The 72,089-nt window shown below is 41.6% G+C and overlaps 1 protein-coding gene and 1 pseudogene across 1 annotated transcript; both read left to right on the top strand.

The window, feature by feature from the left end:
- Positions 1–17,754: 17,754 nt before the first annotated feature.
- On the top strand, positions 17,755–57,679 carry A2ML1 (alpha-2-macroglobulin like 1). Its single transcript, XM_039220660.1, is given in 36 exon segments — positions 17,755–17,830; positions 18,313–18,496; positions 18,887–19,049; positions 19,625–19,677; positions 26,640–26,660; positions 27,434–27,593; positions 28,141–28,225; positions 28,929–29,055; positions 29,714–29,828; positions 30,166–30,275; positions 31,554–31,721; positions 32,656–32,883; positions 35,289–35,349; positions 35,577–35,722; positions 36,187–36,336; positions 37,194–37,352; positions 38,537–38,630; positions 39,202–39,322; positions 40,162–40,390; positions 40,521–40,647; positions 41,816–41,937; positions 42,753–42,804; positions 43,196–43,279; positions 45,162–45,338; positions 45,502–45,583; positions 45,860–46,016; positions 47,829–47,903; positions 48,069–48,231; positions 49,641–49,855; positions 53,134–53,349; positions 53,519–53,646; positions 53,809–53,899; positions 54,233–54,301; positions 55,364–55,466; positions 56,180–56,221; positions 56,942–57,679. Coding segments are annotated over 35 exon segments (4,341 nt in total). The 5' UTR covers positions 17,755–17,765; the 3' UTR covers position 56,221; positions 56,942–57,679.
- LOC120222718 lies at positions 50,348–50,749 on the top strand (annotated as a pseudogene).
- Positions 57,680–72,089: the final 14,410 nt, after the last annotated feature.

The raw sequence follows: 72,089 nt of genomic DNA, 5'->3' as shown, positions 1-72,089 counted from the left end.
AGGGGTGCCTGGCTAGCTCAGACAATGGAACATGCCACTCTTTATCACAGGGTTGTGAGTTCAAGTCCCACAGTAGGTGTGGAGATAACTTTTTTTAAAAAAATCAGTCAGTGGTGCAGTTCCTGGGGGGCTCATTTGGTTAAGGGTCCGACTTCAGCTCAGGTTATGATCTCATGGTTTGTGAGTTTGAGCCCCCGTGTCGGGCTCTGTGCTGAGCTCAGAGCCTGGAACTTGCTTTAGATTCTGTGGCTCCTTTTCTCTGCCCCTCCCCCACTTGCACCTCTCTCTCTCTCCCTCTCTCTCTCTCACAAATAAACATTAAAAATTTTTTTAAAAATAAAAATTTTTAAAAGTCAGTGAAATGAAAAGAATCTGAATAAGTCCCTGAGGTCATCCTTCTGCCATTAGTTAAGTCCATGTTCAAACAACCCGGTCAAATGACATTTTAGCTTAGGTTCTTAAAACTTCTTTCATAAAGATTCTGTTACCTCCCTTTAGCCTTCCAGCCTGAAGATAACTGTCTGAAAGTGTGCTTCCTAATGTCTGTGCTCGTGTGTCGGTCCATTTCTGCTCCCGCCTTACGAAAATAATTGCTTTGTCCCTATTCTAACACCCTTCTTCCCTTGGATGGGACCCTTGTACTCTGATTCCACCTACTGGTTGGTGCCTGGAATAACAATGGATTTCACCATCCTTTTACCATAACAAATATGGACTTTGTTATTGATGGAAATAGCCATCTCCTTTAGGAACTTGGTGACATTGTTTGGATTTTAAACATCTTTTTTTTTTTTAATTTTTTAAAAATGTTTTATTTATTTCTAGGAGAGAGAGAGAGAGAGAGAGAGAGAGAGAGAGAGACAGCGTGAGCAGGAGCCCGGGAGGGTCAGAGAGAGAGGGAGACACAGACTCCGAAACAGGCTCCAGGCTCTGAACTGGCAGTCAGCACAGAGCCCGATGCGGGGCTCGAACCCACGAACCGAGAGATCATGACCTGAGCGAAAGTCGGACGCTCAACCGACTAAGCCACCCGGGAGCCCCTGGATTTTAAACATCTTAATCTTCAATCTTACTCCTTCAAATTCCCACCCAATCTGTCCAAAGACCTTAATAACAAGCTAGCAAGGCACTTTTAGAAGGATACTCTTGGAATTTTTATAGAATCCTATTATGCCTTGTTGTTAGACAAGTTTCTGAAGATCAGTCTCTACTGTTAACTTTTCAGTTATTGGAGAAATAGAATAAATTCTACATAAGTTCCATGCAAATGTCTAATTGATATGTGACAATAACTTAACGATAAATTTATAATTAATCTTTTTTCTTAGTGATTGTCCTAGGGATTACCAGTAATGTATTAACTTATAACAATGTAGTCTAGATCAATGACAGTTTAATTTAAAGCTTATATAAAACTTTTGTTCTTATGCAGCTCTGTCCCCTACATGCTGGTGTTGCCTGGAATTGCATCTTTATACATAGATGCCCAACAACTTATCTTTGTAATGATTGCATCATGCAGTTGTCTTTTTATTTTTTTAATCAAAAAAATTTTTAATGTTTATTTATTTTTTTTGAGAGAAAGCCAGGGAGGAGCAGAGAGAGGGAGACAGAGGATCTGAAGCTGGCTCTGGAAAGTGAGCACAGAACCAGATGGGGTGCTTGAATTTATAAGCCGTGAAGTCATGACTGGAGCTGAAACCAAGAGGCAGCCATTCAATCAACTGAGCCACTCAGGTGCCCAAATTAAAAAAAAAAATTTTAAGTTTATTTATTTATTTTGAGAGAAAGACAGAGCATAAGCAGTGAAGGGGCAGAGAGAAGGGGAGAGTCCCAAGCAGGGTCCTCATGGTCAGAGCAGATCCTGATACAGGGCTTGAATATATGAAACTGTGAGATCATGACCTGAGCTGAAGTCAAGAGCTGCACAGCTTAACAGAATGGGCCACCTAGGTGCCCCCTTCAGTTGTCTTCTAAATCAGACAGAAAAAAAAAAAAAAAACATGACAAATAAGTAGCACATTTATACTCTTATTTCTATATTATCTATGTAGTTACCTTTACTGGTGCTCTTTACTTTATTTATGAGGATTTGAGGGGGACCTGACTGGCTCAGTCAGTAGAGCAATGAGGCTCTTGATCTTGGAGTTGTGAGTTCAAGCCCCTTGTTGGGCATAGAACTTACTTTAAAAAAATAAGAGGATTTAGGTTGTTGTTGAAAGTCCTTTTATTTCAGCCTAAAGGATTCCCTACAGTATTTCTTGTAAGGCAGGTTTGTTACTAAAGAAAACTTGACGTTTTTTTTGTTTTGTTTTTTTTAATCTGAGAGTGTCTTAATTTCTTCATTTGGAAGATATTTTTGCTGGATATAGAAGTCTTGAATGACAGTTTTTTTTTTCTTTTAGTACTTTAAGTATCCCTTTTGATCTCCATGGTTTTTTTTCTTTTTAAGACATTAAAAAAATTTTTTTAATGTTTCATTTATTTCTGAGAGAGCGACAGACAGCACGAGCAGGGGAGGGTCAGAGAGAGAGGGAGACACAGAATCTGAAACAGGCTCCAGGCTCTGAGCTGTCAGCACAGAGCCCGATGCAGGGCTCAAACCCATGAACTGAGAGATCATGACCTGAGCCGAAGTCAGATGCTTAACCAAATGAGCCACCCAGGTGCCCCAAGACTTTAATTTTTAAGTAATCCCTGTATTTAGTGTGGAGCTTGAACCAACAACCCAGAGATCAAAAGTCACTCTAAGGACTGAACCAACCAGGTGCCTCTGATCTCCACAGTTTCTGAGAAACCAGCTGTTAATCTTATTGATGTTCTCTTGTTCATAAGAAATTGTTCTCTTGCTACTTTCAAGATTCTCTCTTTGACCTTCATAGTTTGATTCGAATGCATCTGAGTGTTGGATCTCTTTGAGTTTATTAATTTGGAATTCATTCAGCTTGGGAGTGTAGATTAATAATTTTTATCAAATTTGGGGAATTTTTGGCAAATATTTCTTCAAATGTTGTTTTCTGTTTCTTTTCCTCTCACCACTATTTCTGCAACTTCTGTTATGAGTATGTAGGCATGCTTGATGGGCTCACAGGTCTCTGAGCCTCTGCTTATTTTCCTTCATTCTCTATATTTTCTGTTCCTCAGACTGGATAATCTCAATGGATTTATCTTTAAATTCACTGATTTCTTTTTGCTGCCTGCTCAGATTTGGTGTTGAGTCCCTCTAGTGAATTTTTCATTTCAGTTGTTTTATTTTTCAACCCCAGAATTTCCATTTGGATCCATTTGAAAACTGCTGTCTCTTTATTAATATTTATTGTCTCTATTTAGTGAAATATTGTTCTCATACTTTCTTCAGTTCTTTAGAAAGAATTTCTTTAGTTATTTGAACCTAATTTAAATAATTGATTTAAAGTCTTTGTCTAGTAGGTTCAGGAATTTTGGGGACTATCTCTATTGATCCCTCCACCTCCGCCCAAGTATAGGTCAAACTTTCTTGCCTAATACTTTTTTTGTTGAAAACTGAACATTTCAAATAATATAATGTGACATCTCTAGAAATCAGATTCTTCTGCCTCCTCAGGATTTATTATTGTTGCTGTTTTTTATTTATTTATTTTTTTTATTTATTATTTCTAGGAGAGAGAAAGAGTGAGCAGGGGAGGGTCAGAGAGAGAGGGAGTCACAGACTGAAACAGGCTCCAGGCTCTGAGCTGGTAGTCAGCACAGAGCCCGACGTGGGGCTCAAACCCACGAACCGCGAGATCATGACCTAAGCAAAAGTCAGACGCTTAACCTACTAAGCCACCCAGGCGCCCCTATTGTTGCTGTTTTTATAGTTGTTTTTTGTTTGTCCTGTAACTTCTGAACTAATTCCATACACTTTTTCAACAGTGGAGTTTTTCAAAGTCCCTATGGATGTCTCATTCCTCATCTTTTCTTTTTGAGTATTTTGGTTAGTCTATGATTTATGCCCTCATCTTAGGCAGCTATAAAACATTCAACAAATACTCTTCCTCCATTTCCCTGTGTAGCAGTGGGTAAGTCCGTATGTGGTTGCAGAAAGAAAAGACTTTCCGGTAGTCTGCAAGGGGACCAGTAGCTGACAGGTCAAATAGTAACATATCTTTGGGAATGAGATTCTTTTTGCCCTTCCCTCTTCCATTATTAGAAATGCTGGCTATTATTTTTCCAGGTTACTGTGGAACTGGGCAGGGGAGTGGGAGATGGGACTAAGGTAAGGAAAAGCCACAAAGCTCACTCTCTTACCGGGATTCAGCTATTTTTCTTAAATCAGTGTTCTCTGGATTGCCGCAAACTTTTGGTTGATTTCCGGGCTTCCAAAGCTGATTCTAGGGGCGCATGGGGGGCTCAGCCGGTTGAGCGTCCAACTTTCACTCAGGTCATGATCTCACAGTTTGTGAGTTCAGGTCCCGCGTCAGGCTCTGTGCTGACAGCCCAGAGCCTGGAGCCTGCTTCAGATTCCGTGTCTCCCTCTCCCTCTGACCCTCCTCAGTGTGTGCTCTGTCTCTGTGTCAGAAATTAACATTAAAAAAATGTTATTATTTATAAAAGTGATTCTGACCATTTTGCCAGGATTTTTTTGTTGCTTTTAAGGAGGGCCAAGTTTTAGAGATACTTACTACATGATTTTTGTTGACATTCCCCCAATTAGATCTTTTGGCTCTCGTTTTAAAAATCCGTTCATATTTATTAAATGCTTACCACAGACAGTGTTCTAAGTGGGCGGGGGATCCAACGGGATGGTTCACTTGCTGTCTGAGTTTGGGTGTTGGTTGAGTGGCAACTTTTTGCTCTGATGCATTCATATTTGAACTTGGACACACTGTACAGTTTACTCAAATGGATTTGAGGAAAAAACAGCGAAGCCTATAATTAGTAGAGAAGAGTGGAGGAGACAGGAAGCAAGCAAGGAGTAGTCCCTGCAGCTGATCCATCCCTTCCTGCTGCCCAAATTACAACTTGATTTGCTTGGCTTTTGCTCGCTAGGAGTAGAGTCTCAAGTCGGAAGTCCTTGAGTGGGTTGGAAACAGGCCCTTCTCTTCTGGTATGAGGAGAACAGAAAGCTGGCTTGCTGAGAATACCAGGGGTAGTATTAAGGTATTTTTAAAGAGATAACCAAATAAGGTGAGTTAGTAGCTTTTTGGAGAACAAAATATTCAAAGAAAATATTAGCAGGTGGAAGACCAAGAACTGTTTGTGAAAGAGTAGACTGGACTTCAAAAAATAACGTCATTGAGTTATAGAATATATATATATATATAATATATTTTTAAGGGGCACCTGGGTGGCTCAGCTGATTAAGCGTCCAACTCTTGGTTTGGGCTCAGGTCATGATCTCATGGTTTTGTGAGTTTGAGACCCACATCAGCCTCCATGCTGACAGATCTCCCTCTCTCTCTGCCCCTTCCCCACTTGTGCTGTCTCTGCCTCTCAAAATAAATAAATAAGCTTAAAATATTAAAAGGATCAAGAAAGCTGGGATAATGTAAATAAAGAGGAATTCTAGGCACACCAGAGCAATTTTTTTTTTTCCTTAGCTGTGCTGATGAGTGCTAATCAGCACTAATTTTTGGTGTGGATTAATTGGAAATTTATGAGTACCCCTGAATAACTCATATATATTGTATAACTGAAAATATAGTTAACTTAATTATGCCTAAGATAATATATAGTATAAGATAATAACCTATTAGGATAAAATAGTAACAACAAGATAATATATAAATTATATATTTCTTATTCCAGAAATAGTTTTATTATTTACAATAAAGGTCTGCATGCAAGAAACCTTTCAGGTGACATATTATGATGTCTACTTAGGCTCAGACCTTCAAGTCAGGATTCTGATACCCAGAACAAGACTAAGGAGGGTCACTCTTGACAGAATAACAATGAATATGGCTGTTTCCTTTGTATATGCCGTGTGGTGTGCCAGCAATAGGATTTCATGCAGCCTAAATTCTAGAAATTCTTAAACCCAGGATAGTTTTCCTCACCAAATTCCAGGCAAATTATCAGGCTGATAACTGCATTGAATAGATTTTGAAATGGATCAGAAGAGACAAAAATATTTGACTGAAAGGGTAGTAAAGAGCAGTAAACCACTCCCAACTGAAGGTCAGCTGGCCTCCCCTAGAGGGGTGGGCATTATGGCAATTGGGTGATTCTTCTTATATAGGAAGCAGAAACCGGATAATGGGACAGAAGGAGAGACAAGAGTGACAGAAAGCATGCTTATATAATGTTCTGGTCACCCGCCAGTGCGATGGCAAACCCCATCCTTGGGGACCTCCGGGAGTGCTCATGCTCTAGAGTTTATTTCAAAAGCATTTTGATTCAGATTGAGAGCAGACATGAGAGGTTTCCTGATTCCAACTCAAATAGCTATTAGATCAGTAAATATAATTGATAGGAAAGTATGTGGACTAAATTAGAGTAAATGTAATACTTAACTACTGAAGCAAGTTTGAAATTTCTTCTCTCTGCCTTCCCCCCAGTTTTGAGGTACAATCCACAGATAACATTGCATTATTTTAAGGCATACAATATGATGATTTGATATGTATATGTGTTGAGAAGTGATTCCCACATTAAAGTTAGTTACCACCTTTGCAGAGTTATAATTTGTGTGTGTGTGGTGAGAACATTTACAAGTTTCAAGTAGACACGATTGTGGACTATAGTTGCCATATTATACATTTGAATCCCTGAACTTATTAAAACTGAAAGTTTGTCCACTTTGGCCATCATCAGCTCCTGGCAACCACATTCAACTCTGTTTCTATGAGTTCAAGTTTTTAAAATTCTGCATATAAGTGAGATCATACAGCATTTGTCTTTCTCTGTCTGATTTATTTCACTTAGCATAATGCCCTCAAGTTTTCATCCATAATGTGGCAAATGGCAGGATTTCCTTCCTTTTTGTGGTTGAATAGTATTCCAGTGTGTGTGTGTGTGTGTGTGTGTGTGTGTGTGTATACATATCACATTTTCTTTCTTTTATTCATTGACAAACACTTAGATGGCTTCCACGTGTTGGCAATTGTGAATAACGCTACAATGGACATGGGGATGCAGATATATCTTCAATGATAGGCATTTCATTTCCTTTGGATATATACAGAAGTGGAATTGCTAGATTATATATGGTAGTTTTATTTTTAATTTTTGAGGAACTCTATACTGTTTTTTCAATAGTAGTTGTATCAATTTACATCCCACCAATAGTACACAAGAGCTCATTTTTCTCCACATCCACACCAACATTTGTTATCTTTTTTCTTTAAAAGAAATTTTTTTAATGTTTACTTATTTTTGAGAGAGAGAAAGAGAGACAGATCATGAGCAGGGGAGGGTCAGAGAGAGAGAAGACACAGAATCTGAAGCAGGTTCCAGGCTCTGAGCTGTCAGCAGAGAGCTTGACATGGGGGTTGAACCCACGGACCACAAGATCATGACCTGAGCCGAAGTCGGTCACTTAACTGACTGAGCCACCCAGGCGCCGTATCTTTTTTCTTTATAATAATAGCCATTCTAACAGGGGGGCAGAGGAAAAATTATAGCCACTCTAACAGATGTGAGGTGATACCTCATTGTGGTTTGTTTTTTGTTGTTTTAGTATAGTTGACATACCCTGTCATGTTAGTTTCAGGTGTACACATAGTGATTCAACATCTCTGTACAGGATGCTCTGCTCACCGCAAGTGTAGCCACCACCTCTCAGCACACCATGCAATTATGGCATCACTGAATATGTTCTCAGTGCTGTGTCTTTTATTCCCATGACGTATTCATTCCATAACTGGAAGACCATATCTCCCACTCTCCTTTACCCATTCTGTCCACGTCCCTACTCTCCTTTCCTCTGGCAACCATTTGTTTGTTCTCTGTATTTACAGGTCTGATTCTGCTTTTTGTTGTTTATTAATTTGTTTTATTTTTTAGATTTATATATAAGTGAAATCTTTTGGTATTTTTCTTTCTCAGTCTGACTTATCTTACTTAACATAATGTCATCAAAAATGGCAAGATCTCATCCTTTTTTTATGGCTGTATAATATTCGTGTGTGTGTGTGTATGTGTGTGTGTATGTACATACATCACATCTTCCTTATCCATTTTTCTATCAATGGACTCTTAGATTGCTTTCATATCTTAGCTACTATAACTAATGCTGCACTAAACAAGGGGTGCATGTATTTTCTTGAATTAGTGGTTTTGTCTTCTTTGGGTAAATACCCAGTAGTGGAATTACTGGATCATATGGTACTATTTTTTAACTTTTTGAGGAACTTCCATACCATTTTCCACTGTGGCTCTATCAATTTATATTCTGATTAACAGTACATAAGGATTCCTTTTACTTCTTTCTTTCTTTCTTTCTTTCTTTCTTTCTTTCTTTCTTTCTTTCTTTCTTCCTTCCCTTCTTCCTTCCTTCCTTCCTTCCTTCCTTCCTTCCTTCCTTCCTTCCTTCCTTCCTTCCTTCCTTCCTTCCTTCCTTTCTCTTGAGAGAGAGAGAAAGAGAGAGAGAGAGAGAGAAAATCTTAAGCAGGCTCCATGGCTCAGGGCATAGCTCGATGTGGGGCTTAATCCCATGACCTTGGGATCATGACCTAAACTGAAATCAAGAGTCAAACACTCCACTGACTAAGCCACCCAAGGGTTCCTTATTTTTTTTCACATTCTTGCCAACACTTAGTATTTCTTGTCTTTTTGATTGTAGCCATTCTGACAGGTGTAAGGTGATATTGCATTGTGGTTTTGAGTTGCATTTCCCTAATGATGAGTGGTGTTGAGGAACTTTTCAGGTGCCTGTTGTTCATTTCTATGTCTTCTTTGGAAGAACATCTATTCAGATCCTCTGCCCATTTTAAGACTGGATTATTTGCTTTTTTTTTTTTTTTTTTGCTATTGAGTTATACAACTTCCTTATATATTTTGGATGTTAACCCTTTATCAGATAGACGGTTTGCAAATATTTTCTCTCATTCCATAGGTTGATTTTTCACTTTGTTGATTATTTATGTTGCTATGCAGAAGCTTTTAATGTGATGTGCTCGTTTATTTTTGCTTTTGTTGTTTGTGCTTTGGGTGACACACCCAAACAATCATTCCCAAGAGCAATGCCGAGGGGCTTTTTTCTTATGTTTTCTTCTATAAGTTTTATCATTTCAGGTTTTACTTACTTTATTTATTTATTTTTAAAAGTTTATTTATTTATTTTGAGAGAGAAAGAGAGAGAGAAACCACATGCAAGTGGGGGAGGGGCAGAGAGAGAGGGAGAGAGAGAATCCTAAGCAGGCTCTGCGCTGACACATGAGACCATGACCTGAGCTGAAGTTAAGAGTGGGACATTTACTGATGGCTGTGGGGGGGGAAGGGGGGAGGTGGGCATGGAGGAGGGCACTTGTGGGGATGAACACTAGGTATTATATGGAAACCAACTTGACAATAAACTATTTGTTAAAAACAAATAAACAAACAAACAAAAAACAAAAAAAGAGTGGGACATTTAACTAACTGAGTCTCCCAGCAGCCCCTCTGGTCTTCCATTTACGTCCTTAATTCATTTTAGGTAAATTGGCTTTGTCCTGTTCTTCCATCTGGGACAGATCCCTCTGTCTCTCATTTTGTCTGTCTCTGTATGTGCCTGTTTCCGTATGCTAGGAAAGTCAGCTATGTCCCCTATTCTTGAGGGTAACGGCTTTATGAACAAGAAGTCCCATAGTGCCCTGTGGTGTAGTGGCCCCTTGTTCCCCAGAGTGTGGCACTTCTGGGAATGTCTCCAGTGTGTGCTGCACGCGTTCTTGTAACCTGGCTGCTTTATCCTTCAGGCCAGTTGTCTGCAGAGGCTCTGTCTGCCTGTTGTGGGCAGCGTTTGTTTTCTGGCCTGAACTTGGCATGGGTGAGCTAGGAGTGCTCTGGGCTGCTTGTGAAGTGAGACCTGCTGTCACTGCCAGAAAATTCTTTGGGGATTTCTGGCTGACTCAATCAGTAGAGGGTGTGACTCTTGATGTCAGAGTTGTGAGTTCAAGCCCCACGTTGGGTGTGGAGCCTACTTAAAAAAAAAAAAAGGTGGATTCTTCTTCCTGGTAGGTGAAGTTAGTTATTGGAAAGAACAATTATTTAATGGTGCCATCAATCACAAAATCATACCAAACAAGAACTGCAAAAAGGAAAGGAACACTGAAAGAGTGTGGAGAGCAGGAGCAGAGGGAATTAATTTGGAGGTAATTAAAAAATGGATAAGTGCATGCTCTCTCTCTCTCACAAAGTAAATGTAAGAAAACAGAAAAGAGATGGATAAAATGTGGGATAATCTTTGCCCTTTGCTCTTTGTTTATGCATTCATACTGAGCACCTAGTCTAGGGGAAGAATAGGGATAAGGTTTGCCTCTCACTCTGAAGTGTTTCATGGTATGAGTTGGGAAAGAGGAAGGTAAGTAAAGAGCAGTAAGACAAGATGGCTGTGGTCAAGCTTACTAGGTACCCATGTTTTGGGGCACAACAGAAAGAGAAATTAGTTCTGTCTGGAGCAGTGGAGAAGATGAGGTAGGGTAGAAATGTCTTCATGGAGGTGTTAGCTAAGTCTGGAAGGATGATGAGAAATTCTCCAGGTAGAGAAAGAGAAAAGGCAATCCAGGCCAAGGGAATGGTATGGACAACAGCTACATGTATAAAGTTCTTTCCTGTCTGCTTCACCATGTCTCTCTGTGTTAACTGTGTGGAACCCTTAGTGTACCCAAACAGAAGTGGACATTTATCTACAAATCTTTCTCTTTTTTAATAATCTTTTTACGTTTATTTATTTATTTTGAGAGAGAAAACAAGTGCAAATGGGGAAGGGGCAGAGAGGGAGAGGGAGAGGGAGAGAGAATCCCAAACAGGCTCTGCACTGTCAGCACAGAGCCCAACAGGGCTTGAACTCCCAAACCGTGACATTGTGACCTGAGCTGAAACCAAGAGTTGGAGGTTTAACTGACTGAGCCGCCCAGGCCTGCCCCCAAATCTTTCTCTTTCAAAGAGAATTTTTTTATTCATTTGTTGAGAGAGCATGAGTGGGGGAGGGACAGAGAGAGAGGGAGACACAGAATCTGAACCAGTTTCCAGATTCTGAGATGTCAGCACAGAGCCTGACACAGGGCTCGAACCCACAAAGTATGAGATCATGATCTGAGCTGAGGTTGGATGCTCAACCTACTGAGCCACCCAGGTGTCCCCATTAATCATTTTTAAATGTACAGTTCAGGAGTTTTTAACCATATTCACATTATGTAAAAAGTCTTCAAATTTGCTTATATTATTCCTCAAAATGCTGATTGCTTAAAAGTTGCTAACCCTGAGAAAGCCTATTCTACCACAAGCCTTAATAATAGTAAAGCCAACATTTGTAGGAAGCTTCCTATGTGCCAGGCACAGTGCTATACACGTTCCATGCCTTATATCATTTGATTCTTATACCAACTTTGCAAGATATGTGCTATTATTGTTCCTATTTTATAGCTGAGGAAACCAAAGCACAGAACAGTTAATACCTTGTCATGAGTCAGACAGCTAATTAATGGCATTCAGTGTATAGATTATTTGTTTTTCTTCTGCAGGATTGGTGTGTTCTGGTTGCCAGGTCAGCAAATAACTATTTTAAATCTCCCTTCGCAGTGAAATTAACTTCCTAGAAATTCAAATGAAATATATTTGATGTAAGTAAGCACCCCTCCCTAGCTCAGGCAATACTAGGTTTTTATTGTGTGGCTATTACATTACTGGATACAGAGACAGACCCCCTCGCTGGAACCATACGTGTATCCATTCTACTTTCTCTTTTAGATCCACACGATCGGAAAATGTTCAAAAGGATCCCAATGCTAACCAATCTTCTCTGCTAGAATCAAAAGGCCAGGGTAAAAGAAGATTAATGGCTGAAGAGAATTAAGGTGTCTTTATTGGGCTTTTAGAAAAGCTGAGAGAGGTAGATGCGGATCGTAGTGGGCCTTGATAAAGTTACGAAGGGAAGAGGAGAAAAATTCATTCAGAAAAGTCAAAATAGTAGAGAAGGAAAAGGTGCCAAAGAGACTATGTAAAGTGGGTTCTACAAGGTTTCTTTCTTCACTTTTCATTCCCTTTGTCTCGACGTGTAAAAAATGCCTCATCCCTACAGTGAGCTCAGAATGAACTATTTTTTGCTGTAGGCAGTAATTTATCTTTTAGAGTGATTAAAAATGGATTTAAATGTCTTTTATGTTTTTTTATTTGATACCCTTTCCAGAGAGCTTCATTCATTTGTGCAGTTTCTGTCTGGTGTCTTATAAGAGGAGTTAGTGAACTTTCTAGAAATGATCAGATAATAAATAATGAGGTTTTGCAAGACAGATGGTTTCTTGTAATCCCTCAAGTCTACCATGGAAGCACAGAAGCAACTGCTCCAATGCAGCAAATGACTTGCAGTCACCAGTGCTTCAGTAAAGCTTTATTTACAAACCCTGCTCGAGGCTGGATTTAACTTGCAGGCTATTATAGTTTGCCACCCTGTTATATCTGCTGCCTTAAGAACTCCCTTTAATATTGCTGGTAGCACAGATTTGGCTATAAACTCTGGTTTCTCTGAAAAAGTCTCTTTTCCCTTGATTATTGAAAGATGTTTTTGTTGGCTAACACACTGCTGGATTATGGAGGGTTTTTTCCTTTCAGTATTTTGAAGATGTCAAGCCATTGTCTTTTGGTCAACATTGTTTCTCATGAGAAGTTCCCTATAATTCTTACCTTTGCTTTTCTATATGATGTTTTTTCCCCCTCTGGCCATATTCAAGACTTCCTCTTTATCTCTGATTTTCAGCAGTTTGAATATAATGTGATTCGGTGTGTCTTATTTTGGCATTTATCCTGCTTGGAATTTTCTATGATTCTTGGATCTGCTGTTTGCGGTTTTTTATTATTTTTGGAACATTCTCATCTGTTATCTCTTCCAACATTTCTTCTGCTTGTTCTTTCTCTCTTTTCTTTCTAGGATTCTAATGACATTTATTTTAAATCGTTTGATATGTTACTGCAGCTCTTGGATAAAATGTTCAATTTTTTCCAGTTTTATTGAGGAATAATTGAGATACATCTCTGTATAAGTTTATGGCATACAGCATGATGGTTTGATTTAGATATAATGTGAAATTATTATCACAATAGGTTGAGCTAACATCCATCTTCTTATACAGATACAATAAAAAGAAAAAGAAGGAAGGGAAAAAAATTTCCTTGTGATGAAAACTCTTAGGATTTACTCTTTAAACAGCTTTCCTATATGGAATGCCAGGCTGGTTCAATTGGTGAAGCATGTGACCCTTGATCCAGGGTCATGAGTTCAAGCCCCACATTGGGCATGGATCCCACTTAAAATAAAATTAATTTTAAAAAACAACTTTCCTATATATCCAACAGCAGTATTAGCTACAGTCATCATGATGTACATTACATTCCTGGTACATATTTATCATATAACTGGAAGTTTGTACCTTTTGACCACCATCCTCATATTCTCTTTCCCCCTACCCTCTGTCTCTGATAACCACAGTCTAATCTCTTTTTCTATGAGTTGATCTTGTTTATTTGTTAGATTCCACAGATTAGATCATACAGTATTTGTCTTTCTCGGACTTATTTTGCTTAGCATAATGCCTTCAAGGTCTATCCATGTTGTTGCAAATGGTAGGATTTCTTAATTTTTTGCTGAATACAATATTCCTCTGTGTGTGTGTTTATACATATATATCACAACTTCTTTATCCAATTATCCATCCGGGGACACTGAGGTTGTTTCCATCTATTGGCCATTGGGAAATAATGTTGCTGTGAACATGGGGGTGCAGATATCTTTTCAAGTTAGTTGTTTTCATTTCCTTTGGATATGGTTCCATACTGTTTTCCATAGTGGCTGCACCAATTTATAATCCCATCAACAGTTTACAAGGGTTCCCTTTTCTCCACATGCAGGCATTTATCTTTCTGATGGGGTTAAATTTTTTTCCACCTTTTTTCCCCCTTTGTGTTTCTGTTGGATATTTCTATTGAACTATTTGTATGGTAGTTGTGGGTTATTTTCCCAACTGTGTCAAATTTACTTATGAGCCTGAAGAAGAAGCTGCTCATCTCTGATAACTTATTTTTTTATTTTCAGCATTTTTAAAAAAGTTTTAATGTTTATTTATTTTTGATAGAGAATGTGAACAGGGGAGGGTAAGAGAGCTAAAGAGAAGCAGGCTCTATGCTGTTAGCGCAGAGCCTGATGTAGGGCTGGAACTCATGAACCACAAGATTATGACCCAAGCTGAAGTCGAATGCTCAACCAACTGAGCCACCCAGGGGCCCCTACTTTCAGCATTTCTTATTGACTTTATCACTTCCATTTTTCTGCTGAAATTTCCCAGCTGTTTATCAATGTTGTCTACCTTTTACATTAGATTTCTTAACATCTTACTTCTAGCCATTTTGTTTCTATTTTTGAAAATATTTATTTTAAAGTAGTCTCTACACCCAATGTGGGGCTTAAACTTACAACCTAGAGATTAAGAGTCACATGCTCTACTGACTGAGCCAGCCAAGTGCCCCATCATATAATTTTTATTGAATATCAGCCAGAGATTTAGGTAAATAGCATTTAGGCCTAGAAAGGGACGCATCTCTTCTCAGGCAGTTTAACATGGTGGATGGAGTCATTCTAGTTAACAGATGAGGTGGATTTAGGGTTTGCTCTTGCCAAGGTCATTTTCAGTGCACCATAGGCTTCAAACCATAGGATGCCTGATGCTTAGGGTCGGGTCTGGAATGCTGGAGGTTTCCTTCAATGTTTATCCTCCACTTTCTCATCTCAACCTTCCCCTTCTGCCCTAGAGGTGGTCTGTCTCTATGTTTTTGCCCCTCGGCCAGTGGTGGATTGCTGCTACTCATTAAGTTTTTGCTTAGAGTACTGGTGACGGGGTGCCGTGGCTATCTGGTGTCCTTTCCATTTCAGCCTTTGGTAGTTTATATGCCTGGGCCCTGGAGGATGAGATTTCCTTAGGATTCCTGCTTCTACTCCCAACCAAACTCTCCTTTGTATCTATGGCAGGTCTTGTGTGGAAAAGATTTTCCTGCTCTTCCTTCGTCTTGAGAAACTTCTGAAAGCTTTGGTATAGAATTCTGGATGAGGTCTGCTTCTTTTCCCTCCCTCTGGGGTAGGGGTTTTTTGTTTGTTTTTGTTTTTTGTTTTCTTCTCTATCCATCCCGTGGCAAGTACGGATACTTCCCCATGCAACAGGAGGAGCAACGGTATTTACTGCTTCTGCTCTGAGGCTGAAGCTTTTCTAAAAGGTCTCTGGGAAGCTGAGGCTTTTCCTATAAAATGGATAATACTATCCTCTAAGGTAGGCTCTTTTCAGTCTTATTCTGTATCCAGTCTTGTGAGCACTTGGTAAAGGTCGTGGAAAAGAACCTGTAAGTATAAGCTCCCCTTGTGGCACAAGAGTCTTTGTAATTATGCTAGTCCACACTAGACTTTTAGCAAATCATTAAAATTTTAGCTATGTTCTTACTTGCTTCTGTGATGGCCCAAATACCTCCCATGTTCTGGCATAGATAAGACAAGTCAACACTCCGTCTCTTCTCCAGAGGAGCTGTGTCCCCTTGGATTTCTGGCTACTTAGTTGACCAGCAGCCTTTGCTCAGCTCTTAGATTCAACTTTTTGGTTCAAGAAAAGTTGTGATTTTGCACTTCATCTGGCTTTTTCTCACTATCAGGTAGGGAAAAATGCTTCTTTCAGGTGGTTTTTGTTTTTTGGTTTTTGGTTTTTTTACATCCTAAGTGGAAATGGAACTTCCTACATACTGTTTTGTGCTGTATTCCCTTTCCCCCACCCTGGTGTTCAACTAGTGTTGTGAACAATTCCACTTGTCATGAAAATATTATTCTTTTAAGTTTATTTATTTATCTTGAGAGAAACAGAGAAAGTGCGAGAGGCGGGGAAGAGTAGCGAGAGGGAGAGAGAGAGGATCCCAAGCAGGCTTCACGCTGTCAGCCCACAGCCCAGCACGGGGCTGGAACCCACAAAACCATGAAATCACAACCTGAGCCAAAAACAAGAGACGGATGCTTAACCGACTGAGCACCTCCCCCAGGTGCCCCATTAAAAGATTATTTTTACTGGCTGTATATTGTTGTTTTATATTAATATAGCAATTTTTTCAACCGAGTTAAAATTATTGGGCACCATAATATACTTAATGTTTGATTTTTTCCAACTTCCTTACCCTGATGTACTTCTTATAGTGGTGGGCTTCTTTCTTTAGAGAACCTCCCCTGTCCAATTCCACGTGTTTCTTTGGGCTGCCAATCACACTACTTCATCCTGCTGGCTTTTGGGTGGTAAGAAGGACTCAGGGCTTCCCTGTTGTAGTATCCTGGCTACAATGATTGATTGGGAGGTGAGAATGTGAGAGAAGGGGGGACAAGATCCTTCTTCAGAAATTTCCCTAACACAGAGGAAAAAGTTCCCTCTCTTGGGATCACAGAGCTGGAAGGATTCACAGCTCCCTTTTCTCCACTGCTTGAAGGAAATCCTGTGTGCAGCAGGGCTGAACGATTGGGAGAAGTGAGATCTGGCAGCATCAGTTCTCTGACTTGAGGCCATAATGTTTTCCATTTCTCTGGTTCCCTCTGTTCTTCATGTCTGATCCACCCCAGTTACCAAAAATTCTTTTCTTGTTTAAGTTGGTTTGATTTGGGTTGCTCAGTGCTCCAGAATGTATCTCCACTGATTTATGCTGAAGGTGGCATTTAAGTCTTGCCATGACAAGGGCTCCTGGGTGGCTCAGTACGTTAAGCATATGACTTTGGCTCAGGTCATGATCTCGCAGTCTGTGAGTTCAGTCCCTACACTGGGCTCGGCACTGGCGGTGCAGTCTGCTTGGGATTCTCTCTTTCTTTCTTTCTTTCTCTCTCTCTCTGCCTCTCCTCCACTTGTGCTCTCTCTGTCAAAAATAAATAAATAAACTTAAAAAAATTTGTTAAAAAGTCTTGCCATTGTATAGAACACTGTGAAGACACTTAATGTGGCTACATCTTTTGCAAACATGCATGCTTTCTTTCTACACTAAGGAACATTTCCCAAGTAGGAGTTGCTGAGTCATAGAATATGCAGATCTCAAAGGCTTTTGACCTGTGTGAAATTGCCTTCAGAAAAGTTGCCCATTTATACTTTTGTAAGGAGTATATATATATATATATATATATATATATATATCCCTATTTCCATACAGTCACAGGAATACTGAGTAGTATTAATCTTTTAAATGCCCAAGTAGATATGCTGCTTTTCTATTGACACTGTTCTCATACCTGTGTTCCCAAATATGTCTTAATAGAATCATAAAAAGAGAACAAAGATCAAACATGGATGGAAATTTGCAATGAAACCGGAAAAAAGGGAGGAGTCCAACATTTGTTGCAAGAGCGTTACCACTGTGACTACTCAGCCCTGGGTTTTCCCCCAGAACGGCTATTATGAACTGGCTGAGCCAGTATGAACATTTCAGGGAGAAATAAACTTGAGGAAGTGACAGAAGTCCTACCCTGAGTTACCACCTTAGCCTGAGGCTCCAGTAGGTTATTGGCTGGAGCATTCTTCAAAACTCCACACCCTGTGGGGTTAATATATATGCTACAGCAGGGACCCAGATTTCTGGTTCCTGTTCTTGAGGAGCCGATCTCCCCCACAAAGATGTGGGCTCAACTCCTTCTAGGAATATTGGCCCTGTCACCAATCACTGCAGAAAAATCTCTCCCGTAAGTGCTTAATGTCAGAGGTGATTTAGGGCAGATGGCTTCTTTGTCTGTTTTTCTCCAATGTACATATGTGAAGAGATAACCTTTGATTTATTTTAATTTCCTTCTCATCTATTCCTTCTTGGGTTCCATTTCTCCTTTACGCAGAGAGCAACACTGAAGCACGAAAAGAAAGTCTTAGGAAAGATAATGTTAAAATGTAGTAGACTCCTAATACCCTATTCTCTGTAATAGAATTAATTTCCTTTTTGGTACCCTAGGCACAGGTTCTCAATGATGGTCTCCTAACTGAGAGGTTTAAGGCTATGCACTGAGTTATTTGTTACTCGTCTGTTTCTCCATTATAGAGAATAAGGTTCCTAAAGGCAAGGGCTCAGTCTGTTTGATTCACTGCCATGTGCTGAGTTCTTAGGAGAGGTCTTAAGTTTTCACTGAGTGAATATATCATTACTGCCCTGAACACCCTTCTATTTCCTTAATAGAAACTACCTGGTGACCTTACCAGCCCAGCTCAACTTCCCCTCTACCCAGAAAGTTTGTCTGGATCTGAGCCCTGGGAACCATGTTGTAAAATTCACTATTACTCTGGAGACTAAAGACAAGACCCAGAAGTTGCTAGAAACCTCTGGATTGAAGAAGAGGCACTTCCATTGCGTCTCCTTTCTGGTAAGCATGGATTCAACCCCGAATCTTCTCCCTTTCTTTCCTATCCTCCTCCATAGGCTCTTGGCTTAATCTAACTGTAAGTATGATTTCTGTTACCTCACGTTTGCCATGGCCTTTAAACCTATCTATTCTCCCTTAAACCTCGACTCAGCTCCTGGCCCTAAGTCATTCACAGTTTCCTTGACCTTGGATTTCTTCTTTTAGTTTTTGACCTTAATCCCTGAATATTGTTTCCCTTCTTTTTCCTGGCAGTGTCTCTTATGGCCCTAACTTGGCTACCCTCATCTAACTCGGGTCTCTCCTTCCACCCTAGCACTCTTGGGTTGAGGCCAGTGGATTCCGTTCCCCAACATCCCGCTCGTCCACTTGTTTCCCCCCCCCCTTGTCCAGGTACCACCTCCTGCTGGTGACACAGAGGAAGTGGCTACAATCTCGGTGTCGGGAACTGGAAATAATATCAATCTTGTGGAGAAGAAAAATGTTCTCATTCAGAGGCAAGGGAATGGCATCTTTATACAAACTGACAAGCCCATTTACAACCCGGGCCACCACGGTAGGAGCACACATGTGGGATTAGACAAAAGACTGGGGAAACCACGGCACGTATTTCGGAAAGAGGGGCTTTGTGGTTGGTGGTAGACGTTTGGCACAGCGCAGGAGGGAGGGGTTCTGGAGAGGGAGTGCTACAAGTGTTGAAGGCTGTGTTACGGGAGATAAGTGGGCGGACTTGCTGGGGTGTGTGTGTGTGTGTGTGTGTGTGTCTGTCTGAAACAAAAGTACACTTTTTCAGGGAATGGAATTTGGCAAGTGTAGCTTGGGCTGCTGTGTCTTTTCACAAGCTTCTAGTACAGGAATAAGAAAGCATCAAAAGCATTTGGCTTAAGCTCTGGTATTTGTATTTTGTGCCTTCTTACCTGGAAGGAGATTCCATTACAGTGTTTCCAAGGCAGGAGCCTTGAAGAGAAACCCCTTAGGGGCTCTTATCTCTCTCTCAGATTAGGGTTTTTGGTTTTGTTAAGTAAAACCTGACCAGGTTTTGCTGACTGCAAAGTGGGAGGAGGAAGAGTAGAAAGAGTAGAAGGATCTGGAGGGGAAATCCCTTTGCCAATGACGCCTCTTCTGCTCTAGTGCACTTCCGCGTCGTCACCCTGAACAGCAGCTTCCTTCCTGTGAATGACAAGGTGAGAATTTTGTTGGGAAGAAGGAAAGGGAGAGGAGTCGGGCAGACTGAGATAGAGCAGGGAAAAGGAGAAGAGATTCTTCCTGAGAGAGTGATGGGGTGAAGTCCTCTGAGAGGCAGAATGCTCGCACTGGCCTCAGCGTCCAAATTCAAACCCTGCCAGCCCTCATCAGCCTGAAAACAGCCAGAGGCGTCCGATTCTGAAGCTGATAGCTGAGAACATCAGTTAGGTCACTATTCCTGAGAGATGCTTATATCCTCTGCTGCTTTCGGTGTTTTTTATTTTTATTTTTTTAATTTTTTGAGAAAGAGAGAGGACGCAAGCGCACGTGGGGGAGAGGGGTGGGGGAGGCAGAGAGAGAGGGAGGGAGGGAGAATTCCAAGAATTTCAAGCTCATGACCTGAGCCGAAATCAAGAGGCCAGTGTTCAATTGACTGAGCCACCCAGGAGCCCCTCCACTGTCATTTTAAGAGTTTTTACAGGGATGCTGGGTGGCTCAGTAGGTTGAGTGTCTGACTCGATTTCAGCTCAGGTCATGATCCCATGGTTTTGGGATGGAGCCCCACATCAGGCTCCGTGCTGACTGATGGTGGAGACTGCTTGGGATTCTCTCCCTCTCTCTCTGTCCCTCCTGCTTGTTGGTGTATGTGCATGCCTATTCTCTCTTCCTCTCTCAAATATAAATAAATAAATAAATAAATAAATAAATAAATAAATAGAAGAGTTTTTGAAAACTTCAAGACTTTCTCTCCAGGAATGATACCACATAGCTTTGCAGTTCAAAAATTAGAAATAATTCAGGAGAGGGCACCTGGGTGGCTCAGTCAGTTAAACCTCTGACTTCAGCTCAGGTCATGACCTCACGGTTCATGAGTTTGAGCCTGGAGTCTGGCTCTGTGCTGACAGCTCAGAGATTAGAGCCTGATTCTGATTCTATGTCTCGCGCTCTCTCTGCCCCTCCCCCGCTCGAGCTCCGTCTGTCTCTCTCAAAAATAAACATTAAAAAAAGAGAAATAATTCAGGAGTACGTTTAACCAAAACATACTGCAAGGCAAGGCAGTTTATAGACAATTCTCCTAAGGCTACATTATGTGCCAAAGGTTATAATGTTGTAACATTTGGCAATTACTTAAATGTTCTTTAAACAATTCAGTCCATGGAATCATAAGCCTTATGATAGGTTTGATCTCCATTTAGGTCTTGTGTCATTTTTATATTTCTGAAACACTTACGTCACCTCTCAGACATCCCTGTTGCCGTCTATTACCTTCAGTCACAGCCCATGATAAATGCTGTGTCATGAAGCTTTTAAAGATAATCATAGGGCAGCATTATTGCTTTTCCATCTCTGTTTCCCGGAGTTACTTTCCTTTCCCTACAGCGAAACTATGAGCTTCTTTATCAGTAGCTTCCTCCGTCATTTCTTTCTCAATTTAGAATTCTTTTTAGTTTCTCCTTCCTATCACCTGTATCCATCTGGTTTAATATTGACTAGTTCTTTCTTTCAGTCTTTCTCTTCTTTCTTTCTTTCTTTTTCTTTCTTTCTTATGTTTATTTTTGAGAGAGAGAGAGAGAGAGACAGAGTGTGAGCAGGAAAGGGACAGAGAGAGAGAGAGAGAGGGAGACACAGAATCCAAAACAGGCTCCAGGCTCCTAGCTGTCAGCATAGAGCCCAACACGGGGCTCGAACCCACGAACCGTGAGATCATGACTTGAACTGAAGTCAGATCCTTAACTGACTGAGCCACCCAGGAGCTCCATTGACTAGTTATTTCTTAACAGACTGTTAATTCCAGAGAGGAGAGGAAATGCTAGGGGAGAATGTGACCACAGCCAAGTACTATTTTAGACTCCACTGGCCCCTGAAGGTGGATCCCATTAACGACCCTTGTTACTTTATCTTTCCGCTGCTCAAATTAGACCCCATTACTGAGAGTTGTTCTGATTTCCATAGTTCTCTTCTATTTCTTTTTTTTTTAATTTTTTTAAAAATATTTTTATTTATTTCTAGGAGAGAGAGAGAGACAGCGTGAGCAGGGGAGGGTCAGAGAGAGAGGGAGTCACAGACTGAAACAGGCTCCAGGCTCTGAGCTGGCAGTCAGCACAGAGCCCGACGCGGGGCTCGAACCCACGAACCGCGAGATCATGACCTAAGCGAAAGTCGGACGCTTAACTGACTAAGCCACCCAGGCGCCCCAGTTCTCTTCTATTTCTATTGTAAAATTACTCCTTCTCCCCTACACCATTTCTTTCGCCAGCTCCCATGACAAGTTCCAACTTTGAAACTGATATTTGAAACACTGTAATAAACTAAAGGAGATTTATGAAGAAGCTGAGGGACAAAAATGGTGAAGTTACAGAGCACAATATTTTATCCTTAAGTAACTGAAATACTTGAGATTAACTGCGCTTAGCTAGTGTGATTGCTGCACCCATTTATCCAGAAACCTCAGCCTGCTTCCAGCTGGAAATGCAATCTTCTTACGTGAACACTTGTTATTTTCCAGAGCCTGCTTGTGGGTAATAGGTGTTCTTCCTGCCTCTTGATTCTCTGTGTGAGAAAAGTACTTTGTTATCTGAGAAGTGTTCTTTTTCTGTAATTTTTAGAAATTCACAGTAATCACATTTTTGTCTCCTATTATCTGTGTAGCTCTGGTTTGTGAATATCTCAAGTCTCCCCTTTGACCCTGAAGGGGAATAGAAAGTGCCACCCCAAAATGGGCCACTTTGGCATGTGGATTGTTTTGAACTGAGAGTAGTCAAGAGCCAGAATACTCAGGAAATTTTTTTCTATCTTTCTTTTAACTGACTGAAAGAACTTAAATAGGAGGCCTGGCCCAGTTACCAGATGTAACTTTTTTATCTAAAGGATTTATCTGGGACCACCTCGGTGGCTCAGTCGGTTGAGCCTGTTGACTCTTGATTTTGGTATAGATCATGATCTCAGGCTGGGTTGTGGAATCAAGCCCCGAGTCAGGCTCTGTATTGTGCACGGAGCCTGCTTAAGATTCTCTCTAATTCCCTCTGCCCTTCTCCCCTGCTCATGCACTCTCTCTCTCTGTCTCAAAAAAAAAAAAAAAAAAAAACTGATTTAACGTCATGGTAGGGCAAACAGTTGATTACCAACCATTTGTCTTCTGCTCTTCCTCTTTCCCTTTGAAACCCCAGGCTCCTATGCTGTTCCTTAGCTCAGGATGGTACGTCATTGCCTTTGTGGGGCTCCCAAATGCTACTGATCAAATGTTTGTCTCCTGTTAATCTGTCTTACATCAATTGGATGACTAGACTAGCCAAAGAAACTGGAAGGGAAAGTTTTTTCTGTCCCTCTTATCCTTGATATCAAGGCGGATAGCTGTATTTAATGTCGCTCTGCCTCACTGGTTGACAGGATGCGGCACTTGGCCCCAGAGTCAAAGGCAAGCACCATCTTGACTTCATTCCCTTTTCCTTCCAAGTAAGATCCAGACCTTGTACCCTCTCCGAGAACCCCGCATCTAAATCCCAGCTTTCAACGCTCTTTAGTTTTTAAGTGTATGTAATATTAATTGGAATGCCCTGAACTCAGTGAGTATACAGTCTCTAATCAAAGTTTTAATCCTATTCACATTTTATTATTTATTTATTTAATGTTTATTTTGAGAGCGTACGAGCACATGAGGAGGGGAGTTGCAGAGAGAGGGAAACAGAGAATCCCAAGCAGGCTCCACACTGTCAGTTTTGAACCACACTCAGGACTTGATCTCATGACTGTGAGGTCATGACCTAAGCTGAGATCAAGAGTCAGTCACTTAACTGACTGAGCCACCCAGGTGCCCCAGCATTTTAAACATTTGAATTATCCATTTCCTTGGCCATGATTTTGTATAATTCTAATGATTACAAAATCAAATTTGACAAATTTGAAAAAATCAAAACACCTCATACAAACAGCACCATAAAAAGATGATTTCCTCAGAGATTATCTGGAGCAGTCATTTTGTTCTCAACTTTTTATTATTAGAATTGTCAAACATAACATTCATTATGTTTCGTTTTGCCATATTTATATTAATCTATCTTTTTCTGCAATCATTTAAAAGTAAGTTGCAGACATCTTAACATGTTTCTTCTGAACTCTTTAGCATATATCTTTTATTTGTTTATTTGTTTTATTTGTTTGTTTATTTATTTATTTATTTATTTATTTTAAAGAGAGAGAGAGAGAGAAAGAGAGAATGTACAAAAGGGGGAGAAGGAGAGAGAGAATCTCAAGCAGGCTCCGTGCTGAGCATGGAGCTGACTCTGAGCTTGATCCTGTGATCACAACCTGAGGGGAAATCAAGAGTTAGGTGCTCAACTGAATGATCCTCCCAGGCACCCTTGCATGTATCTTTTAAAAAGTATATCTCAGGGGCACCTGGCTGGCTCAGTCAGTAGAGCATGCAACTCTTGATCTCAGGGCTGTGAGTTTGAGCCCCATGGTGGGTGTACAAATTGCTTAAAATCTTTAGGGGCGCCTGGGTGGCTCAGTCGGTTAAGTGTCCGACTCTTGATTTTGGCTCAGGTCATGATCTCACGGTTGGTGAGATTGAGCCCCGTGTCCAACTCTGCACTGACAAGGCTGAGCGTGTGCTTGGGATTCTCTCCCTCCCTCTCTTGCTGTCCCCTTTCCTCTGTGAGTGCGTGTGCACACTCTCTCTCTCGAAATAAATCAACTTAAAAAAATTTTTTAAAGGATTAAAAAAAAGAAAAAGTACATCTTAAATAATCATGATATTATCAAACCTAAGAAAATTAATAATAATCATTTAATATCATTTAATACCTGTCTTATATCAGTTTTTTCAAATGACTGAGAATTTTTCAAACTAGGATCTAGTTAAATTCATGCTTTACATCTGATTGTTATATCTTTTAAATTTCTCAGAATTTAAAATAATCGTATTTTTCATTATTGCCTTTCATTATTTTTTCATAATTGCCTAAAACATTATTATGTTTTTTTGGGGGGGAGGCAGAGAGAGAGAGAGAGAGAGAGGAGAGAGAGAGAGAGATGTGATTGGGTTTGATGACTTGTAGAATGCCCCCATTCCAGAATATGACATTGATTTTTGAAGAAGCCTCGTTGTCTTAAAAAATATTCAACATTCCTTTTTTAAAAAAAAAACAAAACACTACTTATTTATTTATTTTGAGAGAGGGTGAGGGGGCAGAGAGAGGGAGAAAGAGAATCCCAAGCAGGCTCTGTGCTGTCAGTGCAGAGCCCAACTCAGGACTCTGATCCCCATGAACCATGAGATCACAACCTGAGCCAAAACCAAGGGTCAGACACTCAACCGACTGAGCCGCCCAGGCGCTCCCATATTCAACATTCCTGATTAGTCTGATTATTTCTTTATTTGTAGTCTCACTTGTTCCCCTGTGTGCTGGAAGTAGTTCTGAGGTCTTAATTAGATTTAAACTAAATGTTTTTGGCAAAAATATTTATTAGGAAATGTTGTGAACTTCCAATGGATCTCTTTAGATGACACCTAACGTCACGTTGTCCCATTAGTAGTGATGATGAGTTTGGTTACTTATTTAAGGTGGTGATAGCCTAATTTCTCCAGTGTAAAGGTATGTCTTCTTTTTAAAAAAATAATTTATTTTTATTATTTATTTGTTTATTTTTTAAATGTAAGCTCTATGCTCAATGTGGGGTTTGAATTCACAGCCTCAAGATCAAGAGTCACATAATGTACTGACTGAGCCAACCAGGCACCCCTGTCATTTTTTTTTAATTAGCAAGTAATTTTGGTGATACTTTGACACTTAGCCCAATAACCCGTTTACCTCGAACTTAGTGGTTTTAGAGTCCATTTTCTTGAAGAAACTATACATGGCCCTTTGATGGAACTCTTCTGTTTAAATTTTAAAATATTTTGTGTAAAAATATTTTTTAGGGGCACCTGGGTGTGTCAGTTGGTTAAGTGGCCGACTTCAGCTCAGAACGTGATCTCGTGGTTCTTGGTTTCCGGCCCTGCATCGGGCTGTCTGCTCTCAACACGGAGCCTGCTTCGGATCCTCCACCTTCCTCTCCCTCTGTCCCTCCCCTACTCATGCTCTCTCTCTCTTTCTCTCTCTCTCTCTCAAAAATACATAAACATTAAACATTTTTTAAACAAATTATTTTTTAGAAATTAAATCTTACAATGCTGACAGTGGCATTCAGATGGCAGAGGAGAAGGCAAGGAGATAGTTGGCTCCCAGAAAGAGGTTTAAACATTGGGGAGCCTCCAGATGTTAACACTTTCTTTCTTTTTAATGTTTATTTATTTTTGAGTAAGAGAGGGAAAGAAAGAATGTGTGTGTGAACGAGCATGAGCAAGGGAGGGGCAGGGAGAGAGAGGGAGACACAGAATCCAAAGCAGACTCCAGGCTCTGAGCTGTCGGCACAGAGCCTGACGCAGGGCTCGAACTCTTGTGAGATGATGACCTGATGGGAAGTCTGCACTTAACCAACTGGGCCACCCAGGCTCCCCTAACACTTTCTTTTAAGGCATATATGTCAGGGTAGAGCTCATTCCCTGAGCACTAAGGGGTGCTGAAGCCTCAGAAGCTTCATTTCTTCAAAGTTTCTGGAGACTGGCAACCCCTTTGAGGAAATCTGTTCTCTCTCCTCCCGCAGCCAATAAGCTTTTGCTCCATTGTTACCCTTATGGGGGCACAAAGAATCATTTAGAAAGGAAGAAGCAGACAACAGAGAAAGACAGAGGACCTAGTGAATTTTTTAGAGAGAGGACACAAGTGAGGGAGGATGCTCATGAGGGGCAGAGAGAGGGAGAAGGAAGCGAGGCTCACCCAAAGTGGGGCTCGAACTTCCCAACCGTGAGATCATGACCTGAGCCTTAGCCAGATGCTTAACCGCTCATGAACTTTTTCCTTTCAGCCGATCCTTATTGCCTATCCTGCTCTAACCCACGTTATCTGGTTTTCCTTTTCAGTACTCCATGGTGGAACTGCAGGTGGGTAGAACTTTCCTCTTCTGCCAGCTGTGGGAAAGGGGAAATGATTTCGGTGCTAAACCCCGAGGCCAGAAATCTCTCTGAGACGTTGGCCGGGCGCCCAAGACAGTGCCCCTGACGGAGCAGCCATGATTGCCCCCCAGGCTGTGCCTGCTGTCTGGCCTGTGTGCCCCCACCCTCTGAGGCTTGAAGCTCTGTAGATAAGGACACCGCTGTTCGGGGAGCAGCCTTCCTGTTCTGGCTCCTGTGACCTCTCTGACCACCCCGTTCACCCAGCTCCTCCTGTGCGCCTCTTCTTCTCCTGGCCATTTTCCTACACCCTCAGTAGTTGGATATGACGTGAATACCTGTGATGAGTACCCCAGCGTCCCCTCCATGCTTCCGTTAACTTATTTCGGCGTCTCAGAAGACATTCCCTCAGCACTGGCCCCATAAAGGCACCCAGAATAAGGTGCTCTCTGTAAGGGGCATCTCAGAGCCCACTTTCTGAGACCAGCAATGACACCTTAGGGACCTCCATCTGGTTATTTGAATCCACAAGGAGGCTTTTCTTCTCCAGTGGGGTTCAGGCCTATAGGAAAACGTATTTCATTTAGCAGTAAAGGAAATTATCAATGAAACAGGGAGCCATTCTTCCCGGACACAGACCATGGAGGCCATGAATCCCAGCGAGTGGGATTCTTTACCTGCGCTTTGCTTCTTTTACGTGCTTTTTGTAGGTCAGAGTGAGAAACATGCAGGTCCATCCTGAAGTTTCTTTTTAATGAACGCAGGATCCAAATAGCAACAGGATTGCACAGTGGCTGGAAGTGGTGCCTGAGCAAGGCATCGCAGACCTGTCCTTCCAGCTGGCTCCAGAGGCGACACTCGGGACCTACACAGTGGCAGTGGCCGGGGGCAAGACCTTTGGCACCTTCAGTGTGGAAGAATATGGTAGGTGGGAGAGGTAGCAGCTCAAAGCGGTGGACATAATCTTGTCCCCAAATCAGCAAAGGTACAGTAAAATATACTATGGGGAAGGCTTCTTTATTCTTTTTTTTTTTTTAATTTTATTTTAACATTTTTATTTATCATTATTTTTAAAATTTTTTAATGTTTTTTTAAATTTATTTCTGAGAAAGAGAGAGACCGCATGAGCAGGGGAGGGTCAGAGAGAGGGGGAGACACAGAATACAAAACAGGCTCCAGGCTCTGAGCTGGCAGCACAGGGCCCGACATGGGGCTCGAACCCACAAACCATGAGATCATGACTTGAGCCGAAGTCGGACCCTTAACCGACTGAGCCACCCAGGCGCCCCTCTTTATTCACTTTTGAGTCCATGCTAAACCAGCTAATAACTTTAGGAGCATTTTGCCCTTCCAATCCCCTCCCTTAACTTACTTAATGTAAGTATCACTGTTTTTATAGCCCTCTGTCTACTATCTGTATGGTCAAATCCTTTTTCTGTTCCTTTCCCATTTTTATTTCTACTCTCTCCAGTGCTGCCTAAGTTTAAGGTGGACGTGGTGGAGCCCAGGAAGTTATCGACAGTGGAGGAATCCTTCGTAGTGAAAATTTGCTGTAGGTGAGAATAAAACTCGGAATATGGTGGAGATTCAGGCTATATTGAGAAGAGGGACAAGGACAAGTGATTATGGAGGCAGTGGTTAAAACTTGAGATATTTTATGTGGTCCAGAGTCATTACTTCTCCAAGAACACATTTTTGTTTTTTTGTTTGTTCTTTGTTTTCTTCGTGTGTGTTATTTGAGAGAGAGAGAGAGAGTGAGAGAGCACTCAAATGGGGGAGAGTGGTATGGGGGAGGAGACAGAAAGAGAGAAAGAGAGAGAGGGAGAGAATCCTAAGTAGGGTCCACAGTCCATGCTCAGTGCCGGGTCCAACATGGGGCCCGATCCTATGACCCTGGGATTGTGACCTGAGCTAAAACCAAGAGCTGAATACTCAACCAACGGAGCCACCCAAGCACCCTTCAGCATTATTGATTAGTGTCTACTTTATGCAGAACACAATATTGAATCCCGTGGAGAAGGAGGAGGAAGGAGAAAGAAAAGCATTGTCTCTGTCCTTTGGATGCTACTTATTACGTGGCAGCAACACCCTAAGGCTTTGAGTAAAGCAGGGAAGTGATAAAGACTAGTGAAGGGTAGGACAGTGAGTACTTCCAGAGGCTGGAGCACAGGAAAGAAGGAAAAGTGGTGTTTTGGACAAGGAGGGTTGGATCTCAAGTGGAATCTTCCACCTCTGACACCTCCTGCTTCTCTGCGGTAGGTACACCTATGGAAAGCCCGTGCTAGGGGCAGCGCAGGTCTCAGTGTGTCAGAAGGCATATACTCCCCACTTTCCAGAGGCAGACTGGGAACAGCCCCCTGACAGATGCAAGCACCTTTCTGGACAGGTGAGTCAATGGGATGTAGAAAAGGAAACGTATTCATATGTCCTAAAGTAACTCAGTGCCAATATACCAATACAAAAAAGTAGTAAAAAGCCCAAAGTAGAAATCCTTTCACACAATGATTGTCCCCGTTCCAAAGCACGAAGCAGTCTTCTTTATTCTAAACAGCTGAAGTCTTGTAGAATCTGCCTTGGAGTCCTCGGGAGATGCAATGTTCCTGCACTGCAGTTGGTTCTTTCCCCCCTTCTCAGATCTTGGGGCCTCAAAGTTGTTGTTTTTTTAACGTTTTATTTATTTCTGAGAGAGAGAGAGAGATAGCGCGAACAGGGGAGGGTCATAGAGAGAGGGAGACACAGAATCCGAAACAGGCTTCAGGCTCTGAGCTGTCAGCACAGTGCCTGACGCGGGGCTCAAATCCACGAACTGTGAGATCATGACCTGAGCCAAAGTTGGACACTTAACCAACTGAGCCATCAGGCGCCCCTTTCATGATTCTCTGTGTACAGGTGTGCACTCTATGTCGTAGGAGAGTTTTTCTATCTTAAAGGTGGTGACACTCAAGTATGGAGCTAAGAATTTCCTTCTACAGTGTATTATGAAATGGGAGCAGAGGTTAGGTGACTCATCCTCCCTTTCTCTCTCTCTCTGATTGCTTCACTAGACTGACAAATCAGGATGCTTCTCAGCTTCTGTGGACATGTCCACCTTCAACCTCACTGGTTATGTGTACAGCCACAGCATCAATATTGTGGCTACTGTGGTGGAGGAAGGAACAGGTAAGTGGGATACTCCTTCCTTCACTAAGAAAAGAGAAAGGAGAAGGGCTGTCCCAGGGAGAGACCTATTGAGAGGACTCAAGACCTACCCTCATTAGTGTTTGGGAATGACTCTGTCCCTTATTCACAGTCAAAGGAAAATGCCAGGTTCCAATCTGTCATTTACTACCTATTCCCCCGAAAGTTTGGGCGGGGGAGGAGTTTGTTTGGATCTCTGGCCAGAAATATGTGCTGTCTCATATGTCCAGTGGCACCATTCTTTCAGGGATTTTATGTTAAACGTGAGGAGGAGGGTATCAGGTGTTTAGGTCATCATGTGTTCGGTTCCCCTCTGCAGGAGTAGAGGCCAATACCACTCAGGATATCTATATTTCTTCAGAAATGGGATCAATCACCTTTGAGGATACCAAAAACTTTTATTACCCCAATTTCCCCTTCAGTGGGAAGGTATGTTGAAACGTGTCTCTATACCAAAAATGCTTAACCATTCACTGTTGCTTTCTTCCTGTAGACATATAATAATAGCTGATTTAGCATTGTTCGAAGTCCTTTACATGGATTCACTTATTATATCCTTACAACAATCCAGTGAGGTAGACACTTTTATTGGCCCCGTTTTACAGATGAGGAGACGGAGGCACCGAGAGGTTAAATGGTTTTCCAAAAGTTATACAGCTAGTAGGTGGTACCTAGGATCAAATCCAGACTGACTGCATCCAGAGTATATACTCTTTTTTTTTTTAATTTTTAATGTTTTATTTATTTCTGAGAGAGAGAGAGAGAGAGACAGCATGAGCAGGGGAGGGTCAGAGAGAGAGGGAGGTACAGAACCTGAAACAGGCTCCAGGCTCTGAGCTGGCTGTCAGCACAGAGCCGGATGCGGGGCTCGAACCCACGAACTGTGAGATCATGACCTGAGCTGAAGTTGGACGCCTAACTGACTGAGCCACCCAGGCGCCCCAGGATATATACTCTTAATTCCTTGGGCTGTGTTGCTCTTAATTTCACATGAAATATGCCTTGAACATTAATGTGAGTTTATTGCCTTTCCCAGTGCCCGGGACTCATACTCTTAATGTTCAAATCTTAAAATTTTAGACCTGCAAGGTATCTGGAGAAACCATCTGGTCTGGCTCCTCATCTGAGCAAGATTAAACTTTCCTTGACAGAGAGCCAATTATAGCTCCTTAAGCGGTTTCTTCAGAGATTTAAAAATTTCCCTTGTTTGAGTCTTCTTTTTAATACTTAACACTCTGTCCGTCTCTCCAGCTTATCTTTTTTAACGTCCCAAACAATTTTTCAGCACAATAATGTAGCATACTTTTAGATCTATTTAGATCCATCTTTAGTCATCTTTTCTCTAGACTAGATCCAGATTATCTGAGAGCTTAAGGATTATACAATTTGGGAGTGGAAGAGGATTTTCTTTTAAAAAATTTAAAGCAAAATAGCGTACAGAAAAGCTTGGAGGGGACCCGTGTAGAAGAAGGGTCCTAAAGCTTCTGTAGCTCCATGGCAAATCTACTTCTGCTTGAGGCTGAGCTACTTCCGTTTGCTTCTCACTTCCTCATAGATGTTGGGTTCCAATGCTTGAATCTCATTTACTTGTTTCTGGACTCTTTCCTGAAATGTATTCTTAGAGTTTCTTTTATCGCCTCACTTTACCTCATTCTTGAAGCTACTCCATACCTAACTCTAATGCCATCATAACCTTTCACCCTTTAGGTAAGAATTAGGGGCCACGACGGCTCCCCTCTCAAGAATCATCTAGTATTTCTTGTGGTTTATGCAATAAATGGAACCATCAACCAGACCCTAACTACTGACAACGAGGGCCTTGCTTCCTTCAAGCTGGATACAGTCAGTTGGAACGGGAGAGATGTTTCTCTGGAGGTAAGCACTGAGGAGGGCATGCTTTCCAGTATGGCTTCCCTGAAGGAAAACTTCCAACTTTTCCTGTTCTCTCCCCTCTTCCCTCATTTGTAATTCTGCGGACATCACTCACCAGTCCTGCTTCCCAGTTGACAAAAACTTTGGTTTGTCTTTCATATCAACATAATAAATGATCCTTCAGGTAAACATTGTTATTTCTACTAAGTCATCATACAACTTATCCTCATCTCTATTTGAGCTTATATTTAAAATTAGAGTAGGGAGAGGGCGCCTGGGTGGCTCAGTTGGTTGAGCATCCAAATTTGGCTCAGGCCGTGATCCAGTTTCGGCTCAGGGTTTGTGAGTTTGAGCCCCTCAATGGGCTCTCTGCTGTCAGCGCAGAGCCTGCGTCTCATCCTTTGTCCCCTCTCTCTCTGCCCCTCCCCTGTTTGTGCTCTCTCTCTCTCAAAAATCAATAAACATTAAAAAATTTTTTCAAAAGAAACTCTTATGGTTTGTTTCCCTCTCTCTTTTCCCCTCTTTTCCACCCCCTTCCCATATGTTCATCTCTTTTGTTTCTTAATGGAAATAATTATTTTTAATCTTACTATCCTTTATACCTAGTTTTCTTATCCCTAGGATGTATTTTTTAATTTCTGTGTAATCTTAGTCATGCTTATCCACATCTCTTGCATCAGTCCGTGAAGGTTTATCACCCATAATTGTGCATTACTTGACAAGCCCTATTTCACTCCTCTACATACCAAAGTGCGGCTGCACCAAGCCACTGTTAGGGATTTCTCAATCATCCTTCGCTGGACCTCTAGTGAAACATCTACGTGCCATTTTTAGGCAGCGAAGATTTGAGAGAGATCAATTTAAAAACCATAAGGAGTCCATGGGATTACTACGGTGGGGGTATGTGTTAAAAGCCTTTTTCTTTCTCTTTTCTTAGGGCAGATTCCAAATGGAAGATTTGGGAAATAAGCCAGAACAGGTGCCTCATTACTACAAAAATGACTACTTGTACCTGCAGTCCTTCTACAACACAACGCGTAGCTTCCTTGGCATCCACCAGCCAAATGGAATCTTGGCATGTGGCCAGCCCCAGGAAGTGCTGGTGGACTATTACATTGATCCCGCTGATGTGGTCCCTGACCAGGAAGTCACCGTCTCCTACTATGTGAGCCAGGGCAATGAGGGCTGGGGAGAGTGCACTAGGGGAGGAAAGGAAACTAGGAGAGTGAGACAGAAAGGGTGACTTATGTCTAGAGACATAGTGCAAATCTCATGGGTAATTTCAAGATGTTTAGACGCCATATTTAAAAATTAAAAAAATAGATGAAACTTCTTTTTAAAATCTATTTTAGGGGCCCTGGCTGTCTCAGTTGGGAGAGTGTGCAGCTCTTGTCCTTGGGGTCATGAGTTCAAGCCCCACTTTGGGTGTAGAGATTACTTATATGTATATATGTGTGTGTGTGTGTGTGTATGTATATATATATTCATATAATGTATATATATATTTACATAATTATATATATTAATTTAACCCAATGTGTCAACGCATGATCATGTCAACATGAAATTAATATCAAAATTATTAATAGATACTTTACATTTTTTGTTTCAGCTGAGTTTCATGTCTTTGAAACTCAAAGTATGTATTTTGTAGTAGCCACCTTTCAAGGGCTCCAGCTCGTGGCTGCCACCGTGTACAGTGTAGGTGTAAAGGATGGGGGAAATGAGAAAAAAAGAGATTTTTTTTTTAAACTTTTTTTAATGTTTTATTTATTTCTGAGAGAGGAAGAGAGAGAGACAGTGTGAATCTTCAGTGTGAATCTGAAGCAGGCTCCAGGCTCTGAGCTGTCAGCACAGAGCCCGACGCAGGGCTCGTACCCACAAACTGTGAGATCGTGACCTGAGCTGAAGTCGGACGCTTAACCGACTGAGCCACCCAGGCGCCCCAGAGAAAAAAGATATTTTAAACAGGAGCCCAGGAAATTGTCTGGGAAGATAAAGTGAAGAATTAAGGAGAAAACGTTCCTGGTCAGGGCTGAACGGGAGTGGGGGACGTGAATGGGAGAGAGGGCGAGAAGGGGATGGGACTCGGAATAAATTTCATTCTGTGTTTCACTGTTCAGTATTTAAAAATAGATGATAAGGGTTAAATTAGGGGCACTTGCGTGGCTCAGTCGGTTGAGCGTCCAACTTTGGCTCAGGTGATAATCTCAAGGTTCGTGGGTTCGAGCCCTGCGTCGGGCTCTGTGCTGACAGCTCAGAGCCTGGAGCCTGTTTCAGATTCTGTGTCTCCCTCTCTCTGACCCTCCCCTGCTCACACTGTCTCTCTTTCAGAAATAAATAAAACATTAAAAAAAGTTAACATTGATAGCAGCTTTGTCGTGTAAAGAAAATCACAACATGTAGCTTGAAAGAAATGGATAAAGATGAGCAGCTTTACTGGTCACCTTGGTGATAGTGAGGAATTCGATTTGTGTAAAGCCCGGGTTTGATGGGGCCCAGAGTCTCTAGTCTCTTATCACCCTCTCAAAGTTTCTGAGGGATTTTCTCTCCATTGGTTCATTGATTCATTTCAGTGTCTTCATGATGCAGAAACAATCATCCTGACAAGACAGGATGAGGAGGGTGGACGGCATAGGAAGTCAGAGCGCTGACACGCACACGGCCTCCAGGACAGGAGAGTGGGGAGGCCCGGGAGCTGGGGTGGGCGGATCAAATCAGTGTGGAAGGGCTGAGGGCCAGCTGAGGATCTGAAGAGCCAGCCGACAGCCCTTGACTGTGGTCTGAGATGACAGCCTGCTTAGAAACGCTTTCACTGAATTTGGTTTCAAGTGAGTGAACAGGAAGGGAGAATTAGATGAGGGGATTTCTCCCCTCAAGTGTCAAGTGTCAGAAGGGCTCAAGGCAGTTAAAAATTTTTTTTAATGTTTTTTATTTATTTCAGAGAGAGAGAGAGAGAGAGAGAAAGACAGCGTGAGCAGGGGAGGGTCAAAGAGAGGGAGACACAGAATCTGAAACAGGCTCTAGGCTCTGAGCTGTCAGCACAGAGCCCAACGTGGGGCTTGAACCCACAAACCGTGAGATCATGACCTGAGCAGAAGTCGGACGCTTAACCGACGGAGCCCCCAGGCACCCCTCAAGGCAGTTTAAAGTGCACTCATGTCCATTGAATTTTGAATTAAGTGATAATAATAAAAAAAAAAAAGTCATGAAGATTGATTTGAGGTAACTTTATGTTACAAGGATCATAAGAGAATAAAACCTGGAGACCTTTGAGAATTGGTGGGCAGCTATCTATTGGGAAGAATGTTCCCTTTGGCCCCGAGGTCATGATGCCCTTTGTCTCCTCCCAACCTCGCCCATGGTTCTCGGGCCAGAGCTCCAAGCCGAAGTGTCATCAAGGCTCTTGGCGCCATCCAACATTTGGCAAACGGATGGATGCTGCACAAAGCACTGAGCCAGGCTCTGGAACTAAGAAAGGAGACTTTCCTCCTGGAGAGGTGCAGGGATGCTCCAGAAGTAGGGCCCCATAACTTCTGTGTGGTTTATGATTGTTTTCCTCTTTTTTAGGTAGTAGGGAAAGGGGGTTTGGAGATCGAGGGGCAGAAACACCTGAATTCTGAGAAGGAAGGTGAGTGTTTATGCTTCCATTGAAAGACGAAAGGGTATTTTAAAGTTCCAGGAAACTGTTGTTACATTAGAAGCAACATAGAAGAGGCAACGAGAGCAGAATACTACTGAGAAGCATAGAACAGGAGAATGGGGGGACCGGTGCAGCGGGAAGTGCAGACTTGGGTCTGGAGGTCATTGGTAGACAAGTGTGCGTTCTCATTCCTGTATATCCCTCTTTTTTTCCAGGAAAGAAAGGCTCCTTCTCCATCTCACTGACCTTCACCTCCAGACTAGCCCCTCATCCTTCTCTTGTGATCTATGCCATTTTTCCCAGTGGGGCTGTTATAGCCGACAAAATTCAGTTTTCAGTCTAGATGTGTTTTGACAATCAGGTAAAATGGCAGTTGAGGAGGGTGAAGAAAAGGTCTGGGCAGAGAGATCTTGTGTATGCTGGGGCCAGAGATCAGGCAGGGGCAGGGAAATGGGAAGATAATATTGAAGGGGGTGCCATTATTGTATTTATACCTTCAGGATGTTTTGTTGAGATATATCTCATTCTTTTTAGAAAGTCACGCTGGGAAACTGTGTATTCTCTATCACCATTATTTCTTTTTTCGTTTTGTCTCTTAACCTTTCTATGTTATTCTGTGCTGTGCGGCTCACTTTTTCCAACTGTACCACAAGGCACTAGTTCTAAAAGGGCTAGACTTTACAAAACAAAACAAAACAATCCATATAAAAGTGAAGGAATGGGCTTGGATGACAGAGTTGGGGCATATTGGTATATGATCCAAATTACATTGCTTGTCCTCTCCAGGCTGACCCATTCTCCAAGTTCTACTTTTCCCTTCTCCAGGTTTCCCTTGGCTTCTCACCTTCCCAGCAGCTTCCAGGGGCCGCCGTGGAACTACAACTGCAGGCAGCTCCTGGGTCCCTGTGTGCCGTCCGGGCGGTGGATAAGAGCGTCTTGCTACTTAGGCCCGAGAGAGAGCTGAGCAACAGCTCTGTGAGTCGTCTGCTAATGGGGCCGGAGGAGGAGACAGTGTGACTGAATTAGAATAAAAGATGCATTTCAGGGAGTGAGAAAGAAAGTCTGGGGGAAATAGTGCACCACCATCAAGTGGGGAAATAAAGGTATGATGGTATGAGAAAGGCTTGGCTCATGTGGACGTAAAAGTAGGAAAGATGTAATAGGAGATAAGGGTGACACATTATTTAAAAAGGTGAGAAAGAGGGGTGCCTGGGTGGTTCAGTTGGTTAAGTGTCTGGCTCTTGATTTTGGCTCAGGTCATGATCTCACGGTTCATGAGTTCGAGCTCCCCGTCAGCCTCTGTGCTGACAGCATGGAGCCTGCTTGGAATCATCTCCCTCTCTCTCTGCCCCTCCCCCATTCATGCACATTTTCTCTCTCTGTTTCTCAAAATAAATAAGGTAAAAAAAATTTTTTTTAAGGTGAACATTTTTATTTTTTAATAAAAAAATTTTTATCTTTTATTTATTTTTGAGAGAGAGAGACAGTATGAGCAGGGGAGGGGCAGAAAGGGAGACACAGAATCTGACGCAGGCTCCAGTCTCTGAGCTAGCTGTCAGCACACAGCCCGACATGGGGCTTGAACCCACAAACCATGAGATCATGACCTGAGCTGAAGTCGGACGCTTAACCGACCGAGTCACCCAGACACCCCAGAGGTCAAAAATTTTAAAGTAGGGAAGGGATTATGATGGAATAAATACAGGAAGATTTCTGGAGTAATGAAGAGAACTAATACAAGAACGGTGAACTGTGGCACCAGAATCTGAGAGAAGTTTCTCTACGGATTTCACCGTGTCAGTAATTTATTTCCTTTTCCCTTCCTACTTCAGGTCTATGGGATGTTCTCATCATGGTATGGTCACTACCCCCATCAGGTGGCTGAGTATGATGAGTGTTCAACATCTGGCTTCCGGAACTCTCCTCAACCCCTCCCAATTATGTGGAGGCCTTGGTTCTCTGAAAGTGTGGACCTCTTCCATTTTTTCCAGGTAGATGTTCTTACCCATTTTGTTCTGATGGAAACAATGGTGGTGGTGGGTGAAGGGTAGGGCAAAGGAAAAGCAGAGAGACTCTTGTGGGCACTGAAGGGGTAGAACCTTGGAAGAAACTCCTAATATGTGAGAGATCCTCTCCTGATGCCTATCCTTGAAGAAGGTACCCAAATGCCCAATTGCATTGGAAAAGGGCCACTGTGAGAGGCTATGTGCAGCCTCTTACCATTATTATAAAAAATGCATGAGTAGAAGTCAGGTACCTTATGAGTAGAGGTTGGGGATGCCATGGCACAAGTGTGACCAGGAAGTCTCTGAAGTCAGGGACCATGTCTTGTCCATCCTTTTATTCTCTCTAATGACTGATCCTTCATGATACTCAATGTATTTTTGTTGAATTGACTGAGCTGATAGGGTTCCTGCCCTCCGAAAGTTCAGTCTAAGTCACATAATAAGGACATAGTAACTAATATTTGGAAGAAGCAGGAAATGTATTTGACAATGAGGTAAGTGGAATACTATTCAGCCATGAAAAAGAGTGAAATTTTGCCATTTGCAACAACATGGGTGGATCCTGAGGGCATTATCCTCAGTGAAATAAGTCAGACTGAGAAAGACAAATATCATATGATCACACTTATATGTGGAATCTAAAAACAACAATGACGGCGACAATAATAAAACCAAGCTCATAGCTATGCAGAATAATTTGGTGGTTGCCAAGGCAGTGGGTATGGGGTGTGCAAAATGAGTAAAAGTTGTCAAAAGGCATAGACATCCGGTCCTGGGGATGTAATGTACAGTATGGTGACTGCATGGTTAATATTGTAGTACATATTACATATTTGAAAGTTGCTCAAAGAGTAGATCTTAAAAGTTCTTCACAAGAAAAAACATCTTTTTGTATCTATTTATGGTGATGGATGTTAACTAGGCTTATTATGGTGATCATTAGGCAGAATATATATTTAAAAAATGGAAAGCCCTTCACACTAGCTGACAGAAGTGAACAAAACTTGGTGGCTGAGTATTGAGTAATGAACACCAGTCTCACAATTAGCAGGAAAAGAAGGTCGTGGTTCAGCCCTTTGAGGGTGATGGAATTCCTAGGCAGTAGCCCGAGTAGTAAGGGAGGAGACCACTTTAACTCTTCATTCTCCGGTTTCTTTGATGCCTATCAGGACATGGGCTTGAAAATACTGTCCAACGCCCAGATTAAGAAGCCAGTCGATTGCAGTCACCAGTCTCTAAAACACAGCATTGCCATGGAAAAAGGTAAGCTGCTTGTGTAGCTTATATCACGGAACTCTGAAAACGCACTCTTTGCGTCTTGTTCCTGCACGGAGCCTCTCATCAGAAGGAGAATGGGTTGTGGGTCATAGATGCAGGCAGCAAGATCTCTCTCTGGGGAGAACTTTTGAAGCTTAATGCCCTTACCTATTCATCCTCTGGCCAAACCTCCTCATCTGTCACATCCACCCGATGGGCTTATGACTAGTCATTTCCTTGGTCCTCCTTCCTCCTTATCTCTGACTTGTTCTACATTTGCCTCTAATTTTCTTGGTCATAGTTCCTCCACCTCAATTATACAACAGAAGTCTTTTGAGAGAGCCTGGGTGGCCCAGTTGGTTAAGCCTTCTACTCTTGATTTCGTCTCAGGTCATGATCCTAGGGTCATGTCATTGAGCCCCACATTGGGCTTCATGCTGAGCACGGAGCCTGCTTGAGATTCTCTCTCCCTCTCTCTCTGCCCCTCCCCCACTCGCACATGTGAGAGGGCGCTCTCTCTCCCTCTCTCAAAAACGTCTTCTGTTTCCCCAAATTCCCTTATTCTTATTCTCCTCAGTACATTATGGTATTACTTCAGTGAACTTTGAATCATCATCATCTTCATCACTTCAGTCGGAGAATCCTCAGGTCCGCCAGTACTTCCCAGAGACTTGGCTCTGGGATCTGTTTCCTGTTGGGTAAGTGATGCCTCAAAGATACATCAAGAGGGGTGCCTGGGTGGTTCAGTCAGTTAAGCGTCTGACTTCGGCTCAGGTCATGATCTCACGATTTGTGGGTTTGAGCCCCGCGTCGGGCTCTGTGCTGACGGCTAGCTCAGAGCCTGGAGCCTGCTTCAGATTCTGTATCTCCCTCTCTCTCTGACCCTCCCCTGCTTGCGCTGTCTCTCTCTCTCTAAGAAATAAGTAAAACATTTAAAAAAATTTTTAAAAAAAGATACATCAAGATTGTACTCTACGGAGTGAGCAGAGAACTCAGAATCAGATCATTTTTTAAGATATGAATTTATTTATTTTTATATTTGATTTTATATTTTTATTTTATTTTAGAGAGAGTGTGCAAGCCAGGGAGGGGCAGAGGGAGAGAGAGAATCGTAAGCAGGCTCCACGCTCAGTGCAGAGCCCAGCACGGGGCTCATGACAAGCTCATCTCAAGGCTCCTGTGTCCAACAGGCACAGGAAAAGATGCTCACTATCACTAATCATCAGAGAAATGCAAATCAAAGCCCCAACAAGATATCACCACACAGATTCAGGGCCACTGGCTCTTTCAGATACGTGTGTACACACACGTGCCCACCTGCTCTTACTCACCCCCTTATGTACTCGGGCACCCCCTTCTCCCACATTTGTACATCCTCGCCCACCTGAAGATTCACACTCTGAGACTTGGCACGTTCCTCAGTTTGGTTGCCTTTTTACCCCCACTCCCCACCCCCATAACAGGTAAGTTTATAGCTAAGTCCACAGTGTTCTTCTTGCCCTGCTGTGTGCCTCACCTGGGTTCTGTGTTCGTACAGTAACTCGGGGAAGAAAGCTGTCCACATCACAGTTCCTGATACCATCACCGAGTGGAAGGCGGTGACTTTCTGCAGCTCCCAGTCCAGAGGCTTTGGTCTGTCACCCACCGTTGGACTGATTGCTTTCAAACCATTCTTTGTTGATCTGACTCTCCCATACTCAGTAGTGCGTGGGGAATCCTTTCGCCTTACTGCCACCATCTTCAGTTACCTGAAGGACTGCATCTGGGTAAGAGCTGGGATACAGGAATCTCTGGCCCTGGGAAAGAGATGGGGCGTGTCTCCGCCCCCACATTTTCCTAAGCCTCTGTGTGTGGTTTCTTGTACTTGGACCCTTTACATGCCTTAAACATCTTCAGGTTCACACTCACCTGGCTAAGTCAGATGAGTACCAGGTGGAGTCACGGACAGATTCTCAGGACTCCAGCTGTCTCTGTGCTGATGAAGCAAAAAGCTATCACTGGAATATCACAGCCATCAAGTTGGGTAAGAGGAGGAGGCGGTAGGCGGGCAAGGGAAGCATAGATCCACAGCTCAGAGGCTGAGAACTTTACCCTTTCCTCTCCTGCATTTGCTTTCTTCTCTCTTTTTCATTTTATTTGCCTCTATTTTTTCCCCCTCCTAAGTCTATGCTATAAATAAATAAGCAAATGCTCTTTGATAGATGCCTAAAAAGTTATCAAACTAGACTATTTTGAGTGTGAAAAGGGGAGCTTTTAGTATTTATGCCAAGACAAGGGATATATAGTCCTGTTACTAATCAAATACTTCCTAAGGGCCAGCTTCTATTCTAACAGCTTGACATGTATTAACTCATTTAAGCATCACAATAACCCTAGGAGATGTCATTCACTCTTAAGATAAAATCCTGGCAACCTGGTCTTCAGATGTATTAGTTATCTAATACATTAGTTATCTAATACCTATCTAATACATTCACCCTGAAACCTATAGGCTTCAAAGAATAAATATTTCTCATCACCCAGTTTCCATGGGCCAGTAATCTAGGTGCTGTTTAGCAGGGTGCCTCTGCCTCAAGGTCTCTCATGAAATACCAATCAAATCATCACCCAGGGCTGTGTTTTCATTCGGAGACTTGACTAGGAGAGGATCCACTTCCAAGCTCCTTCCCAAAGTCTCTGTCTCTCTTGGCCTCAGTTGTGGGCTGGTGGCCTCCCTCAGTTTCTCATCGCATGAATCTTTCCACCGAGCTGCCTCAGGACAGGACAGCTGGCCACCTGCAGAGCAAGTGGCCCAAGAGAAAGAGTGCCCCTGAGATAGAAGCTGTAGTCTTTTTTATGACCTCATCTCAGAAGTGGCATCTCATCACTTCTGCCCCATCCTCCTCATTAGAAGCCAGTCACGTAATCCAGCCCACGCTTTGAGAGCAATTCACACAACAGTGTAAATATCGGGATGCAGGGATCACAGGGGCCCCTAAGAGGCTGCCTACCACACTGGACCAGCATTACTGACATCACCTGGAAATTTGTCAGAAACGTGAATATAGGCCCCACCCCAGAGCTACTTAGCTTGTGTTGTAACAAGATCCTCACGCCATAAGTTTAAGAAGCACTGGTCTGGAGGGAAAGAGATCTCATTGTACCTCTGGCAATGAGGGCTAATGCCTTCCTTTCTCCTTCTTTCTTCACAGGTCATGTAAACTTTACTGTTACTACTAAGATTCTGGACAGCAGTGAGCTCTGTAGGGGGCAGAAGGCGTTTGTTCCAGAAAAGGGCCAGAGTGACACACTCATCAAACCAGTTCTGGTCAAGGTGGGTTTTCTTCAGGCTTAGCTTCAAGAAGTACAGGTAGCAGGCACCCCAGGGGTGTTCTGTGTATGTCCAGCCATACGGGTAATATCCTACAGCTGTCTGACTCCAACTACAATCAGGTTGCTCATTTTCCTTCTTCTGTGGCCCTTAATTATTTGCCTAACCCACACCAATTCTCTATGAAAGTGCCTACTACAGTGCCTGGTACTTTATAGACCCTCAATGAATGTTAGCTTCTCTTATTAAATATCTCTGCTATTGTCATTAGCTGCTTTTTTATCCCATCATGATCCCCATTGCCCATCCTGCCTCTTAGAAGTGTCCTAAACTTGTCCTTAGCTCTAGCCCTTGCTCAGAAAGAATTTTACTGATAGGCCCATCCTTGTGTTGAAATGAAGTTCTTGGGGCGCCTGGGTGGCTCAGTTGGTTAAGCGTCCCACGCTTGATTTTGGCTCAGGTCATGATTTCACAGTTTGTGAGTTTGAGCTCCACATCAGGCTCTGAGCTGACCGGGTGGAGCCTGCATAGGATTCTCTCTTTCCTTCTTTCTCTGCCCCCTCCCAGCTCATACTCTCTCTCTCTCAAAATAAGTAAGTAAACATTTAAAAAAAAAAAAAGAAAGAAAGAAAGAAAAGAAAAGAAATGGAGTTCTCCTGAGCTTCAAAGAGAAGCCTTGTTCTCTCAAGTTGGGAGAAGCCCTGGGGACACAGGGAGGGCCTTTTCTCCTCATTTCCCTTCCCCTTCCTATTCCTTCAGGGCCACCTGCCCTGACATCCACCTTCACTGTTCTCACCCTATGTCTCTCTTCATGTTAGCCTGAAGGAGTCCTTGTGGAGAAGACACACAGCTCGTTGCTTTGCCCGAAAGGTGGGTGAGTGCAGAGAGTGGTTGGTACTGAGAATTTCGTAGCAGTGGGAGACTTTCTTGGGCCGAAGGAAGAATATACAGAAAGGAGTAGGAGAGTCTAGGGGTGCCATCCCTAATGGGACCAGTCAGCAAGGGTGCCATCCCTAATGGGACCAATTAGCTGAGAGACAGGATGAAGAAAAAGTATACAACACAATTATGGGTTGTTGTTTTTTTTAATTTATTTTCAGCAAAGAGCACTATGAAAAGGTTAAAAGAAATGTGCTTTCTCCATCCCACAGAAAGCACTGGTACAGAAAACCCTGGGTTATAGAAAGATTTTCTATGGTTTGGGCTTGAGCTCCCACTATTTCAATCTTCTGTTGTTTCTCCTTTTCTCTGCTTCTCACAGGACAAGTGGATTCAGAATACATCTCCTTGGAGCTCCCTGTGGAAGTAGTTCCCTATTCAGCCAAGGCTTATGTTACAGCTCTGGGTAAATAGCTGGAGATTCTTGCTCAAAAGAAAAAAAAAAGTGGGGCTGAACATTGGTGAAAGTATGAGTGGGTGGGGGCATGAGGACCTTCCTGAAGGAAGGTGTGTTAAATTAGAAGTGACAGAAGAAAGGCTCATTTTATATAGTGAGCAAATGCAGCCTATAGGTAACAGTACATGTGGGTCTAGACATATACGATAGTTAAAAACAGAAAGGAGCCTGGATAGGAAGAATTTAAAGGTCAGGGAAGCTCATGTGTTTTTAGGTTCAGGTTGTTTCTAAACTGAGTGGAGAAGAGATATGATGTTTGTAGCAACCTTTTGAAAAATGAGGAATTTATCTATTTGAGTGTGGCTTAGGGGAAATAAAACCATATTTACATAGATGGGACACTTTACTCCTCTGGGCAAGGAGAGGGATTGGGTAGAAAAGCATGAGCTTGAAAATCAGATCAAGGGGCGCCTGGGTGGCTTAGTCGGTTAAGCGTCCGGCTTTCGCTTAGGTCATGATCTTGCGGTTCGTGGGTTCGAGCCCCGCATCAGGCTCTGTGCTGACTGCCAGCTCAGAGCCTGGAGCCTGTTTCAGAGTCTGTGTCTCCCTCTCTCTCTGGCCCTCCCCTGCTCATGCTGTCTCTCTCTCTCTCCTAGAAATAAATAAAACATTAAAAAAAGTAAAAAAAAAATAAAAAGAAAAAGAAAATAAAAAAAAAGAAAATCAGATCAAACCAGGTTGGGATCCCAGTTGTGCCATTTAATAGGCACATGACTTTGAATAAGTTAGTAAATGATTCTGATCCTCTTTTTTCCCCCTTCTGCAAGACTGCGATAACCTACCTCTCCAAATGGGTGTAAGCATTAAATATAAAGTTCCCACCACAATATCTAGCATACACTAGGAGCTCTGTGTATGTTAGATCTTTTCTTTATTCTGATCCCCTACTAAGAGCCTTTCCAGGATAAAATTTCTCCATTGTGACTGTATTTGAGTCAGACCTCTGGTATAGCACTCATCTTATTGTAGTATATAGCTCACTGTCTACATCTGTCTTTCACACTACATTGTGGGCTCCTTGAGAACAAGGACCACACCTTTTTTATTTCTTTTTTTTTTGAGAGAGAGAGAGAGAGCAAGTAGGGGAAGGGCAGAGAGAGAGAGAGAGAGAGAGAGAGAGAGAACCCCAAGTAGGCTCTGGCCGTCAGCATGGAACACCACGTGGGGCTCCATCTCACAAACTGTGAGATCACGACCTGAGCTGAAATCAAGAGTCAGATGCCTAACGGACTGAGCCACCCAGGCACCCACCTCTTTATTAATTCTGTTACTAGCACAGTTATTGCCACACAGTTGCCATTCAGTACGAATTTATAGATTTGAATTGAACTTAATGGCTAAAAGTGAGGATGTTAATGGGTCACTTACGTCAAGCTTACCGGTGCATAAAATATATGGGTAGGTCAGTAGCCATATCTTGGAAAAGGGTATCACAATTGTGTTTGCTTTGGGAGGAACATGGTGATTTGGAGGAGAATGTATTTATATGCAGTGGAGGAACTTAGAGACTTAGTATTGTAGATTTTGTTACGGTGCTCACTAGCCCAGGGACATGCCTTCTTAAAGCCCTGCACTCCCTTAGGTAGCCCATGTACTTCTCTCTCTGCTCCAGCACCATCTGTGAACCCAGACTTTTTGTACTATGTTATAGTTGTTCATAATGACTTCTATTTGTAATGTTTTATAATTGTTTACCCCTTTGATTATCATCTTTTGAGGTATTTGACTTTGGTCTCAGCTAAATGATAGCTGATACCTGCTTGTTAAATGAATGACAGCTGAGAAGGGATCTTTCTTCTCCCTACCATCACTTTCTTCTTTTGGATCTCAGGGGACATTATGGGCACAGCCCTTCAGAACCTAGACAATCTGGTACAGATGCCAAGGGGCTGCGGAGAGCAGAACATGGTCTTGTTTGCTCCCATAATCTACGTCTTGCAGTATCTGAAGAAGGCAAGGCTGCTGACTGAGGAAATCAGGTCTCGTGCAGTGGGTTTCCTGGAGCTCGGTGAGTTGGTTCGATATTTCTTCTTGGACACATTCTCTAGGGCCTGTGAGAGGCTAATAAGATACAAGGAAGTTCCCCCAAAGTGTCAAATATCCTTGAAAGTCTTGAAAGCCATGTTTTCTGAAGTTGTTCCTGTTATCTGACCCCATATCTGACTTCGCAGGGTACCAAAGGGAGCTGATGTACAAACACAGCAATGGCTCATACAGTGCCTTTGGGGAGCAGGATGAAAATGGAAACACATGGTAATATCGCCCAGTTCTCAGTGTATTCCAGAGCATAATTTCTGGGCCTGTGGAACTATTCCTCTACCTCCCCCCCACCCCCATTCCTTCTTACATCCATCTTCTACTTCCTTAATACTGATTCCTCAATCCCCTTCTGGAACCATACACCGAATCCCCTTTAATACTGTTTCCTCAATCCCCTTCTGGAACCATACACCGAAATAGACTACAGAACTATTGTACCCTTGCTGGAAAATCCCCCTTCACACCACATTTCTCTCTTTACCCATGTAGGCTGACAGCATTTGTCACCAAGTGCTTTGTCCAAGCTCAAGAATTCGTCTTTATTGATGAGAAGAATATCCAGGATGCTCTCAAGTGGATGGCGGGAAACCAGCTCTCCGACGGATGCTACGCCAACGTGGGAGCGCTCCTTCACACAACTATGAAGGTGCAGATCTGCCCCAGGGCCCTCAGCCCATCACCACCTCTGGGAGAAACTTGCATCTCTGACTGAGCAGAATCAAAAGAGTATAGGCCTGGGAGTCCGTGTTCTTCAGGTCTGAGCCCTGGCTCTGGGTGACCCTGGTCAATGAACTTAACCAGCCTGAGCCTCAGCTTCCATGTCTGGAGAATGGGAATATGTGCTTGCACAAGGTTCTTAACCTTGAAGTAAAGAAGCACTTTACTGATCATCAGATCAGCAGCAGCACCTGAGAACTTGTTTGAAATGCAAATTCCAGTCCTACCCTCCCCCCGCCCCCAGATTTGCTCTGAGAAACTCCGGAGGTGTGGGCCAGAAATTTGTATTTTTAACAAGCCCTGGAGGTTTTTCTGATATCCATGAAAGCGTGAGAACCACTGGATTGGAGGTTCACTGAGTCTTTTACTATCTCCTTAAATCTGAAGCAAAGCCACTTCTCTGGTGGGGACTGATCGGCAGGCAGTCCAGTGTTGTCTATAAGAAAACTCTGTGCCAGGCACTGTTCCAAGCACTTTGTTTATTTGATATCATTTAATGTTTACAACAAATTAATGAGCGAGGTGCTGGTATGCCACGATTACTCCCATTTCACAGATGAAGCAACTAAGGTGCAGAGATTAAATAAACTGTCCAAGGTGAACGCTACTGAGTGGTAGGACTGTAATTTGAACCACAGTCGCTGGACTCCAATCACTACATTGCCTGTACCCCTCCCAAACACAGGCGGAGGTGTTGATGCTTCAAGGAGAATTTGTTTAATTTAGAATACACCCGGTGAAGGAAAGATTTGTATGTAGGTTGCTAGAGAAGTCGTTTACATTGCCATTCCAGGGCCTGAATTAAAAATCTGGAGCACTAAAAAAAAAAAAAAGAAAAAAAGAAAAAAAAAGTCTTTGTCTTCGTATAGAATTCATTAGTATATTAGTATACTAATTATATATTAGTATATATATTATACAGGGTTTTATCAGTGTCTCCAAATCTCAGTCCTCTTAAACACTGACATACACATGGGAATAGCACAGGCCAGGGCTTGACTTGAACAAGATGGCAGAGGAGTTTCCTCTTCCTGCTCACCAGACCTGGCCAGGCTATTAAGAAGCCCATCATCTGGGTGGCAAGTTTAGTGACCTGGTGCAGAAGGTCCATAATTAAACTCCCTGGGTTCAACTCCTAGTCCTGCTGCTTATTAGCTGTGTAATCTCCAGCAAGCTATTTAGCCTTTCAAGGGTGTATTTTCTTATCTCGAGAATGACGATAACAATTTAGATTAGCTATTTAAAAAAAACTTGCTAATATCTTTCCATCAAGGCACTAAACAGGGTGGGCATCATCTAATCTCCCCTGGAGAAGAGGCTGGGCCTTTTGGTTTAGTTTTTTAATTTATTTTATTTATTTTTTTTTGATACAAGAGAGGGAGCATGAAGGGGGTGGGGTGCAGAGAGAGAGAGACAGAATCCCAAGCTGTCAGCCCAGACTTGGGGTTTGGTCTATGAGCTCATGACCTGAGCTGAAATCAAGAGTTAGACACTAACCAACCGAGCCGCCCAGGCACCCCTGGGCCTTTTGCTTCTTGAGAGGAGGTCTATTTGGGGAGGCTCAGGTTCAGTAAGAACCCAAGAATAAGAGATTTTCTCCTTATCCCCTCCCCTGTGTTTGTCTGTCTGGTTGTTTAAATAATCCACCCATTCAGAGGGGATACTTTTTTGCAACTTGTGTACGATTCATACCTATGCCATGCTGGCTGCTGCCTTGACCTCGTCTCCCTGGGTCCTCTAGGGTGGCATTGATGATCAGACTTCCCTGACTGCTTACATCACAGCCGCACTGCTGGAGATGAGAAAAACCATACAGGTGAGTGTCTCTAGCTCCTCCTCTTTATAATGTTCCTACTATGCCTACTTCTAGAGGAATTCACACACTGTTCACCCTTGTAAGCTCAGGGATATGTTGACTTCCTTATCACTTCTCGTTTTCAAAGGAATGCCTTATAAATTCAGTTCTTCATTGTACTTTTAGGACCCGATGGTGAGTCAGGGTCTACAGTGCCTCAGGAATTCTGTTTCCTCCACTACCAGCCTCTACACACAGGCCCTACTAGCTTATACTTTCTCTCTGGCTGGGGAGATGGACATCAGAAACCTTCTTCTTGAAAAGTTAGACCAGCAGGCTATCGTCACAGGTATGTTGACCATGTTAGGGGTGTATTTTGAAATTATGAAAATATGCTGTGAGTTATCTATAATTTTTCCTTGTCCCCATAGTCCCACATCTATTCAGTCATGTAGAAGATTCCTTTTAGGAAAAGTTGTGAAGTCATTAGATCATTGTTGAGGGTTTTATAAGAAAGCCCATGTAAGTCCTTAAAAGGCATTGTTACACTTTTAGCATGAAGAGAAAATGAATGATGGGAGCGAGTCAAAAGACCGCTTGGTGTTGTAGAATCCCCCTTTTGCCCATCTTTAACAATTCTTTGGTATGAATTCACTGAGGTTGATGGGGTAAGAGTTAAACTTAGAGACTTCTCAAAGTCCTTTAAAAACCTTAATGGCTATACCCAATGTGGGGCTCGAACCTGTGACCCCGAGATCAAACGTCTCATGCTCTTCTGATTGAGCCAGCCAGACACCCTAAAAACTTTTGGATGTATTTAGAATACCACGTGATATTCTAACAAGCAGTTTATTTATCTAGCTGTGTATTTAAAATCATACTTCCAGGTACAAGTTTAATCTTAGCTTTCATTTGTTTGAATGTCTTTACTAAGTTGTCCTTTCCTGGGCTCTGGGTAGTTTTTTGACTTGTGTATAAGTGACTCTGGTCATGAAATGAGTGTCTCAGACAGTGGGTGGAGCATACTTGTTCCAGTGTATATTGATTTAATGGGATTATCTCTTCTCCATTATCTTCCATTGCAGGCTCACATGTTTTGTTTTATGTTTTCCCAGTTAGATTGCCTCCTGTGGACTATTTATTATCTTTAAACAGATAATTAATTAAACTAGCTTTCACTCTTCTTGTTTCCATTTACTCTTCTATTTCTTCAAGTTATCTGTCATCTTGGTTGTCCTAGAGTTCTGTTTTAGTCTCATATTCTATTTGCTCACCCTCATTAGCATTTTTCTATGGTTTCTCAGAGTTCTTATGCATAGCCTGTCATTCTTATTCTTAAAATGTTAAACTTTTGATTAGGTAAAATAAGGGCTAAAAAATTAATAATATTCTATAAGCCAAAAAAATGCCCCCAAACACATAAGATTTTTGTGAGTTTCTACTTACCTATCTCCACTAACATTTGAATCGATAAATTAACAAGAGTGGTTTTCATGTCATTGCTGGAGGCATTTATGACACTCTCAAGCTTCACCTTGAGCAATTATGGATGGCTCTATACACACACACATATATACACACACATCCCTGGGTAAACCTTATGGCCAGTATACCACAAGATTCTGAGAAATATTTTTTCCTAACTCATGATTAATTTTTGGCCGGTGCTTACTCTGCTCTAAGGTGTAGCATTTACAAATTGAATATGGGAAATCATTTCCTTCTGCGACCTTCCTAATTATGTTTCTTTCTCCACAGGAGAGTCTATTCACTGGAGCCAAAAGCCTACTCGGTCACCGGATGCCAGACCTTGGTCCGAGCCTGAGGCTGTAGATGTGGAACTTACAGCATATGTATTATTAGCCCAGCTTAGCAAAGCCAGCCTGACTCAAAAGGAGATAGCCAAGGCCACTGCCATAGTGGCTTGGTTGGCCAAGCAACGCAATGCATATGGCGGCTTCTCTTCTACTCAGGTAAATAGCCTGCTCTCCAACCTCGACTTATCAGGTAGTTTCAGGTCCTGTGTGGAGATAGGACAAAACAAAACACAAAGAAAACAAAACAAAAAACAATTGCCCTTGACTTCTAGGTGAAGAGACTTATAATTCTATAGGGAGGGAGGAAAAGCATGTGAAAAATTTATAGGGTCCATACCAACGGATCATATGAACACATACATAGTACTATATGCATTTAATTCTCTTTCTTTGTAGAGTATGAAACATAATGAAAAAAAAGAAACATTGTAAGATCAGTGTTTTATATGTGAATAGGACATATATAATTATGGCTAAACTATATAGTAACAGATTAGATAGCCAGTTATGGGGTCAGAAACATAAAAGCAAGATTTTACAGGTATACTTCCTTCTAATTGCAGGTATTGAGAAGCTAGTAAGATACAAAGTTTCTACTTTAAGAACTTCAAAAACTCACTCTTTCTGCCATCTTTCTGTGCCACCATAATGGTGCACTTAAGTGTCCTGGAGGATGCTCTCAAGAGCATTAACGATGCTGGAAAGAGAGACAAACACCAGGTTCTTATTAGGCCATGGTCCAAAGTCATCATCTGATTTCTAGCATGGTTACATTGGTGAATTTGAAATCATGGATGATCACAGAGCTGGGAAAATCACTGTAAACCTCATGGAGAGGCTAAACAAGGGTGGAGTGATCAGCCCCAGGTTTGATGTACAGCTCAAAGATCTAGAAAAATGGCAGAATAATCTGCTCCCGTCTGCCAGTTTGGTTTCATTTTACTGACAGCCTCAGGTGGCTTCGTGGACTACGAGGAAACAAGATGAAAACACACAGGAGAGGAAATCCTGGGATTCATTTTTCAGGATGGAATACATTCATGCAAATAAAACACCTTACTGGACTCTTAAAAAAAAGTTCTGAAACTGGAAGTAAAGTTAGGAAAAGCTCTATAATTACAGAGCAGGATTTGGCTATATAAAAAAGAAACAAAAGATACAAAATAATGCATTTCAAAAGGGAAAGAGAGCTTACATCAACTTGAAGGATAAGAAAAGTCTTCAGAAGTGTGGTGTTTGAGGTAGATCTAAAAGTATATGTAGGGGTGCCTGACTGGCTCAGGTGGTAGAGCATGGGACTCTTGGTCTTGGAGTTGTGAGTTCAAGCCCCCTGTTGGGTGTCGAACCTACTTATGGACAAACAAACAAATAAATAAAAGGATATGTGAGATTTGGAGGGACAACTATTAAAAAGAAGGAGAAATGACATGAGCATAGACAACAGCTTGCAAAAATATAGAGTGTCGGGAAAACTGGATTAGCCAATGCATAACGGGACTTCAGTCTAGAAAGTTCGGACAGGTTTATACCATGGAGGCCCTTGCATATCAGGCTCAAGATTTTGCCCATTCTGAGGAGCTATTGATTTTTTTAACTTGTGTCAGAAAGATTAACCTGTTACTTAGTGTATTGGATGATTCAGAGGAGAGAGACACTGAATTTGAAGAGAGAGGACACTCTTCATTTGTCTAGGCTAGGGGTAAGGAGAAATTGAATTCAGTGGCAGCTGGGGAAAAAGAGGTAAAATCACATGATTATTCAAATAGTTACATAAAAGTTGTCTTAGATGATTATAAAGAGAGTAGTCATTAATTCATTTGTTCTGTAAATGTAACTAAATACATACCACGTCCAACTCATTGAAGATACAAAATAACCAAGAAGACACATTTCTTGTCCTTGTAAAGATTATATTCTGACTCATTGAAATTAGGGCCGGTTTCGTTGAGGATATAACATGTAAATTAGACCTGGAAAAAGCATATATTTTAACTAATGAAGTGTCTGGTAAAGATGTTAAGAACACTGAAACTGAATATAGTAATGACTCAATAAGAATTTAAAAAAATTATATGACACTGGGGTGCCTGCGTGGCTCAGTCAATTGGATGTCTCACTCTTGATTTTGGCTCAGGTCATGACCCCAGGGTCGTGAGACTGAGCCCCACATCAGACTCTGCACTGAGTGTGGAGCGTGCTTAAGATTCTCGCTGTCTCTGTCTCTGTCTCTCTCTGTGCCTCCCCTGCTGGCACCCTCTCTTTCTCAAATAAATAAATAAATAAATAAATAAATAAACAAATAAATAATTATATGGTACTGTGCTTCTTTACTTCAAGGAAATTCTTGGCCGAAGATCAGGAAGCACTTCCTTCTTGCTGAGCCCTAAATAATTATGATATACAGTTGTAGAAAGTGGTGGGTAAAATGTTTAGAACTCTCAGTGACAGATATATGTCAGAATTGGTTTTCAACAAAATCCTTAGCTATTACAAGAAGAGGCATGACACCCACAGCCAATGATGAGGTCTCATTTCTTGAATTGTTTCCATATATTTGAGCAATAAGGACCTCCTGGGATCCAGTTCACACAGAGTAGATAAAAAGTTGTTTGTAGATAGTCAAGCTGCATAGATATCACTTGTTTGCACCTTCCCCAGGGTGGGTAACCTGTCTTCCTGTTTTTATATGACAATATGATGTCTAAATACAACTGTGCTTTTTCACCTGGGATAGGAAGGTGTGGGGTGCCCTTATTCTGTTACCTACTATACAAAGTATCGGGCACATTGGTATTCTCACAGCAGTAAAATATGACAATTTTCTGGACCTCTCATTCTGTTTTTTCTTTCCTCTAGTTGTCATTTTATATAAATCATATTTTCAGAATGGAAATGTTTCCAACTATGCGATGCCCTGCTCTCTTAGTGGCAGCTTGTCTTCCACCCAGATGAAGAAAAGATTGTCACGTGGCATAGTGGCGAAGAAGCCTTAGCTTGCAAGGGAGGGTACCCTGATGTCCTCTGCAGCTGTGCCGCAGGTCATCACACAGCTAAATGGCTTTGACGAATGTGCAGTTTTTAGGGCTATTCTGTTACTATTTCCTCTCCAAATAAGGAACCTGTCGAACATATACCGACCATTATCCACTTGCTTCTAACTATAGTCCATTCTGAAGGTAGGTTTGGTTGAATATGAATACGAGATTAACCGAATAACCTATAGATGTGTCGTAACAACTTGATGGCAATTTTCTATACAGGCCAGATATGATTTCTACGTCAGCTTCCCCAGCATTGATGACTGTGGCTCTTACATTCTTAGAAGAGGTGTCATCCACGCTGGTGAACAACCAGACGTGTAGGTGATTAGGGCTGTTTGGAGTTAATTCTGAAGGCTCACAAAATGTAAGCATATTATCGATCGTTTTCTTCAGGATACTGTAGTTGCTCTCCAAGCTCTTGCCAAATATGCTGCCACTGCCTATGTACCTTCTGAGGAAGTCAGCCTGGCTGTAAGATCCACTGAGAATTTCCAGCGCACTTTCAACATTCAGGCTGCCAACCGGTTGGTAGTTCAGCAGGAGACTCTACCCAGTATCCCTGGAGTATATACCTTGGAGGCCTCGGGCCAGGGCTGCGTCTTTGTGCAGGTAGGCAGAGACTCCTGAGAAAGAACAAGCATGCATTGGGAAGGAGAGCCTGAGGGCATTTTTGCCTCCAGTAGAACCTTCTGTCTTATTTGTAAAGAGACTAGTTTGAACTGTGGAATAGTTAAAGTTCTTCCCAGCTCTGATTTGGTGATCTATTTCCTCCCGCTAGACGGTGCTGAAATACAATATTCCCTCTCCTAAATTTGTGGACACCTTTAGTCTTAGTGTGGAAATGGGAAAAGCTACATGTGAGCAAGTTACTTCACCTCGATCCTTGGTTCTCACTGTCCATACCAGGTGAGAAATGCTAAGCTGGTGGTAGGGGCACCTGGATCATAGAAGCTGAGGGGTGTGTGTGTGTGTGTGTGTGTGTGTGTGTGTGTGTGTGTATTGGGGATACAGAGTGTGCTAAGAGTGAAAATAATGAGTTCACACAGATGTGCTCCTTTTTGCCCTTAGTTATGTGGGGAGTCGCAGCTCTTCCAATATGGCCATTGTAGAAGTGAAGATGCTTTCTGGGTTCAGTCCTGTGGATGGCACCAATCAGTTAGTAAGTCTGCTCTTTCTTTTTAATTTAAGTAGCTCTAAGAGGACCTTCATTTAATTAGCTCTAAAAGGACCTAACATTATCCCTAAAAAGCTGGTGAAATGGGCTTCATGTATACACACACACACACACAACTCATGATTGCATTATTTCAGTGGGCTGCAAAAGTGCATCGGATATGTTAAATGGAAATTGTAATAATCTTAGTTCCTTTTTCTTACCTTTTCCACAGTGCATATTGTTCCCTTGATCATGACAGAGCTTTGGACTATTACCCTAACGGATAGGGAAGGCCCTGGATCTTAGTCTGTTTTATTTTCCCCCTTTCATATTCAGCTTCTCCAACAACCACTGGTGAAGAAGGTTGAATCTGGAACTGACGTACTGAACATTTACTTGGAAGAGGTAGGTATTTGGAAACTGAACCCAAGAGCATGATTGCTTATGTAACTTTGTAACTTCCCTTCTAATCTTTACATACTAGTGTCACATGCACACGGATGAGGGAACTGAGAGAATGAGTCCTCAGCCAAATGAATTCTACCTCCATGTTGTTTACTGTAAAATATTCTTTTTTTTTTTTTTAATTTCTAGGAGAGAGAGAGAGAAACAGTGTGAGCAGGGGAGGGTCAGAGAGAGAAGGAGATACAGACTCTGAAATAGGCTCCAGGCTCTGAGCTGGCAGTCAGCACAGAGCCCGACGCGGGGCTCGAACCCACGAACCGCAGATCATGACCTAAGTGAAAGTCAGATGCTTAACCGACTAAGCGACCCTGGCGCCCCTACTGTAAAATATTCTTATTCACCTCCAATGCAGTACTGTCTAACAGATACATAATGTGAGCCATCTATGTTGCTTATTTTTTATTTGTTTATTTTGAGAGGGGAGAAGCAAAGAGAGAGGGAGAGAAAATCCAAAGCATGTTCTGTGCTGTCAGTGCAGAGCCTGACTTTGGGCTTGATCCCAAGAACGATGAGATCGTGACCTGAGCTGAAATCAAGAGTCGGACCCTTAACCGACTGAGCCACCCAGGCTCCCCACTATTTATGTCATTTAAAAATGGGTAGGCCAGGATGTGACTATTATAAAATAAGGTGGTCAGAAAAGGCCTCTCTGAGGAGATGTTATACGATCAGAGGAAACCAGTAGAGAGCATAGAGCCTTTGGGGAAAAAGAAGTTCCTGTTTCTTTGGCCTCTTCAATAATTTAGTGGAGGAACCATTGGGTTAGAGCAGACCAAGTATGGAGGGAACCATTTCACAAAGGGGCCAGAAACCTGTAGGATCCTAAGAAGAAAGGGTCAGGAAGTCCACAGAAGCCAGGATCTTTACGACTGGCATAGAGCAGAAGGAACAGCTAGAAGTGTTTCAGAACGTGTGAAAACAAGAGTCTTTTAATCTCCATATTATATAGAGTGTTATTATCTCTTTTGTTTTAGTATGATGTTTTGTCTTTCTTCCCCACAGCTGAGTAAGGAGCCTCAGACCTACACCTTCACCATCAGCCAAAGCGTTCTGGTCACTAACCTGAAACCAGCAACCATCACAGTCTATGACTACTACCTCCCAGGTGAGGGCTGAGATCTGTTTTATCTCCCCACTTAGTTGTGCCTCATTCTTCATGATATCTCCCTTCATTTTACAAACATTCCTTCCCAAGCAAGTAGCACATAATTACATTATTTGACCTCCTAAAACATTGTAATTTGAAAAAAGATTTTTTAATGTTTATTTATTTTTGGGAGACAGAGAGACAGAGTGCAAGCAGGGGAGGGGCAGAGAGAGAGAAAGACACAGAATCTGAAGTAGGCTCTAGGCTCTGAGCTGTCAGCACAGAACCCAACGCAGGGCTCGAACTCACAAAGCATGGGGTCATGACCTGGGCTGAAGTCGGACACTTAACTGACTGAGCCACCCAGGAGTCCCTAAAACATTGTAATTTAATTGTATGTCATTTTTAAAAGTCTTCTGCACTAGAGATATGCTATAACATGCATATATATATATATGCTATATAACATATATATATATATATATATATATGCTATATAACAAAAGAACAATAGGGACCGTTGCTCTTTAAGGACTAACTATTCTTAATTTTTTTGCTGTGATTAATAATTTACTGCAATATTAGTGTTTGGAACTTTCCTGTAATTCAGAATATGCTTATAACCTCTAGGGATCCTCTGAACAGGGCTAAAGCAGTAGCTTTTATGAAGTATTTTCTCTTTGAATGAATGAGGCCCGTAATGTAATAATACATGTCATTTCATTTTACAGATGAACGGGCAACAATTCAGTACTCTGATCCCTGTGAATGAGGTGAGGATGAACTTTTGGGGTAGGGTGATAGTATTCAAAAGTTAAGGGGACCTTCTTCTAAGTTACTGTTATTTTCTTTTGGGAACTAATTTTTGACAGAAAGTGGGCTTTCCTTTTGTCTTTTTTTTAATCTTAAATTTTTTTTTTCTTAAAGTAAGCTTTACATCCAACGTGGGGCTCAAACTTACGACCCTGAGATCAAGAGTCACATGCTCGATCAACTGAGCCAGCCACATACCCCCTTTTTTTGTCCTAACCTCTTAGAGAAAGAATAATGATCTCCATAGTTCACACCATAAAAAATTAATAGTGTTATTTGTGTGAGGGGTTCTATGTGATTTTTAAAAACAATATTTTCTTCTGATTGAAATTGATGAATTTTTAAAATCATTTTTACATTCTACATCTTTGTTATATAAAAATACTAAAGGAAGAGTAAAGATTATCTGATTCTACTCCTCTGAGATAACACTATTAAAAATCTCATTGTGCATTTGTGAGTTTTTTTGTAGATAGGAGAAAGCTGAGGGGGCACCTGGCTGGCTCAGTCGGTAGAGCATGTGACTCTTGATATCCAGGTTGGGAATTTAAGCTTCACCTTGGGTGTAGAGATAACTTAAAAATAAATAAGTAAATGAATAAATAGGTAGGAAAAACTCTTCTATACTTGTGAAGACTTTCTAAGTATAATGATATCTTCTCCCCCCCCCCTTTTCCCAGGATGGAAGTTGAAAAGAGATTAATTTAATCCCCTGTGACATTACTGGACAGCATTCTTCTGCCTCTTAAAGCAAACTTATTCAATCAAATAATTTGATTTCACTGATTGACTAGTGAGTGAGTAACAGATGAGCAGGCTTGAACCTCAGCTACTTTCTTCCACTTCACAGATGCCTAGGTTGGGGGAGATGGGCTAAGAGGAGTCACCCAATGGAAGAATTACCTGGCTGGAAAAGACCCCTGGGGGAGGAGATGCGATTTAGCCATATAGGGGACTCTCCAGAGAAGACATGGAGGTAGAGGGTGATCCAGGGAAGATAAACCTGTCTTTCTGGAGGTTAAATCTAAGGGAAGGTGTAATTTAGAGCTTTGGGAGTAAATGGGGAAAAAATGTTTTTTCTTTAAGAAGAAAGCCTGTGTCCTTGACTCTGTGCATATTTCTATGGATACCAAAGTTTCTGTTTAAAGATTATAATCATCCATTAGCTAAAACTCCTATTTTGGCGTCTTCTTTAAACCTTTCGACCCAGACACGTCAGAGAATCATATTGCAGATTCAGGGAGGGATCAGAGTAGAGAGTCCTAATTAAGGGATTGTGTTCAGCCAGCTGCCATTGCAGGGTAAGACAGTGATGGATAACAAGAAAGATGGCTGGCCAGGGTTCCCTAGCTCTGATTTTCTCCTTCAGGATTCCCCCAGCCTCTTCTGATAGGGGATACCTATCTTTGTGTAAGCTGTTTCTGGAAGCAATGTTTTTGTTTTAGAAACCGTTTTGGAGGCAAAGGTGGGAGAAAAAAGAGATGACTAATATTTTTTTTTTTAATGTTTTATTTATTTCTAGGAGAGAGAGAGAGACAGCGTGAGCAGGGGAGGGTCAGAGAGAGAGGGAGTCACAGACTGAAACAGGCTCCAGGCTCTGAGCTGGCAGTCAGCACAGAGCCCGACGCGGGGCTCGAACCCACAAACCGCGAGATCATGACCTAAGCGAAAGTCGGACGCTTAACCGACTAAGCCACCGAGGCGCCCCAAGAGATGACTAATATTTAAACAGAGAAGATCATCTAGGTAATCATACCTTTTTACCCTAGATATCCACTCTCTGGTTTTGTTCCTGTAGACTGTACATTTTGACCAAAAGAGTCAGGGGAGAAGTAAGTCCATGATGTAGAGATACTTCCCTAAACCCAGGGGCCATATTTGCAAAAATTATTCATTCCTTGTCTCTCCCACCTCAGACTCTGCCCTGGACCTCCTAGGAGTTCCCAGAGTGAGAGAAAATGGGGAACATACCCAAAGGAGGTTATTTCTAAGCCTGCCTTTCCTCTCAGTTATCATGGAAATAGAACAGAGAGAATTCTAAAGAAAAGAGGGCACTCATGAATTCTCCCCCCACTCCTGAACCCTCTACCTTGTTACATTTGGGTCTGTAGCTCCTACCAGACCGTCGCCCCCCCTTTATTTTATTTTATTTATTTATTTATTTATTTATTTTGCGATGGAGGGAGATAGTGATCCTCAAGACAGAAGCTCTATCTGGATAGAATATTTTATTTTTTATTTTTTTAAAAGTAAGCCTTTTTAAAAAAAAATGTGTATATATTTTTGAGAGAGAGAGAGAGAGACAGAGCATGAGCAGGGAAGGGTCAGAGAGAGAGGGAGACACAGATCTGAAGCAGGCTCTAGGCTCTGAGCTGTCAGCACAGAGCCTGATGGGCTCAAACTTACAAACTGCGAGATCATGACCTGAGCTGAAGTCAGATGTTTAAGTGACTGAACCACCCAGGTGTCCCTGGATAGAATATTTTAAACAAATACAGAAACTTTTTATTATATCTTTTGGGCTTCAGATTGGGGGAAAAGAATATTCTTATGACTTAAATGATCAACTATACTAATAGAAGTATGTAAATGAAAAAATTTACATTGTTCAACTTATTGAAGTGTAAACATTTCTGCATATCTAAGAAACAAGGTGATTGTAAGGGTTAAGTGACATGTCATAGTCTAGTACTTATAGCAGGTACTCAATATGTGAATTTATTATATGCCAGGTACTTTACCAGTTCTGGGAATGCAGAGATAAGTAAAATGAAGTTTCTGTCCTTAAGTTGCTCACAGACTGGTGGAGGGAGAAAATAAATAAACCAACAATTATAATACAGTGTGAGAAAGGAAGGAAGGAAGGAAGGAAGGAAGGAAGGAAGGAAGGAAGGAATGGGGGGGCGCCTGGGTGGTTCAGTCAATTAAGCGTCCATCTTTGGCTCAGGTCATGATCTTGCAGTCTGTGAATTCAAGCTCTGAGTTGGATTGTGTCCTGACAGCTTATAGCCTGGAGCGTGCTTCTGATTCTTTATCTCCCTCTCTCTCTGCCCTTTCCCCGCTCATGCTCTTTCTGTCTCTCTTTCAAAAATAAATAAACATTAAAAATTTTTTAAGAAAGAAGGGAAAGAGAAAGGGAGAGAGAGAGGAAGGAAGAAAAGAGAGACAGAGGTAGAAGAAAATACAAAAGCTATGGGATAACATAGGAGAGGCACCTTCCCAGACTGAAGTGAAGGAGTGGTCAGAATGGCTTTCCCAGATTGATGCCTGAACTGGATGAACAACTGAGAGAAAATGAAAGAGGGAGCAAGTTTGGGCAAAGTGAGCTATAAATGAGAGACAAAGAGGTAGAAGAAAGCATGGTGTTTAAGTAGTTCAATGCACTCATAGATTGTGTGTACATGTGTGTGTTTAAAAGTTAGTTGATGTGTGAATGAGCACTGGGTGTTATATGGAAACCAGCTTGACAATAAATTATTAAAAAAATAAAATAAAAGTTAGTTGAGAAGGGAGAGAGAAGTTAGATCATGACTTGCTTTTATAGAAGAGCAGGGCACCTGGCACCCTCAGTCAGAGAATGTGCAGCTCTTGATCTCAGAGTTGTGGGTTTGAGCCCCATGTTGGGTGTAGAGATTACTTAAATAAATTAAATAAATAAATAAATAAATAAATAAATAAATAAATAAATTTAGAAAGAAAGAAAGACCATTCCAGCACTGAATGAAAGAAAAGGGAAAAGCTGAAGTTCTCAAAATCATTTAGGAAGCTGCGTCGTAATCCAGACACACGCTGGGGAACTGACTGTGGGAGTGAAAAAGCAAAGGCGTATGCAGAAGTTACTCCTCAGAGGAGATAGCATCAGGAGAACTTAGCGATGTCAGAGACAAAATGCACCAGACAACTGAGATCTTATTCAGGCTATTGCCACAGAGAACATGTTTATTAATGAAGAATGTCTCATAGAAAAGAGAAGGGACCTGAGGGGTTACAGAGGTAGGAAAACAAAGGACTCCAATCTTACTAGAATCCTGAGCAAGCATTGGGATGGGTCTTTTCATGGTATAGATGAGAACAGGGTGGAACACAAAAGGTAAGGGGGTTCAGAAAACAAAAAGATGGGGTTATTTCTTAACTGGCCTGTTTTCCAGAAGTAAAGAGGTCAGGTAAAACTCACCATCATCAGTGACTAATTGGCGGTAAGACAAAAGAGTCAGGGAAGAATCTGGGAAAACTGCCAGGACTCTAGACTGTAGAATTTGTAAGAGAGGAAAACCTTTTCCTCTAACTTTTTTTTTTTTTGATGCTTCTTGTATCATTTTTAAAAACTATTTGTTTTCGAGGCAGAGGGAGGAGCAGAGAGAGGGAGACAAGAGAATCCAAAGCAACCTCTGTGCTGTCAGCGCAAAGCCTGACGCTGGGTTCAAACCCACAAACCGTGAGATCATGTCCTGAGCTGAAGCTGGACACTCAACTTGACTATTCTATCCCGGTTCCCCACTTTTCCTCTTACTTCTTATATTCTGTGCCTGGGGCCTGTGAATTAAATTGGCAAAAGACACATTAACAGGAGAAAAGTTCTATTTGTATGCACCTGGTCTCTTCTCAGGAAAGAAGTGAGAGCCCTAAGTATCAGTTAGGTCTGGGGGCTTATATTACCGGTTTAACAAAGGTCAGTACGTTACAGAGAAGTTACAAAACAAAGGAAAAGGACTTGCAGATACAAGTCACTGTTGACTTTCCATGTCCTGTGATAAAGGAGGTTTTCCTGGTGCGGGAGGGGGTAGGGGAGACACTCTCAGAAGAGAAAATTAACGCCCTGCTTTCAGGGAGAAAAGGAGAAGGTGGAGAGTTCCTCCTGTGTCTGCTTCTTAGATACACCTTTGCTCTTCCAACCTTACCCTTACTTCTCTGGGAAGACCAAACTGCATTTAGTTCCCTATTTCAACTATGCCCTCTGATCATTTTAATATATGCTTTTTAAGCTGCTTGCAAAGCCTTCCCATCTCTTCTGCCCCGAGGATTTCCACTGGTCCTTTAAGATGGCTTTCGAGATGTGTTTTCTAGTCTAGTAAGGAATCTTCCACAAGAATTCCTCTCCACTCCTATGGCACTTTCTACTGAGGACTTACCAAAGTGGGTTCCCATTTTCTGTTAATACCCCCTCTGCCCCACCAACACGTAAGATCCTTGAGTGCTTATACCTTATAATATATACTTCGAATACGTCTCCGTTATCCATTCTCTTATTCTTCACTAAGGAAAAGCATAATTGTATGCAGAGAAGAAACGTGCCCAACTCAAATGCTCACCTTCTCAGAATAACTTACAGTGCAGAGAGGCTCTGTGGCTGAATCCTAGCTCAAAAAAAGGTAACCAGAAGCCTCTGGAAAGAAATCCCTTCTGGATGAGATGACAGAAACTCACAAAGGGAAAGCTTTTGGCTTTTCCTTCTTCTTAACTTGAACACTGACAAGAACCCTGGAGGAAGAGCATCCTTTTGCAGTCATGCAGATAAAAGCCATATGGTGAAGATGAGAGAGCAGAGAGATGAAAGGAGTTCGGGTGCTTGACGGCATTACAGACCTGTCCTGGCCTTCGGGCCCTTGGGCATTCGGGAGAGGCAATGAGAATAAATGGTTTACCTTGTTTTTGCTTTTAAAAAACGTTTTATTGAAGTATAATAAACATAGAAACAACACCAGTTTCCAAAAGCACAGGTTACCTTTGCCCCTATAAAAACAAGACTGTGGAGCACCTGGCTGGCTTAGTCGTGGAGCATGTATGTGACTCTTCATCTCAGGGCTGTGAGTTCGAGCCCCACGTTGGGTATAGAGATTACTTTAACAAACAACAAAAAAAGAATATGTAAGAATACAAATGGTTGCTGCTGGCTTAGTTCCCTCAACATAATGCTTGTAGGTATTCACTGATATTGTTTTGTATAGTTCGAGATTATCCGTACTCATTGCGACATAATTTTCCATTATATAAGTATACCTCAATTTATTTCTCTATTCTACAATTGCTGAGAAATTAGGTAGTTTCAGGTTTTGTTACTTTGAATAGCACTGCTATGAATATTCTAATACATATCTTTTGTATGCATTTATATTGGATATGTACCTAGGAGTATAGAGGGTTATAGGGTATACATATGTTTTACTTTAGTAGATACTATGAAGCCATTTTCCAAAGTGTTTGAACCAATTTACACTCTCAACAGCAGTGTATGAAAGTTTCAGTCACTCTACATCTTTGCCAACATTTTGGTACTTCCTAACATGTTTATTTTAGCCATTATGGTAGGTGTATACTGTCATTTCATTGGGTTTTGATCAGTATTTTCTTGATAACTAATAAAGTTGAGTACTTTGAAAAAAGTTTATGGGCCATGTGGATATCCTCTTTGTAAAAAAGCAACTTTATCGGGTGCCTGGGAGGCTCAATTGGTTAAGTGTCCCACTCTTGATTTCAGCTCAAGTCATGATCTCACAATTTGTGTGTTTGAGCCCCACATTGGGCTCTGCTCTGGCAGTGCAGAGCCTACTTGGGATTACCTCTATTTCCCTCTCTGCCCTTCCTCCATTCTCTCGCTCTCTCTCTCTCAAAATAAATAAGCTTTAATTCTTTTTCAAAAAAATTAAAGAAACAGCTTTATTGAGATATAATTCACATATCATACAATTCACCTATTTCAAGTGTACAATTCAATGGTTTTTAGTATATGCTGGTATATGCAACCATGACCACAGTCAACTTTAGATTATTTCCATCATCTCAAAAGAAACCCCACATCCTTTAGCTGACATCCTTTATCCCCTACGCCCCTTGCCCAGTCCTAAGCAACCACTAGTCTACTGTCTATTTCTACAGATTTTCTCATTCCGAACTTTCACGTGAATGTAATCATATACTATGTGAACTTTTGTGACGGGCTTCTTTCATTGGGCATAATACTTTCAAGATTTATCCATATTGTAGTATAAATCAGTATGTCATTCCTTTTTATGGTCAGATAATACTTCTATGACCTGCAAATATGGTCAGATATTAACTGTGGCTGTGCCTCATTTTGTTGATCCATTTGTCCATTCATGGATATTAGGTTGTTTCTACCTTTTTGCTGCTAAAAATACTCATTTACAAGTTATTGAGTGGATATATGTTTTCCATTCTCTTGGGTGTACACCCAGAAGTGGAATTCTGTGTTTATTTATTTGAAGAATTGCTAGACTGTATTTCCAGAGTGGCGATACCCTTATGCATTCCCACCAGCCGGGTATGAAGGCTCTGTCTTCTCCACACCTTCCTCAACTGTTGTTGCTAATCTGACTTTCTCATTCTGGCCACCCTAGCTGGATATCCCCTTTAACAAAGTGTGTATTCAACTCTTTCGTCTATTTTGCTATTGGGTTGTGTTCTTTTTAGAATTCTTTACATACCTGAAATCAGAGGTCTTTCTTAGACATGTGTATTGGAAATATCTTCTCTCAGTCTGTGGGTGGCCTTCTCACTCATTAATTTAAATGTCTTTTGGTGAACAAAAGTTCTTAATGTTAAAACAGTTTCAGTGACTGCTTTTCTGTTCTATTTAAAAAATTTTCACTATGTGTCGGTGTAATTTTTTTTTTTTTTTTTTTTTGAGAGAGAGAGTATTTTTGTGAGAGCCAGGGAGGGGCCAAGGGAAAAGAAGAGAATCTTTTTTAAAAAATTGTTTTAAATGTTTATTTATTTTGGAGAGAGAGACAGAGTGCAAACAGGGGAGGTACAGTGAGAGGGAGACAGAATCTGAAGCAGACTCCAGGCTATGTCTGAGCTGTCAGCACAGAGCCTGACATGGGCCTCAAACCCACAAACTGTGAGATCATGACCTGAGCTGAAGTCAGATCCTTAATTGACTGAGCCACCCAGGCACTCCAAAGGAGAGAGAGAATTTTAAGCAGGCTCCATGCCCAGCACAATGGGGCTCGATCTTACCACCATGAAATCATGACATGAGTCAAAATCAAGAGTTGAATGCTTAATTGACTAAGGTACCCAGGCGCCCCTTATATTCTATTTAAGAAATCTTTGTTGGGGCGCCTGGGTGGCTCAGTCTTTTTAGTGTCTGACTTCTGCTCAGGTCATGATCTCATGGTTTGTGGGTTTGAGCCCCTTTTTGGGCTCTGTGCTGTCAGCTCAGAGCCTGGAGCCTGTTTCAGATTCTGTGTCTCCCTCTCTCTCTGACCCTCCCCTGTTCACGCTGTCTCTCTCTCTCTCAGAAATAAATAATAATAAAAAAACATTAAAAAAAGAGAAAGAAATCTTTGTGTGCTCTGGGGTCACAAAAGTGTTTCCCTTATGTTTTCATCTAAAAGCTTTTTGTTTCAGCTTTCACATTAAAATATATATATATATATTTTAAAAGTAATCTCTACACCTGACGTGGGTCTCAAACTTACAATCTTGAGATCAAGAGTCACATATTCTGCAACTAACCCAGCCAGGTGTCCCCCGACTTTCATATTTAATGCACAATCCATTTGGAATTAATTTTTGCCAGTGGTGTGAAAGAGGGGACAAGATACATTGTTCCCCTTTATGGATGTCCAGTTGCCTCAGTACAGTCTTTTGAATGGTCTTTTGAATGACAGTCTTTTCCTTACTACATTGCAGTGTGTTGTTTTATCATAAACTAGGTAACCATACCTGTGAGGGGTTATTTCTAGATTCTGTTTTGTTTCACTGTTGAGGTTGCCTATCCTCACAATAATACCACACACACACACACACACACACTCTCTCTCTCTAGCTTTGTAATAGTTTTATATTTAATAGCTTTATACATTTATCATATATATGATATCTGGTAGTATAGTTTTCTAGTTTTGTGATTCTTCTTCAAGATAGACTTGGGGGGGGTGCACCTGGGTGGCTCAGTCAGTTAAGCCTCTGACTTTTGATTTTGGCTGAGGTCTTTCTTGATCTCAAGGTCTGTGGGACTGAGCCTTGCATCAGGCTCTGTGCTGACAGTATGGAGTGTGCTTGGGATTCTCCCTTTCCCTCTGCCCCTCTCCCCTGCTCATGTACTTTCTCTCTCAAAAAAATAAACTTAAAAAAATAGTATGATATAACATAATATTGAATATTATATTACTGTATTATATTATAATATTGAATATCATATTACTGTATTATAATATTAAACATACACTATATTATATATTTCTACATAATATATCATGCCACCATTTAATATGACAATATATATTATGATACATAATATTATAACATATATTTATTATATCACATTAACAGAATTATATATTATTATATAATAATATCAGAGCATATCATATTAATGTATAATTATATATTAAGATACTAATAATTAACAGCAATTAATGTATTAATTGATATATGTACTATATATAATCCTACAATACTACAATACAATGTTAAAATAATACTACTTCTTAGGACAATGGAATTGGATGGCTTTTCATGAGGAACAATAAATAGTTTGGAGAGAGATAGTTACATGTTGAGGGTGATTAATAAACAATTAAATGCTAAATATGAAAGTCTGGGGGCCTCTTGGCAGGATATAAAAATTCTCAACTTCTGCAGCCCCAGTGCAGGAAAATCTGAAGACCAGGCTCAACATTTTGTTGCAAGAGAAACAGCTCCAGGGGTGCATGGGTGGCTCAGTCGGTTAAGTGCAGACTTCGGCTCAGGTCAAGATCTCAGGGCTCATGAGTTCAAGCCCAGCATCTGGCTCTGTGCTGACAGCTCAGAGCCTGGAGCCTGCTTCAGATTCTGTGTCTCCCTCTCCCTGTCTGTCCCTCCCTCGCTCATGCTCTGTCTCTCTTTGTCCCTTTCTCTCTCTCAAAAGTAAAATAAACATTAAAAAAAAAGAGGAACAGTTCCAAAAAAGGTAAAATACTCAGCCATTTCCAGACTGCTTTGCCAAGGTCAAAGCACTCTTCGGGAAGGACTAGGACCCTAAATATTGGGATGGGGAAGTCACAATTGATACAAAGTTTTTTAATTTTCAGCTTTCCCTGAATTCTTGGGGCCTGAAAAGTGGCCCACTCCTCCCTGTTAAATGCTAGAATTTCTTGCTTAAAGATGAGGTAGAGGCTTCTACCTTGCAAGATAGTGCATGATCCCCTCAGGATATACCCCTGATTTCTCTCTGTTCATTACTTCAAAAAGTCGTGATGAGGGTGAAAAACATATTCATATAAAGTACTTATCTAGAGGAGGGAGAGATGAATTATAAATTAGCATGAGAAAACATTGTGGATGTGTTCACTATCTGGATTGTAGTGATAGCTTTATGGTTGCTACCTATGTCAAAATTCATCAAATTGCACACTTTAGGGGCACCTGGCTGGTTAATTCGGTGGAGCACATGATTCTTGATCTCAGGGTTGTGAGTTCAAGCCCTACACGGGGTGTAGAGCTTACTTAAAAATAATTGTGCACTTTGGGGCGCCTGGGTGGCTTAGTCGGTTAAGCGTCCGACTTTCGCTTAGGTCATGATCTCGCAGTTCGTGGGTTCGAGCCCCGCATCAGGCTCTGTGCTGACTGCCAGCTCATAGCCTGGAGGCTGTTTCAGTCTGTGACTCCCTCTCTTTCTGACCCTCTCCTGTTCACGCTGTCTCTCTCTCCTAGAAATAAATAAAACATTAAAAAAAATTTTTTTAAAAATAATTGTGCACTTTAAAGCCATTTTAGGGGCGCCTGGGTGGCTCAGTCATTAAGCATCCGATTTCAGCTCAGGTCATGCTCTCAACAGTTCGTGAGTTCGAGCCCCGCATCAGTCTCTGTGCTGACAGCTCAGAACCTGGAACCTGCTTTGGATTCTGTGTCTCCCTCTCTGACCCTCCCCTGCTCACACTGTATCTCTCTCTCAGAAATAAATTTTAAAAACATTAAAAATTAAAAAAAAAATAAAGCCACTTTGAAAAGTATTCAGTAAGTATTAGTTATTATTGTGAGGAATGATCCTGAGCCCTTCTTTCTAGAAGTTAACATTTCCAGGCCCATTTAAGTCGTCTGCCACGTAACTGGGGCTGTCCTATGACCCCCATGCCTTCTTTCCGCATCCCCGAGAAAGGGTGGAGGCCGCTTTTACCCAAGCGAGAAAGTGACACCTGCTGGCCAGAAAAGAGAGAACACATGGTGTCTTCTGCTTATGTGTTCAGATTTTACTTTTTTTTAAAATCATTTATTTTGGAATAAACCAGACGTACTGATGTAAAATTCAAGGGTACAAAAAATCAGCTTCCACATCTCTTCTCTCAGTTCCCTCAGGAGGAGCTATTATTAGTTTTGTCAAATGCTAGCTCCCTGAAGGAGCCTTAGTGTCTGGGAGGAGAGGGCTAAATTGGGATATTTATGTGGTTTTGGGGTCTGGTGTAAGTGGGGGGAGTGTTTCAGTGTAGTAGTTTGATTAAGATTGGGTAAGGATCATGGTTTAGGATTGTAGCGGAGCCATGGTGAAGGGTCCAAAACATCTTAGAGAATAAATAATCATTTGCCAACTGGCTATGGAAAAGCTGAGCAGTTTATTTATTTATTTTTTCAATGTTTTATTTATTTCTAGGAAAGAGAGAGAGAGAGACAGTGTGAGCAGGGGAGGGTCAGAGAGAGAGGGAGACACAGACTCTGAAACAGGCTCCAGGCTCTGAGCTGGCAGTCAGCACAGAGCCCGACACGGGGCTTGAACCCACGAACCGGGAGATCATGACCTAAGCGAAAGTCGGACGCTTAACTGACTAAGCCACCCAGGCGCCCCTAGCTGAGCAGTTTAAAATGTTTTTTCTGGGTGGTCTTGAATTAAACACTACGATTATTTGTAACTTTTATTTTCTGGGGAAGCATTTCCTGGAATACGAAATTCATATTAATGAAGACAGTGCAATTGTAAAGTCAAGTTCATGTAAACAGTACACTGTGTGGGTGTAGATGACTTTCTGTTTCTTGTATACCTTTTCAAAATATTCTGTGCATATTCAGTCATACATGCATACATACATTTAAGAAATGTCATCTTTAAAAAAAAAAAGTTAAGAGGGGCCCCTGGGTGGCTCAGTCGGTTAAGCATCCGACTTTAGCTCAGGTCATGATCTTGCAGTTCATGAGTTCGAGCCCCACGTTGGGCTCTGTGCTGACAGCTCAGAGCCTGGAGCCTGCTTCGGATTTTGTGTCTCCTCTGTCTGTTCCTCCCTGACTCATTCTCTGTCTCTATTTCTCTCTTTCAAAAAAGAAACATTAAAAAAAAAAAACTTGGAGGCACTTACGTTTTCTTTCTTTTTCTTATATCCTACATCTGATATGTCAGTAAATCTTGTTGGCTTTAATTTCAAAATATATTCAGGGGCACCTGGCTGGATCAGTTGGTAGAGAATGAGGCTCTTGGCGTTGAAGTCATAAGTTGAAGCCCACATTTGGGTGTAGAGCTTATTTAAAAAAAAAAAATATATATATATATATATACATATATATATACATATACATATATGTACACACATATACTTTATAGTACCTATACTTCCAGTATCTGGCCACTTCTCGCCATTTCTACTCTTCCCACTCTGGTGATATATTGCAAATGCCTCCTAACTGATCTACCAGCTTCTATCCTTGTCTCTCATGCCCATTTTTAACACAACAGCCAGGGTGATCCTGTTAAAAATGTAAATTCAGGGGTGCCTGGGTGGCTCATCTGGCTAAACATCTGTCTCAGGCTCAGGTCACGATTTCACAGTTCATGAATTTGAGCACTTTGTCGGGCTTTCAGCTGCCAGCGTAGAGCCTGCTTTAGATCCTCTGGCCCTCTCTCTCTTTGCCCCTCCCCCACTTGCAGTCTTTCTCTCAAAAATAAAACATTCTTAACAAGAATGGAAGGACACTCAGGCAGAGTGTTTTGACAGGGAGATCTATTTCCCCTGATTCTGGCAACTGTAACAATTTCTGTACTCAGATTTATAAGACGTCAAAAAAATTACCCAAAAGTTAGAAATGTGTCCTTTTGGTTTAGGACGGGGTTTGTGCCTTTGATTGATTTCCCCTTGACTGGGTTACTTTACAACTCAGGAAGGCAGAGATTGACTCAGAGATGCAAATACTCCCTGCCTGGTGGTGGAAAAGATAATCTTTTTTTTTTTTTTAAGGTTTTATTTATTGAAGTAATCTCTACATGCAACATGGGGCTCGAAACTCATGACCCCTGAGATCAAGAGTTGCTCACTCCACCGACTGAGCCAGCCAGGTGCCCCTAGAAGATATAATCCTAAAGTTATGGTTCATGCTTCAATAGGACGTCAGCCAGTTTTGTATCCAACCCAGCAGCCTTTTCTAACATTCCTGCATTAAATTGACTGTAAATATCAAGCTTCTCAAATGCACTTTGAGCTGATTTTAATGTCTCACTGGTTCTTTCATTACTTAACAAGTTATATAAAACCTTTGACACGTGTTCTTTTTATATTTGCATGAGAGTTATGATTCTACCTTTTTGAAAAGCGTACTTTAACATCATTTTCACAGAACTGAAAAGCTGCCACTCTAAATGGTTCCTAGGCTCTTTATTCATTGATTAGCCCAAGCATGTGATGCCATAGATTCTCTTGTTGTTTGCAGACAAAGGGGTAATGAAGTTGGCAGTTGGCTGGACTTTACGCAGCAGAAAAGGTCTAAAATTAGCCACTGCTTTTTGACATATGGGTTAGTACGCGTTGGTTTTCTACTGCTGCTGTAACAATTTACCACAACTTAGTGGTTTAAAGCAACACACATTTATTACCTCCCCGTTCTATAGATCAGAAGTGTGACATGCGTCTCACCGGGTGGAAATGGAGGTGTCATCAAGCTATGTTCTTTTCTGGAGGCTGGAAAAGAAAATCAACTTTCTTGTTTCTTCCCTAACTTCTCGAGCCTTCCTGCATTTCTCAGTTCACAGTCCCCCTTCCATCTTCAAAGCCAGCAATGACATGATGAATCCTCTGCCTATTCTGCCTGTCTCTTCTATCTCCCACTTATATTTTTAAAGACTCTTGTTATTTGTCTCATTCAGATAATATAGAACATTCAGATATTAGAGAATGAGCATCTTATTTTTAGGTCAGCTGATTAGTAATTTTAATTCCATCTGCAACTTTAATGTCCCTTTGCCATCATATAATACATTCGTGGGTTTCATGGACAAGGACATCTTTGGGACCATTATCTGCTTACCAGAAGGGAGAAAACAGACAATTTAGGGAAATAATATATACATCTCTCTTTATTTTTTCACTGAGACATCTCCCCAGTATCTTTGTGGATCAGAGCCATATCCCTTGTGAACAAAGGCAGAGTGGGCCTTCCATTACATTGATTTACAGTAGCAAATGCCAAGTATCTTTGTGCAAACATTTATGTGCATTAAGCATTTTATTCCTTTATTCATAATATATATATTTTGTAATTTAAATTTTAGTTAGCTAACATACAGTGCAATATTGGTTTCAGGAGTAGAATTCAGTGATTCATCACTTACATACAACACACTAAGCCTTTTAAGTAGATCTTTTGCACTACTCTATTTTCATACTGCAAAAGATGTGATGTAGTTGTGAAGTCAGACAAAAGCTGAATTTAAATGGTAACTCTATTACTTACTATCTTCATGAACTTTGAACAATTTCCCTCACCTTCTTGAGTGTTAATTTCCTCATCGGTAAATTAAAGATTAATAGTAGTTAGCAAAAAAGTTTTTGAGAGAGTTGAACACAGTAATGTATATGAAGCCATGAACAGCGGCTCTAAGTAGATTTTATTTTATTATTTTATTTATTACTTTTTTTCACTTCCCACCCCCTCTAAGTATATTTTAAATCACTTTTTCCTTTTAGATGTCTTCCCAGGGGGAGTAGCTCTCCTGACCTAGGGTATATAACCCCAAAGGATATAAATTTAGTGCTTGGTTTCAACATGGATTTGTACCCAAATCCTAGAAAAGTAGACCAAAAGACAAACTGGAAGCCCCAGTGAGGTAATTTTTTAAAAGTAATCTCTACACCCAACATGGGGCTCTAAGGTACAACCCTGAGATCAAGAGTCACAAGCTCTTCTGACAAAGCAGCCAGGCAGCTCCCTGAGGAGGTAAATCTTGTACGTAGGGAAGGGAATACTGTTTTCATACAAAATGTTAGTAATAAAGGGGATCAGAATATGCCACCCTCAAGTATACCACATTGACATAAAGATTCTTTTGAGCTGAAGGCAATGGAGAATTAACAGAGGCCAGACAAGTTCTCCACCCAAGATAACCCCTGCACCCAGTCTGGTTTTTGGTGCAGGGAGAAAAGTGAGCAATTTTCTGCAATTTATCATTCCTGAAAGCCCAAACTTTCTTTCATTTATTTATTAAAAACATTTTGGAGGGGCTGCCTGGATGGCTCAGTCGGTTAAGTGTCTGACTTCAGCTCAGGTCATGATCTCGCGGTTTGTGAGTTCAAGCCCCGCATTGGGCTCTGTGCTGACAGCTCAGAGCCTGGAGCCTGCTTCAGATTCTGTGTCTCCCTCTCTCTCTGCCCCTCCCCTGCTCATGCTATCTCTCTCTCTCTCAAAAATAAATAAACGTTAAAAAAATGTGGGGTTTTTTTGGTTTATTTTTGAGAGAGAGAGAGCACAAGCTGGGGAGGGGCAGAGAGGAAGACAGAGGATCTAAAGCTGGCTCTGTGCTAACAGCAGAGAGCGAGCCTGATGCGGGGCTCAAACCCATGAACCAACCGTGAGATTATGACCTGAGCTGAAGTTGGGTAGGTGCTTAAATGACAGCCACCCAGGCACCCC

Source organism: Hyaena hyaena, unplaced genomic scaffold, assembly GCF_003009895.1.
Source record: "Hyaena hyaena isolate Hyena2069 unplaced genomic scaffold, ASM300989v1 scaffold_909, whole genome shotgun sequence".
In the NCBI taxonomy this organism is placed as follows: domain Eukaryota; kingdom Metazoa; phylum Chordata; class Mammalia; order Carnivora; family Hyaenidae; genus Hyaena; species Hyaena hyaena.
This window is presented reverse-complemented; position numbering and strand designations above follow the sequence as displayed.